The sequence below is a fragment of the Neomonachus schauinslandi genome, chromosome 11 (assembly GCF_002201575.2).
Source record: "Neomonachus schauinslandi chromosome 11, ASM220157v2, whole genome shotgun sequence".
NCBI lineage: Eukaryota > Metazoa > Chordata > Mammalia > Carnivora > Phocidae > Neomonachus > Neomonachus schauinslandi.
The window spans coordinates 60,792,137-60,864,225 of NC_058413.1; positions in this window are offsets into that span (position 1 = coordinate 60,792,137).

A 72,089-nucleotide genomic window follows, 5' to 3' on the forward strand; every position below is an offset into this window, starting at 1 on the left:
GCAACTGTAGAAAGAGAAATTAAAGAAACGATTCCATTGACAATAGCACCAAAAACCATAAGATACCTCGGAATAAACCTAATCAAAGAGGTAAAGGATCTATACTCTAGGAACTACAAAACACTCATGAAAGAAATTGAAGAAGACACAAAAAGATGGAAAAATATTCCATGCTCATGGATCGGAAGAATAAACATTGTTAAAATGTCTATGCTACCCAGAGCAATCTATACCTTCAATGCCATCCCGATCAAAATTCCAATGACATTTTTCAAAGTGCTAGAACAAACAATCCTAAAATTTGTATGGAATCAGAAAAGACCCCAAATCGCCAAAGAGATGTTGAAAAAGAAAAACAAAGCTGGGGGCATCATGTTGTCCAATTTCAAGCTATATTACAAATCAGTGATCACCAAGACAGCATGGTACTGGCAAAAAACAGACATATAGACCAATGGAACAGAATAGAGAGCCCAGATATGGACCCTCAACTCTATGGTCAAATAATCTTTGACAAAGCAGGAAAAAACATGCAATGGAAAAAAGACAGTCTCTTCAATAAATGGTGCTGGGAAAATTGGACAGCCACATGCAGAAGAATGAAACTCGACCATTCTCTAACACCATTCACAAAGATAAACTCAAAGTGGATGAAAGACCTCAATGTGAGACAGGAATCCATCAAAATCCTAGAGGAGAACATAGGCAGTAACCTCTTTGACATCTGCCACAGCAACTTCTTTCAAGATACATCTCCAAAAGCTAGTGAAAAAAAGCAAAAATGAACTTTTGGGACTTCATCAAGATAAAAAGCTTCTGCACAGCAAAGGAAACAGTCAACAAAACAAAGAGGCAACCCACAGAATGGGGGAAGATATTTGCAAATGACACTACAGATAAAGGGCTGGTATCCAAAATCTATAAAGAACTTCTCAAACTCAACACCCAAAAAACAAATAATCAAGTCAAAAAGTGGGCAGAAGAGATGAACAGACACTTCTCTGAAGAAGACATACAAATGGCTAACAGACACATGAAAAAATGTTCATCATCATTAGCCATCAGGGAAATCCAAATCAAAACCACACTGAGATACCACCTTACACCAGTTAGAATGGCCAAAATGGACAGGGAAAGAAACAACAAATGTTGGAGAGGTTGTGGAGAAAGGGGAACCCTCTTACACTGTTGGTGGGAATGCAAGTTGGTCAGCCACTTTGGAAAACAGTGTGGAGGTGCCTCAAAAATTTAAAAATAGAGCTACCCTATGACCCAGCAATTGCACTCCTGGGTATTTACCCCAAAGACACAGATGTAGTGAAAAGAAGGGCCATATGCACCCTAATGTTCATAGCAGCAATGTCCGCAATAGCCAAACTGTGGAAAGAGCCGAGATGCCCTTCAACAGATGAATGGATAAAGAAGATGTGGTCCATATATACAATGGAATATCACTCAGCCATCAGAAAAGATGAATACCCAACTTTTACATCAACATGGATGGGACTGGAGGAGATTATGCTAAGCAAAATAAGTCAAGCAGAGAAAGTCAATTATCATGTGGTTTCACTTATTTGTGGAACATAAGGAATAGCATGGAGGACATTAGGAGAAGGAAGGGAAAAATGGGGGGGGGAATTGGAGGGAGAGATGAACCATGAGAGACTATGGACCTGAGAAACAAACAGGGTTCCAGTGGGGAGGAGGGAGGGAGGATTGGTTAGCCCGGTGATGGGTATTAAGGAGTGCATGTACTGCGGGGCGCCTGGGTGGCTCAGTTGGTTAAGCGACTGCCTTCGGCTCAGGTCATGATCCTGGAGTCCCTGGATCGAGTCCCGCATCAGGCTCCCTGCTTGGCAGGGAGTCTGCTTCTCCCTCTGACCCTCCCCCCTCTCATGTGTTCTCTCTCATTCTCTCTCTCTCAAATAAATAAATAAAATCTTAAAAAAAAAAAGGAGTGCACGTACTGCATGGAGCACTGGGTGTTATACGAAAACAATGGATCATGGATCACTACATCAAAAACTAATGATGCATTGTATGGTGACTAACATAATATAATAAAATTAAAAACTACAAAAAAAACCCTAATGATGTAATGTATGGTGATTAACATAAATAAATAAATAAATAAATAAATAAATAAATAAATAAATATCACCTTGAGGTTTAAAAAATAAAAATAAAAATAAAATGCAAATAACCTCAGAACTAAATACAAGTTCTAATAGAGGAGGGGAATTTTACAGGATTTGGAGACGGAACATTTGAATTCAAGCCAACCAAGTGTGTTATCTTGAAAGAGTTACTTTCCCTCTTCATCTCCCCTTTTTTTACATAGGAACTTTAATATAGTCATGGGGGAAATATCATTATAAAGATAAAAGAAAACGCAGTGAAGGCAAACTTACATTGTTTTTGTGAGAATTAAATAATATGTAAATGTGATTCATATACTCTATGCAGCTCTAAGCTATGTCATTATTATAGTATTTTCTTTAAATAAAACCATTGTATTTTGCAGGGAGATCTCCAATCACTGGGATGGAACCTGGCAGGAATTTTGTCTATCACTGTGTTAGGCATATCATTGGCTTTCAATATTATTAATCAAAGAAAGGGAGAGTCAGATTAGATAAACCCCACATTCTCTTGCAAACCAAAGACAAAACAAAACAGAGAATCATAGAACCACATTTATCCAAGTGGTAAGCTTCATTTGGATCTTAAAATCTGTTCACAAATTGGTTTTTATATAATATATTCACTTTTCCAGTGGCAAATGACTACTGGCACATCAATGCTAACAAAGTTTTTAGAGCTATTTTTAAAATAATTTTAAAATACAGATTTTGTTTAAAGCTAAGGCTATCATGTTTTTTTTTAAAGATTTATTTATTTATTTGAGAGAGCGAGAATGAGAGAGAGTACATGAGAGGGGGGAGGGTCAGAGGGAGAAGCAGACTCCCTGCCGAGCAGGAAGCCCGATGCGGGACTCGATCCTGGGACTCCAGGATCATGACCTGAGCCAAAGGCAGTTGCTTAACCAACTGAGCCACCCAGGCGCCCAAGGCTATCATGTTTTATGTTTAAATGCTTATCATGTTTCATCATATGCTTTATATTTTTACCATTCTAATTGGTTTCTTGACAGTACTATTGTACTTTTGTCTATAGAAAAATACCCAGTCATATTATCAACACCTCTTCACAATATTTGGATCATTTCATATTCACTAAGGAGAAGTTGAAAGCTTTAATAATTTAAAGCAATTAATTTAGTTTCAAGTTATTATTCTCCTTGGGAAATTGTAATAAATGAGAAAATTAGCTTTTGAAGAAATTAGTGAACTATTATCTCAAATGTATAAGCAACTTTTATGAAGACAATGTTTTGATAAAGGAACAACAATAAAAATAAAACAAAACAAGAAATCACTGAATGTCATTCTTTTTGGTGTGTTTAAGGAAAAGAGAATATTCCATATTTATAATAAAAATAAAATAGCTTTAAGCGGTGGAAAGAAAAAAAAAAAGATACTGTCAACTCTGACATTCCCAGACAGGAGAATTTTAGAGTTATTCTGATAAAATATACCAAGTCTCAATCATACCTCATGTTATGTTTCTGAATACCTGAACACTAATTGGACATTTCACGAGATTGTGGTCAAGAGAATTCCATTATTTAGGTGACTGTGAAATGTAGAATGTTGACTCTACTTTGGATTGTCCTCCAGGGTGCTGGCTACACACCTTTTGCACTGATATTTACAGAAGAGATATTTAAAGTTAAAAAAATATGTGATTAGCTAAATTGAATTTTATGGGGACACTGGGCCAACTCCTTGGACTTGTGAAGAATACCACATGATCTTTCTTAATACAAATCAAGACCTTGTTTATTTCACAAAAGCCTGCAATCTCAGCATCTCACTAACCTTTTAAATCACTGCGGTAAATGGAAAAAGAAGACTTTCAATTGATGGACAGTGACATTTCTCCCTGTCATAATTTTAGTTACAAAGCAATATGCTGAGTCTCCTATGTCTCTACCTCCTCTAGGCTTCATGAAGGATGATTTGTCTTCGTGATCAAAACATCAGTATAAGAAATTACTTTGTGTGTCCAGGCCATAATCCAGATCAATGGAGGAGTTCCTCAGTTACCAGCTGGTAGGATCTAAAATTAGTCCTGCTTTCATCAACATAACATTCATTATGACAAAGGCATTTTAAGACCAACTACAAAAAAATTTAAAAAGACCAACTAAATTCCTCTTTCCACCCTAGCTCCCCTGTGTTGTCATATTCCACATGTCTACAATGATAGCAACATCAACAACTACAAAAATACTACTTTTTACCTCCCCGATGGGAAGTATCAGGCATTTGTCTGGCATTAGGCATGCAATATCTATCATTCCTATTATCAATGTCACTGTTCCTTTCACCATGTGGAATACATAGGTTGAATAGAGGTTCAGCAGTGCTAGGTAATTTACTGAAGTTAGGGTGCTGGGGACTGGGCTTCTCTTTCAGTTTGTCTATTAATTCTCAATCTTAGCATTCTTATGCTAACCTAGTTCTTACAATTTGAGTTCTTCCGAGTAAATATGAATGAAATGACCTGATGTTGTCACAATAACACCATCTCACTGTTCCTCAAAATATACATACAATTTCTACTTTGGTCATAGTGTTTTAATTAACTGGAACAACATCTAGTTGTAGAACTCTACCCTAAAGAACAGTTACTCAAAACATAGTTCAAATCCATCCTATCCAAAAGGCGATCACATATTTTATCACGTACCATTTTGTCCTATGAACTTTGAGATCCTGGCTCTGCTGGCTTTATCTCTTAAGGTTCTTGGCTTTTTACTTTATGCCCCCAAAACATGCAGTCATTGGTCATTGCCTGGACACAACATGTATTTCTTTATATTGGTGTTTCTGCTTATGCCCTGCCTGGGATGTTTTCCTCAAAATGTTTATTCAGTGAACACCTATTTTTATTCTTTAAGAACCATATTAGGTATTAACTCTTATAGGGAACCTACTCTGTTTCTCAAAGTTTATGTTCCCACAATAATATTCTATGCTTGCTTTTTAATGGGTGCTATTTGAGCACCTATTATACTATAATTATTCATGTTTTATCTTTCTCCCTCATAAGCCAATGTCTTGTTGCCTCCATAGCACTTTGTCTAAAGCCAGGCACATTTTTAAATAAATACATGAGGAGAAGTTTTATAACTTACCAAAATATGCTTTATAAGGTATTAATTATTGCTATATGTTTTGTATGTTCCAGCCCATTATTTATGTGTTATTACATATTAGATCAATAATGTACATGCCTTGTCCCAGTGATCAAGAATACAACTCTCTAAAGATTGTCTGGCTTGGCCAAATATTAGCAGTAAGATATTGGACAAATTATTTAACTTGTATTCATGATAGTTTTTTCATCTAAAAATAGAGATAATAATAATTTCTATCTAATAGTGTTCTAATGAGAGTTAAATAACTGCATATATAAAGAGTTTTTTATAATAGCGCTTACTCAATAAATATTACTCAATAAATATTACTTACTTTAAATTACTTTACTTTAAATTACTTACTTTAAATTAAGAAATACTTACTCAATAAATATTACTAATTACTAGAAGGTATTAAGCTAAATGACATAAGTCAATAGCTTGCTTTATAGCAAACGCACTATTTTGCTAGATTCTATTCTTACCTGTCAATGTATTAATTCTTAGCATTCATTTGCATATGTACACTGAATGGATATATAGGATAGGAAATGTACTGGGTTTTGAATTTATTAGGAAAAAAATCCATGGCCCTAGTTCTCATAAAGAACACAGCATGAAAAAGACAAAATAAGAATGGAAATATTTGTATGTATATGTCACAGACATTATATATACATGCACATGTATCTATATACATAGATATATGATAAACTGTGATGTCATAAATAAAACCATCAAGAGATCTGTGAGAGAGCATGATGTAGGTGTCCAGCCTTATGTCGCATAACCAAATAAGGCTTCACTGAGAAGGACAATTTAAGCTGTGAAATAATAAGAGTGAATTGAAAAAGAGTATTTTGAAAAGATAGACTATAACATGCAAGATTTGACTGCTAGAGAAAGTTTAGTGTGCTGGAGGAATTAAATGAAGGCCAGGATATAAGAGTGTAGTCAACGAAGGAAAGCATGGCAGGAAGTTGAAGTAGACAGAGGTGAGAGAGTGTATCACTTTGTAATTAAAGTGAGACCTCCTTTCTGAACAACCTTATACCAGCTGTAGAAGAACCCAGTAAATACTATATGGCTCTGAAGAGCTTCAAAAGTGTGGCTACTTGATATAATTCTAAACTTTACATATATAACTAGACAAAATGAGGATTTTCTTCAATTGTTTTTCTTCTTAAAATAAAAAAAGAAATACCACATGACCCAATAATTCCACTACTGGGTATTTACCTCCCCAAAGAAAACCCCACTAATTCAAAAAGATAAATGCATTATTGCAGCATTATTTGCAATAGCCAAGATATGGAAGCAGCCCAAGTGTCCATGGATAGATGAATGGATAAAAAAAGATGTGAAATGTGTGTATATATGTATATATGTGTGCACATATATAAATGTGTGTGTATACATCTATAATAGAATATTACTCAGCCATAAAAAGGATGAGATCATGCCATTTGCAACAACATACATGGGCCTAGAAGGTATTAAGCTAAATGACATAAGTCAAATACCATCATACTTCACCTATATGTGGAATCTAAAAAGTGAAACAAATGAAAAAACAAACAAAAAACAGAATGATACCTATAAACACAGACAACAAACTGATGGTTGCCAGGGGGGAATGGGGAAAATGAGTGAAGGGGAGTGGAAGATATAGGCTTCTAGTTACAGAATGAATAAGTCATGGGGATGAAAGGTACAGCATAAGAAACATAATCAGTGGTATTATAATTAGGCTGTGTGGTGAATGATGGCAACACTTGCGGTGAGCACTGCATAATGTATAGAGTTGTGGAATCAATACAGTGTACACCTGAAACTATTATAACTCAGTGTCAACTATACTCAAATATAAATAAAGAAGTAAATAAGGCAGGTTTTATGAGAGTATAAGTTAGAAAAATGTTGAATCAAAGAAAGTTTAAAATGGTTCTTTACTGTGGGACTAGAAATTCTTCAATATGTTACTGTGAACTATGACTATCCAATAATGAGATACAGTATGAAGTCATTCCCAAATATTTTTCTGGAATTCTTTTATTTTGCAGCATCATTTTGGTCTAGGGCCACACTGAAACAATCCATTTTGGTAAATCCTGGCTGAGATAAATGAGAGAGTTTAATTAAATATTACAGTCCATACCTGAACTTGATGTGTGGCCTTGACAAGATACTTCGAGTTCCTAAACCTCAGTCCTTTCATTTTAAAGTGGAGAGAATTAGTCAGTTCAAGTAGTCATGGTTTAAGTTAAATGTCATAATCTATGTAAATTAGGCTAAAGTCTAGCACATTTTACTCAATAAATATTACTACTTAAAACATGGAAATACGCTTTTTGGAAAGTATTTTTGTAATTTGATGTTGGTATTAGATTTATTCAGATTTTATCCTAGGGTTACCACAGATATCAAAGTTGAGTAAAATATTTAAGGTTTCATCTTAAAAGAAAACGGTTTATATATTTTTAACTGACTTCATCAAAATTTTATAAAACTCAGAAAAAAAAAAGACAATGAATAAAAAGTAATGTAAAAGACCAACCCTCTGCCCCGATCTTGAAGGTACAGGGTTTCAGAGGTACAACCCTTAGTTTCTTTAATTCTACAGTGGTAGCTGGCCTCTGACGACCCCCAGTGATTCCTAACTTCTGTATTTACACCCTGTTATAGGCCCTGTCTACATTAAGTCATAGCTGGCCTGTCAGACAAGAAGAATATGGTAGAAGGGATGGTGTACAACTTCCACAGTTAGGTTATAAAAGACATTGTAGCTTCTGCTTTGATCTGTTGGAATATTTGTTCTGGAAGAAGCTGGCTACCAGGTCATAAGGACACTCAATAGTCCCTGTGGAAAGATGCACATGGAAGAGTACAGTCAGCTTGCCAACAGCCAGAGCCACCTTGTTGATTATGTGAGCGAGTTACCTTAGGAGTGGATCCTCAAGCCCCAGTCAAGCCTTCAAATGACTACAACCTTGGACTACATGTTGACTTTAACTTCTTTAAAGACTATAAGCCAGAACCATCTAGTTAAGTTGCTCTTAAAAGCCCTGCTTTATGAAAACTATAATAGTTAACAAATACTGTTATTGCTTTATACCATTATGGTGTGGATCATTTTCTGTATAACTAGATAAGTAATGGATCTATAAATTCCTTTGTTAAGAATATTTTGCTTAGTTTCATTTCCCTTTTTTGGGACTTACACACATTATTCCCAAATTTTACACTTCCTTCCAATGTACCTCCATGGAAAGAGAGTCTTTGTTCTGTTATTTTTTCCTGTATTCTTATTATCATCACCATCTATATCAACCTTGCTTATTTGGAGGCCCTGATACCCCACTGACCATGCTACTGGCTTCTTCAGGGAAATATCTCCTCCTCTGCATCTTCCTCTCTCTTCAATGACTCTTTTCTCTTTTTACACATTTTGAATTTTCCCTTATTATAAACAAACACACAAAACATGCTTTATTCTGTAATTCTGCTAAACCATCAAGGTGCTATTTACTCATTCATTTAACCATTTATTCAGCAAATGTGAAATACCACTGACCAGTATCTTCTCAGTAGTTGTGAGATAAAAATTTCAAGAGGGTCCCTACCCTCATCAGATTATAGACAAGTCCATAAGAAATTATAAATTAGGCTGGCAAATGCCAATGATCAGGATCAGAATATGACACAGGTCATGCACAAGGACAATGAAGACACAAAATAATGGTAGGCCTTAGTATGCATAGGAGCAGCCAAGGTCCTAATTTCCTCAGTGAATAAGAGGCATGTCCAGGAGTTAATAACAAGGATGTGATAGATGGTAGTGTAGCCAAAGTCTCAATGAAGCCAGACTTCTTTTTTTTTTTTTAAGATTTTATTTATTTCAGAGAGCAAAAGAGAAAGAGAGAGAGAGAGCACATGAGCAAGGACGAGGGGCAGAGGAAGGGAGAAGCAGATTCCCTACTGAGCAGGAAGCCCCACATGGGACTTGATCCCAGGACCCCGGGATCATGACCTGAGCTGAAGGCAGATGCTTAACCGACTGAGCCACCCAGACACTCTGAAGCCAGACTTTTTATAGACCTATGAAGGGGTGGTTCTTTGGATACCAGTGGAAGGTATGGAGGATACTGAACTCACTTCTGAGTACAAAGTACATAAGATATGTGAAAACAAAAAGGATTCTTTTGAAAGAATAGAATAAGTCAGATTCACAGAAGGAAAAAAAAAAGTTTATGCTGACATATGAGGTATGGGGAATATTCAGTGAAAAGTTTGAAGATGGAGAGGATTATGATAGTTAAGGAACTGATCATCCATACAGCCCAATAAAGAGATACAAGGGTTATTTATGGAGGGGAAGGAAGTTAGATCAGGGTATGGGAATTAGAAAGAAGTATAAAGGTGAGCTTATAATAAAAGACAGATGACCAGAGGCACTGATCTCTTAAGTAGTGGCCAAGGGTAATGAAGTGTGAACCATGATTAATATATATGACCATTATATTTTCCTTAAGCATCAGGACTTAGGAGGCCCTTGACACAGTGTCTTACACATAGAAGGCACTTAATATGCTTATGTTGAATGAGAGACCTCTGGGTCAGAAAAAGGTATTTGAAAGTTATTAAGTTACAGATGATAATTTAAATAATAAGAGTGAATACAAATACCCAAGGGGACCGTGATGAGATTTACAAAGTCAAAAACCTCCTGGGAAATGGGTGTATATGTGAATGTGTGTGTGTACATATACATACATGAATACATACATACATACAAATAGAAAACATTTGTGACCATTGATGTAAAAGAATGGAGATAATAGATATATAAAGAAAAACGGTTAACTTACTTAAATTATGCAACACATTCACTCTAAACTTTGCCATGCTATTCCCTGAGACCAGTGGTTTGGACCTGTAGCTTGAAGCTTCAGCATCACCTGGGGACTTAGAAATACCAGTGCTTCAACCCAACTTCAGAGCTATTGAATCAGAAATTGGGACTGGAGCCCAAGCATTAACTCCTAATTATATGATTAGAATATTGTCTCATTACCTTGTCTACTAAGCAATTCTATGTGAGTCCTTAGATTTTTTTTTTTTAAAGATTTTATTTATTTATTTGACAGAGAAGGACACAGCGAGAGAGGGAACACAAGCAGGGGGGAGTGGGAGAGGGAGAAGCAGACTCCCCGACGAGCAGGGAGCCCGATGCGGGACTCAATCCAGGGACTCCAGGATCATGACCTGAGCCGAAGGCAGTCGCTTAACCAACTGAGCCACCCAGGCGCCCATGAGTGCCTTAGATTTATGCTCGATTTCGTTTGGAAAGTTTTTAGCGTACTCTAGAACAACCACTTCCTTCTCGTTCTCACTCCTCTACGAGAAAATATCTTCACCATTTCTGACAAGAGATTATTGTAATTTTAAAAACATTTTAAGCGATACAGAGCTAACTCTTACATATGGACCATCCCCAAAATTAATATTCTTGATTTTATAAAATTCTTCCATATTTTCAATTGATATGTTACTCCATAGAACTCCTGCTTTTACATACTTCTAAGTGTAACCTTGGAAAGGTTATTTAATTTCTCAGAGTCACTCAGGATGCTATAATAAATCAGAGGCAGGATATCTAGTCAACTGTGGGGGATGATTTGTGATTCTGAATTCCTCAGACGCTTTTTTTTTTTGATCCAATGTAGAACTAAACTTTTAAACATACACACACAGAGTGGAAAACCATATATCAGTAAATGTGTCATGTATTTGCCATGTAAACATATCATCTTTAATTCCTTATCTTTTATCCTCTTAATTTAGTTCGTGTTAATGCTTTAAAAATAATTATGCACAAGTCATTTCTATGTATATGTGCATTTATAAATATAGATCTATGCTAAAAAATTTAATCTTTCTTAATTATCTGCATTTAAATGTCTGTATAACATATTTCCTATTTATAGTCAGTTTATATGAAAACAACAGCTGCCCTATAAAAATAATTGCTGGGAAAAAACCAGGGTACAACTAAGCAACCATGGGCATTTCCTGGTGAAATAAATCTATTTGACTGAAAGCAACTCTCAATTGAAATGGGAATAGGAAAACATCTATGAGCATGTTGCTCCTCCTTCAAGAGCAACCAGATTTCAGATTTAATTAGATAACTATATTTTTTATCTGTATTTTTATTACTTGTAAGCCACCAGGCGTCCATAATTCTCACAGTACACATAGAGAGAACTGATATATTAATATAGAAACAAGAGAGACTGAGCATAAAATATATCTATAGAATGCCTTGATCAATCAATAAGAATATTTAATAATTATTTAACTAATTTTAACTTCATTAAACCCCATACTTGTTTCCTAAGCTTCACTGACTTTAAATCTGTCTTTGTAGACCAAGTTATTTGAAACTTAGTGAATTATAAAAAGATGTGTCCTGTTAATGTTTTTTAATGGGATTTAGCCCAATACTGGGATTGTGCACAATATAATTTCAACACATGTTTGTAATAAATTGGTCAATAGTAGGATGAGTATTGCTGCTAGAAACCAAAACATTTCTATGTGTTGAATCTTACTTTCATTTTCTTAACACATTTGTCTCTAAACTGAATATTTTAAAAGTGTTTATTAGATGATCTTGTAAAATATATATGATAAAAAATAAATTTCAAATGATATATAGTGAAAAGTAAGTCCCTTCCACTTTGGATCCTTTACCCTGATCTCCTATTAATAAATTCTAGTATCCTTCAAAATAGTTTCTGTTCCCATCCTTTTCTCCTTTGTAGCACATAGTAGACATTAAATATTTGAATATACAAATATATATGTATATATGCATCTATGTGTCTATCTATCTACATATGATATTACAAAATTAAAAGGCATTCTGTATTCTGTTCTGGATCTTATTTTTGCTTTTGGTTTGTGGGTGGTTATGTATGTTCACTTTATTTTGGAAATGCTTCCAGTATATATGGATCCACTTTCACTGTATGAGAGCTCTCAAGTGGCCCATAGTTATGATGTTGTTTAATCAGACCTAATTATCAGGCATTTAGATAGTTTCTGATTTTTCACTGTTACAAATAAAGGTGCCACATGTATCTTTTTCATGCACTTTGGGGACATTATTGTGTGCCCATCTGTAGAGCAGAATCCCCAGAGTGAAGTTGCTGGGTTAAAAGGTCTGTGCATTTTAAATTTTGATAGAAACTGATACCTTGTTCTCAAATCAGTGACAGTTTTAAAACATGACTATATTGTATTCCATTCCAAAATTCAAAATGTTACCCATAATCCCTCCCCTAATGTACACAAAATAAACATAGAGTATCAGTTTATTTTCTTTAAGTGCGCTGTTCAAACGGTTACTAGCTACGTCCTTTTTCTCCAGTGTCCCCTCTGTCTTCACATAAACATATAATCTAAGTAAAAATATCATGTTTGTCAGGCAAGCACAGCTTCAACACATAAGCCCTGGGCCCCTTTCCAATCAGACTGTCATACTTCATCCCCCTGCTCTAAAGGTGATGAACCAAGTCACAATCCTGCCAAAAATGATTTTGAGTGTTTATATACCCACAACCTTGTCACCATTGCCTTTTCTCAAATGTGTTAATATTTGCTAGTGTGTCATGAAGAGTAAAGGTGTCTCATTATTATTTTAGCTGGCATTTATTTCATTATAAAAGTGACTTAGTATCTCCCTCATTTCATTAAAACTCTGGATTACTTCATAAACAGATCTATCGTTCTTTAAGAGCTATGCTAATTTTCTCATTATTGAACCAAAATTATCATATGACTTCTGAAGTAAGCACCCTAAGCCAATTGATTTGTTAAGCAAGTTTTATATTTAAAAGGTTATAGGAAATGTCCTAAGTGGATGGTAGAAGGGCCCTGTGGACAGATGAAAAGACAAAATAAATCATTAGAGTGGCAACATGCTATAACGAGCAGAGCCAAAGACAGGGAATGTTTCATTGAACATATACCATTTAGTGAAAAAGTATGGTCCAGGCCTTGAAGAAGGGAAAAAATAGAAAAAAAAATTCATTGAACTGGTGCAAAGAATTAGACCCTGTGTCAGCTGATTGCCCTGCCTAGACATTTTTAAGGGAAGAGTTAGTGCTGCAGCTTTACAGAGAAGGAAATGGAGGCTCAGAAATATTACCCAGTTAATGATGAAGGGAGAATTAAACCCAGTCTGTTTCTTTGCATACCTGAATTTTTTTTCACAGTATTGTACTCATTTTTATCAACATCAATTCTGATGAGAATCAGAAAAGTAAGTTCACTAATAATTACAACTATGAAGACTGATAGAACCAGGACAGTGGAGAACAGAGAGAGAGAGGGGGAGGGAAGGAGGGAGAGAGGGAGAGAGAACTGTCTTTTGCATTTTTCATGTGGGGAATGGTGAATAAACTCCTTCTACAATGACTAAAGAAAGGTCATTAACTTTGAATCGGACACATTGGCTTCAAGAACTGTGTTCCCATCTTCCTTTTTTTTGTTGTTGTTGCCAGACTTCAACATCTGCATCTCTTATCCATTCCCAACAATTTCAATGTATGTGTTCTTCAAATAGCTCTAGGTCAGACAGTAGTTTATAGTCTCCCTGAATCCGAGTTCATTGTAAGTGATTTAATGTGACAGGAGATAGAAAATTGTATTGGCAGACTGTTGCTAAACTTAATTACCCACCAGATCCAACCCCAATCAATTAACTACAGCATTAGACAACATAAATTCTAGATTATCTTCTATGAGAAAGGTTGCTACTCCTGATTCTTCTCAATTAACAACTCCACTCCTTTCATTTACTATGCAGAGCCATAGCCAGTAAATCCATGTTAATTTATAATAATCATGCTTTATATTTATATAGCGATTGCCATTTTCAAAGCACTTTCATATCTACTAGATCAGTTCAGCTTCATCATTCAATAACTCATAATTCAAAGCCGGTAACATTTTTGCAACTTTTCAGGTCATTAAAAATGAGACTTGGAGAGGTCAATGGCTCATCCAATATGACATGCTTGGGAAATTTTAGGTATCAGACATGCCATATAGTCCTGGGAGGTCAAAAGATGTATTTTTCTGAAAACTTCTAAATATAACACATGAAGAAGCCAAGACTTAGAAAACTTCAACAATTTGCCTAAAGTCACATACCTAGATAGATACTGGCAGAACCAGGAACTGCAGAGTTTTTGTCTCCTGGCCAAGTGCAATATTCAAGCGATGCTCAAACTCCTAACAATTAGAAACAATACAAAAATCAGACATATTGGGGGAATTATGGTTTAACACTGACTACCAAGTCATTACAACCCATCTTGCCCTTGTGATACCTAAATTTTTTTGGCTGTAGCTACAAAATCTCAAGATAATGGCAAAATTAAAATTTTTAACTGTTTTCTCAACATAACACAAAAGTACAATTTAGTTTGATTTTCTCTGAAGGTATATCCCTTGAATTCCTAATTCTAAGACACTCTTCTTCACCATCTCCACACACACTGTCACTTCCCATCACTATCTCCCCTCACTGGCAGTAGACCGATGTGTATTCACTCTGCCACCTTCTCAGCCAGTCCTACATATTTTCAATTCAACATTATATCCTTTTACCCCTAACACATTGTGTGTGTGTGTGTATGTGTGTGTGTGTGAGAGAGAGTGTTTTCTGCTCCTTTCAAGTTCTTCACTTGATGCTTGTTCCCATTCTGGAATTTACTCACCTTCATTTGTTCCATACCTATTTAATTTTGGAAACCTATCCCACTTATTCTAATGTGTCTCCTCGGAATGCTCAGTTCATTTTGATACTTCCAATTTCAAAACACCTAAACACAACCCTTTTGGAGATAATAAAGTGTGACCAAAAATATAAGATAGCACTCATTGTCTTCCAGGCACAATCCAGAGACCTCTGCACATGGTATCATTCTTGATTATCATAATAGCAAGTTTTTGGTAGGATTAGAAAAGTTAAATGAGTTCTCATTAAGCTAAAGAGCTAGCATTAGAAAAGGGACTAAAATACTACTAATACTAATGGTAATATTAACAATAATAAAACTAACAAGATGATTATTAAATTCTTCCTATATACAGGGAAGTGCTAAGTGAATTATTCATATTATGAAACTTTATAATGACAAAATACTCATAATAACACTGATCTCACTTTACAAATAAAAATAAGTTTATTTTTAAAGATTTCATTTATTTATTTGAGAGAGATACTGAGAGAGAGAATACAAGTAGGGGGTAGGGGCAGAGGGAGAGGGAGAAGCAGGCCCCCCCACAGAACAGGAAACCCAACATTCAGGTCTGGATGTGGGGCTGAACATAGGGCTTAATCCCAGGACCCCAGGATCATAACCTGAGCCAAAGGCAGACACTTAATTGCCTGAGCCACCCAGGCGCCCCATGCCCACAGTTTTTAATCATGCTATTCAAAGTTTTATAACTTGTATGTAATGAAGCTTAGCCATGAACCAAACCAAATGATTTTACAGCTCTTGAACAAACTTCCAACAATGCATCTATACTTCAAAGAACAGATACATAGCAAAACACCATGATTTATCATCAGATTTATTTTGTTTGACTCATATTCTATGTCACACTTTTCTAAAGATGGAATAAGCTTGACCCTTTGCACTTTAAAATTTGTCTTGATCATCTTGCTAAGGGTTTATCGAAATGAAAAAGCAATCTACTGAATAGGACAGGATAATTTGTAAATGATATGTCTGATAAGGGGTTAATATCTAAAATGTATAGAGAACTTATACAAATCAACACCAAAATAACAATCTGATTGAAAATGGGCAGAGAACCTGAATAGACATTTTCTAAAGAAAACATACAGACACATGAAAAGATGCTCCACATCACTCATGATCAGGGAAATGCAAATCAAAACCACAATGAGATACACCTCACTCCTGTCAGAATGGCTAGTATCAAAAACACAAGAAATAACAAGTATTGGTGAAGATGTAGAGAAAAAGGAACCCTCATGCATTGTTGGTGGGAATGTAAGTTTGTGCAGCTACCATGGAAATCAGTATGCAGGTTCCTCAAAAAATTAAAAATAGAAATATCGTATGATCTAGTAATTCCACTCCTGGGTATTTACCCAGAGAAAATGAAAACACTAATTTGAAAAGATACATGTAACCCTGTGTTTTTTGCAGCATTATTTACGATAGCTCAGATATGGAAGCAATCTAAGTGTCCATCAATAAATGAATGGATAAAGAAGATGTAGTGTGTATATATATATATATATATATATATATATATATATACAATGAAACATTACTCAGTCATAAAAAAGAATGAGATCTTGCCATTTGCAGCAACATGTTTGGGCCTCCAGGGCATTATCCTAAGTGAAATAAGTCAAATACTTATTTGCTTTAGCCAGTAGGATGTTAGAAATATGGCGTAGCTAAAGCACTTGTGCAGCTGAGTTTGCCCACACGTGTGCCTCTGTGCCATCACCAGACATGCCTGTGCTAGCCTGCTGGTCCTGGAAGAAGATAAAAGACTTGTGATGGACAGTGAAAAGAAGAAGATAAGAGACTTGTGGAGGACAGTAAAGATAATAAAGAAGATAAAAGACTTGTGATGGACAGTAAAAATAAGAAGATAAGAGACTTGTGGAGGACAGTAAAGATAATAAAGAAAAAGACAAATACCATATAATTTCACTTGTATGTTGAAACTTCTAAAAAATGAACAAACAAAAAAACAAAAACAAAAGAAACCAGACCCATATATACAGAGAACAAAACCGGTAGTTGCCAGAGGAGAGGATAGTAGGGGACGAGGAAAATATGTAAAGGGTGGTGGAAAGTACAGGCTTCCAGTTATGGAATGAAAAAGTCATGGAGACGAAAGATACAGCAGAGGGTATACAGTCAATGGTATTGTAATAGTGTTGTATGGTGACAGACGGTGGCTTCACTGAGGTGAGCACAACGTCATGCACAGAGTTGTCAAATCACTATGTTGTACACCCGAAACTAATGTACCATTGCGTGTCAACCATAGTTCAATAAAATAAAATTATCTTGGAAGTCAGTGTCCCTAAAATAACAATAATTTATGGATCATTTATAAGTGCTAAGTCTTATTATCTCAAATCTCCAACCATGTGATGTAATTATGAGTATGCAAATGTTATCAGTTGGAAAACCAAAGCCTATAATTTCACAACAATAAGTGGCCAAACTAGAATCCAAATCTTGTTCTATTGCTTTCAAAGTCATCATTTCCCACTATTCTCCACCATCTCTCTGGCATCAATAATGTGATTATAACATTATTGGCAACTGATGCATATTTGGTAGTGGAACTTTGCTTCTGTCTGATTTTGCTGACACTGAAGGATCCTTTTTGTGTGATTACATATTCCTAAGCATAAATCAGAGAAGGTTGTGGAAAAAGCCTTTCCTCCACCCATGATTTCTAATTCATGTAAATGAAAAATCCTACTGAGTAAATGCAAATTATATTTAATTATATATTTAGAGATTTACTTATTTTGAAAATAAATTATACAACATTAAGACTCTCTAATTAATGTGAGGACATATGGCCATCATACGCTCAGCAGCCCAAGTTTGATCTTATAGAAATGATTAATGAACACATTTTGTAGGCTTGAGGAAGATAGGAAGCAAGCTCTTACTAAATGCTTGTTAAATAAGGAGTTAAAAAATTCATATTCACTCAATTATGCATCCAGTGTTAAAATTAGTTAGCATTCCTTCCATTGTCTTGCCATCTTTCAAAAAAAAATCACATTCTACAAGACTCTCAAATTCTTTTCTAAGGCGATTTCCTCTTCTTTCTTTAGGAGATTATTAACAGAAAATGACCAGGCAAGTCCAGTTCTTTGTCTCTCTCTCAGTATCAGGAAGTAAGTGCATTATGAAGAAAAGAAAGAGATGGAAATAATGCAAGATGCAATTTGTATGTATCATTTTGTTTAATATTTATAACAATCCAGCAAAGTAGCTATTATTATAATAAATTAACATTCCATTAAGTTAAGCCTTACAAATATAATAATTTGTCATATATCAAAGTAATGGCAGAGTAGGCTAGAAACCCAGAAACATCTGATTTTGGAGACAGTGCTTTACGCTCTAGTTTAAGCCCTTAGGGTTCACTCACCAATTATTATTTTCTTCTCTCTTTTAACATAAAGTAGATATGCCTGTTAACCATGTCCACAAAATACTGCATAACAAATCACTCCAAAACTCAGTGTTTTAAAGGAAAGATCGTTTATCTTTGAAGATCTGCAGAGCACCTGGGGTCAGCTGCTGTGACCTAAGCTTTTCTGTGGTGACTGCCCTCCACAAGTCTCCTGTCTTCTTCCTGGGGCCAGCAGGCTAGCACAGGCATGTCTGGTGATGTCACAGAGGCACACGTGTGGGCAAACTCAGCTGCACACAAGTGCTTTAGCTACACCATATTTCTAACATCCTACTGGCTAAAGCAAATCAAATGGTACCACCACGAGGTGACACATATGCTGCACACACAGTTATGAGATCATTGCAAAATTACTTATTAAATGGCATAAATGTGGATAAAAGTTGGGGAATCATGATCAGGAATGCAGCATACCAGAGAAGGGATAAACATTTCTGTATCAATGCTTCTTAAACTGGAGTACAAATCAAGAACACCAACAAAGTTTCCTAAAAGTACAAAGTCTGGGCTACCTCTAGAGCTTAAATTCCTTTGATCTGGGTTTAGGCACCAAAATTAGTATTTTAACAAGTACTTTAGTGATTCTAAAGCTTCTATGTAACATTTTTTTCTTTCTAATATGTGGCCCCTTGACAGTTCTCACAGAGATATTTTATTCACTGTACCAACCCCCAGGCCATTCAGCTAAAAATGTTATGTCTGTGACTCAGCAATAAGAAACTCAGCTTTCTGCCCTAGCTCCAGAGAAATCCCATGATTAAAATATTTTAACAATAGATTTGTCATTAATAACTTAATGATATTTTGATATTATATCACATACAAAAACGTGTATGTGATATGGTAATGGCCAACACCAACACCGAAAGCATTGTCAAGTACAGCCCTCCTTTGGAGCTTGCAGGATAAGAGGAGAAGAGACACAGGTGTGAAGTAATCTATTGACAAATAGATTTCCCTTTCATCTTTGTTCTAAAGCTTTCCTTGTGTAAAACTTAATGAGTACTCTGTTATCTTGATAATGAAAAACAATAACTAGAAAAAGTAGAATTTGATGATACTATAAAACGGTGCTCAAATTTCAAAATTATTTTTGAAATTCTCTCAACTAGTCTTTTAATTCTATGACTTAATGGAGGGGAACTCTGTGAGATGCTAATACCTCTTTAATGCTTTGCACCTACTAGAATTTCCTACAAAGAGAGGCTGTTAAATATATATATAATATACATTTTTTTTCCCCTTAACAGGGACAGGAGTCAGCTAAGTTGGTGACATACTGATGAATACTGAGGCTGAAGCAGTCCCAGAAAGGACAAAGAAGAGGAAACTATGATGTCTTGAAAGTCCCTTCTAAATAGTCAAAATCAAACATCTTAGTCTGACCTGAACTGAGATAGGTGAATTAAATCTTCTATTTTTAAGATATTTTATCTATTTTGTATTGTATCTCCTGTATTTCCAATTTTCTGAAAGCTGTTCCTATGGTATTTGTTATATAGAAATTTGTAATTATTTTATCTTCATTGCCAATTGTGACATGCCCTTTAGAATTATAAAATATCCTTGTTTTGCTCATTAAGTGTCTTTTTTTCTGACCTAACTTGTCTAATACTAAGATTTCAACCCCTGCTTTCTTTATCTTTTTGTTTGCATGTTCCTACCATATAATTTTTTATCCTTTTGTCTGAAAAAAAAGGCAAAAAAAAATTATTGGATGTCCACTCTAGTATATTCTTCTCTGTTATTAATCCTTTCCATTGCCTTTAAGCTATTTTACAACTCAATAATTAAAAAAAAAAAAAAACCAACAAAAACCAACTGATCACAATGCAAATGATTCTTGTACATTGAAAGGCAAATGAATCATGTTCAATGAGATAGGATTGATTATTGTCTTGTAGATACTGGCCAGTTTTGCATCTAAATAAAAATCCACTTCAATATTCTGGATTGCCTACATCTGTGTGTACTTTTTGAAATCTACATTGAAGGGACTATATCTTACTGGTTCTCTCTTCATTAATAAGTTAAATAAAATCTTTGATATATGTTTATTCTATATGCATATGAGTACATATTACAAAAACAATTTTCCTTAATCACTCTCATTTCTAAGCTTTCTGAATTATGTTGTTTCAATTTTGTCTCTTTGATTCAATATTTATTTGGGTTTTGCTTTTTAATCCAGTCTGTCTTTTCTTCTGCGTTTACATTTTCATTTTTAATGTAAATTATAAATGTTATCTTTGTTGAATTATATATGTACTGTATATTATTTTTATTTTAACACATATTTATTAATATAAAGTCTTTTGTTGTCATTTCCTAAAGATTTCCCGTTTTCCTCTTGTTTGGTTGGAGTTTATCTTTAAGTAATTTCTTCAAGAATGGCTTATATGAATAATAGAGCCTGAGAAGGAGAAGAAATACAACAGTACTTAAGCTACTAAAAGATCTTCAGCTTCATTTATTTTAAGAAAATTCCTTAGTCACACTGAGAAACCATTTGTGACTCATCATGTTGGCAAAAATCTGAGTTTGACAACAAACCCCAGAAAACTGGAAAAAAATTGACTCTTTATATATTGCTAATGTGAGTTCAAAATAATGAAACCAACAAAATACAATTTGTGAATATCTATCAGAATTATAAATGCCTTTAACATTTGCCCTAGCAATCCTACCTCTTGGAATTTATCTTAAAAAATACCCACATATGTTTGCCATATGTACAAATTATATACTGTAGCATTGCTTTTAGTAACAAACTATTAGGCACAAAATGAACATCCATCAGTAGAGGACTGGTAAAATAAACCAAGGGGTACTTGTACATACAATATAATACTAGGGTCATCTTAAAAAATGAAGAATATCTCTACACTGCTATGGGGGGGTGGAGAATCCTAAAACTCTAGGGTAGATCATCAAGTAAAAAAAGGAAATTATAGTATGGGGTATACAATGTGCTGCTACCTTTTATAAAAGTAAGGGCTGATATACTAATATATACTCATATTTATTTGTATCTATTTAAGGAAACATTGGAAGGATATACAAGGGAAAAAAAGTGGTTACTTATAGGGGCTGAGAGAAGCACTGGAAGGATATACAAGGACAAGGAAAAAAAGTGGTTACTTATAGGGGCTGAGAGAGGCATTAGTGGACAAGACATAAATGATAGAACACCTATCAGTTAATAACTGTCTTATTTTAATCAGAATTATATTTAGATATATATTTATAATATATAATATAAATAATATATACACATATATATACACTATATATAATATAAATATTATATTATTATTAAGGTATTGTTTCAAAAATACATATTTATACACACACACACACACACACTAGTACAGCACTATCCAGATGGGAACATTAATCTATTGGTGCAAAGACCAATCAAAACACATTCTGGCCATATGACTACACTAGAGAGTATAAACTGAGTAACATACCTCGTTTTGAATGTTGAACCCTATAAATATATTACTTCTAAAACAGCATAATTTTTTTAAGTTTAAATACAACTAAAAGCAGAACACATAATCAGGTGTCCTAAATTCTCATAGAGTACATACAATACAGTGAATGCTTTTACACTTTCAGGAATCACATAGGCTAAGGTATGAAAATACAGTAATTATATTCTTCAATAATGCTCTCAGTATAAACAGTAATCTAGATTTTTCCGGGCATGATTCCTAAAAATATATATTTAAGATCTACTCTTCTTGTAATACCAACCACAAAAATTTCCAAAATCTAATATATTTGCAAGTACTATATATTATGTCCTTACACCCCATCAGAGCTATTAGCATGTTGAAGGCTCTAAGAATTATGCAACTAAAGGAACCTATAAAAGTTATTTGAGATGTCTCCTTAATAAATTATAAAACCATAGAATTATTTTTTTTTCAGTATTCCATTCAAAAGTATGTTTGATGTTCTTTGCTAACTTTTTTAGATAACCTTACATATCTAATTAGGAATACATAGTCAAATTGGCACTGATTATGACCTGGTAGCCAGGTTGTCCAGCATTTTCCCCAACAACTGTACTCCTGAATGTTTTTATGTTTGTCAAATCCAAAATAATTCAGTCATTTTAAATTTAAATTTTAGGAAAGAGCTTGCTATATAAAAATTGCCTAAATGGCATGGTCTAAAAATATCCATTCTATAGCTGCTTGACTACGTCAATTTCATTTTCAAAACATGTTATGAATAAAAAAAGTAAACAATTGACAAATAAATAAGAAAATTATAGAATTAAAGACAATAAAGTATGGCAGAAAATGCTTGGGAGTTTGGTTCTAGACATACTTGGTTTTTAATCTTGCATCTTCTACTTTGTAAGCTGCATAAAAAGGAACAATTAGCTTTTCTGACTTTCAATTTTCTAATCTACATATATATGTGGATATGCACCTTGCATGGATACTGTCAGAATTTCATAAAATATGTGTCAATTGCTTAACACAGTGACTATCATGAGAACTGATTTAGTTTTCTTCCTCCCTGTCCAGAAATGTAAGCAAGAGTGAGTTATTTCTTATTAATTCAAGATTCATTCACAAAATGCATACAAAGTTGTTAGGTCAGTGGGCCAGTGGAAGCAAAACCAGCTTGAATTTAAAGGGGAAAAAATTCAAAATGAAAAGATGACTTTAGGCTTACGTTTCTATGGACAAAGAGCAAGCTAACAAAGCTGCTCAGGTACAAACATGGAATTGTTCTCATAGAAGATGAAGCATGTCTCAAAGAACTAATGGCCCCAAAGAACCACACATGGGGGTAAACTGGTTCCTAATATATATCCCCTGCCCTGGGACAGTAAGATTTGGGGCATGTGCTTTTGCTATCCCTTTTGGAATGAGAGTGTCTATTGGGTTATTGTATCACTATCTCCCAACAGATTTTTTATTTGTTGGAAAAGATAACTTGACTTTTAAGACAACAAATCTCTGCATTTGAAAACAAACAAATAAGCAAACACCTGGGAGGCCAACTCTGAGGTGCCTCATCCACACATGGACAAGATATAGACACTGATATCTTCTTTTTTAAATACTTTATTTATTGAGTAGTCTCCACCCCCAATGTGGGTTTCGAAATCAGGACCCTGAGATCAAGAGTTGCATGTTCTACCAGCTAAGCCAGCCAGGTGGCCCAACATTATCTTATACTTTAAGCTTGAACTTCTTGCTATCGTGGGATATGACTTCTGGTGGTCTTGAAAGAGGGTGTTAGTTACTTTACATTTCTGGAGAAATGTGAATATTTTATGACCAGAGAGCAGATTGTGGTAGATTAAAGTTAGCCCAAATTTGTTGCCATTCCATGTCTTTAATCTGGGCTGACCCATGACTTTCTGTGATTGACAGAATGAGGTAAACTTGTAACTTCTTAAAGTGCACTTTATTTATTTTTATTTTTTATTTTTTTAAAGATTTTATTGATTCATTTGAGACATAGAGAGAGAGAGAGAAAGCATGAGCAGGGAGAGAGGCAGAGGGAGAGAGAGAAGCAGGCTCCTCGCTGAGCCAGGAGCCCTATGTGGGGCTCGATCCGAGGACCCTGGGATCATGACCTGAGCTGAAGGCAGACGCTTGACCATCTGAGCCACCCTGGCGCCCTTAAAGTGCACTTTAAATGGGCTTGTAAGAAATCTGCATCTTCCATTTTTATTTTTATTTTTTTATTATGTTTAGTTAGCCACTGTGTTGTACATCATTTGCATCGACATGGATGGAACTGGAAAAGGATTATGCTAAGCGAAGTAAGTCATGCAGCTTCCATTTTTAATATTCTCTCTCATGGAATCCAACTTCCATGATCTAAGAAGGTCAAACCGTATAAGGAGGTCACATGGAGGAGAACTGAGGTGCTCTAATGAACTGCCCCACCTGACAGCCAGCACCGATGGCCAGCCACATGAGTGAACTCTCCTGGAGGTCCGAGCCATCTGAGTCTCCCAGGTGACGGCAGTTCCAGCCAACACCACCTAAAACAGAACTTCCCAGGTGAGCCCAGTCAACCTGAGTCATGAGAGGTAGTAAATGGCTGTTATTATTTTAAGCTATTGGGTTTGGTGGTATTTTTTTTATACAGAGACATAGATACATAGTCATAATATTTGTTAAATGAATTCTAAGGATGGGGAAAACACTTTTTTATATCCTAATTAACCTGTAAATTTCTAAGAGCTAAAGATGATTGGTTCTGTTTCCAATTTCCCTGTCCACACCTTATGAATTCTCCTTTTATGGATTATTTCCCGAGAAGTAGCAGAACTAATTTTCAAAGTAACATGCTTTGGCTAAGAAGAATTATTAGAGATGAAACCTTAGCCCAACCATTTATTAGTTGTGAAAGCTCATTAAACTATTCAACATTTTGGATCCTCAATGTCACCTTTTAAAATGGAGATAATAATACCCACATTACAGAATGTACATGAGTATTACATGAAATAAGACATAAAAACCATCCATCAAGAATCTCATCAAGTACTACTATTGTTATCTAACAAGAGAGAAAGTGGCTTGTTGGGATGGGTCTATGAAATGATTCTGTCTTTCAGAGCAGACAGAAGAGGTTGATATTCACATGGTACAAATTGTTATGGTAATTTAGGTAAAGAATGGTAAGTGTTATTTTCCTAGAGAGAAACCTGACTTTTCTATAACTAGTAAACACTCTGGGGAAATTTACCAATTATTTCCTTGGCACCTGGAATTGGGGAAGTCATTTTCTAAGGCAGTTCAAAATGCCACACATACGTATTTCCCCCTTCACAATACGGGATGTGTTAGTAGGTAGTTGATGGCAGAAAGTGTGCATCTGGCTCCCCTAAACCTAGGCAGATGAGTTCCTTTTCTTAGTAGCTGCTTGCCTCTTCAATCAATGCTAATCCAGACTCCATTTCATCTCCTTACACTCTGAGGGAGAAGCCATGCTGATTAGCAATCAAAGACAATAGCTAGGTTTTCACTGTTTTTCTCCTAAAGTAAATACAAATCACAATTTAACTCCTTCCCAGAGGAGGGAGATGTCAACAGATAGAAACCTGAAAGAACTGTAAAAAGCGTGTGTATTCAGCTATATATTTTGTAAATGCTAAGTCTACTTGTTTCTTCAAATAGAAAAGCTTAATAAAAATAACAAGAAACATCTTTTTTGAACCCAGTCCCCTTGTGTATGCACTCTAGGCCACTCCCCATAACCCTATGACCACTTTATGCCTGTGTGAAACGGACTCAAATCCATTGCTGTTTAGTGCTTCTACTGTGGAAACTGCCTTGGAATCTATGTCAGAGAGAGTGGGATGAAAAATATCTAAGGGCATATAAAGAATTAGGTTTATTTCCTGCAGTGGTTCACTAAGTGTGGTCCCCAGGCCAACAGCATTGGCATCTCCTGAAACTTGTTAGAAATGAAAATTATGGGGCTCTACCATAGACCTGAAAACTCAAAAACTCTGTAGATAAGGTCATGCAATTGGTGCTTTAACAAATCCCCTAGGTCCTTCTGAATGCTTAAAGTTTTGGAACTGTCAGTGCAGTGGGTGGAGGTGAAGAAAAGTCCAAAAACCCAAAAGAAACACTAACCCCCTGATCTCTCAGAAATATGGATTTCAATATTCATTCCATCAAAGAGCAAGGAAAGGTTGAAAGGGTTCTACTTCTAGAATCAGAAAGAACTGGAATTAATACATGACTCTCTAACCCTGTCTGATTTTATTTAATCTTTGTAAATTTGCTCTCATCGTGAAATAAAAATAATAATGTCTCCCTCAGTATGTATGAAATCACATAACACATCTAAAATATCTAGTATAGCACTGGGAACCCAGTATCCATTCTATTCATTTTAGTGTTTGCTAAAGATATGGGCAGTAACTCCAACTTGAGGGTACAGGCTGCCTGCTTCAGGGGGTGAACAGAAGGTTGTGAGGAATGGAGATGGTAAAATAAAAGTAGCAAAAAGATAGGCACTGAGGAGGTAACTCATTCCTTATCATGCAGGCTGCTTCTTCACAAACTCAAGTGGAAACATAGTGTTACGATGACCTGTGGCAGTGAATTCTATGGTACGCATTTTGTCTGAATTTTCTGCCTTCACTCATTTTCAATTACTAAATGCCTGCCTATGAAATGCCAGGAGCGGTGCCAGTCAATGAAGGTGAAATGGGCAGTTCAGAAAGAGGCGGTGCAGGCTAATAATTACGAACTTGGGCTTGAAGCCAACCTGCCTGGTTCTGAATCCAGGCTTATCATCTATCTACTGTGTGACCTCAGGGAAGTCACTTAACCTCCAGGGTCTCGTTTTTTCATCGTTATCATTAAAAGGTGGTAATATGAAATATCCTCTAGGACTGTGGTCAGAACAAAATGAATTAATACACATACAGAACTTAGAGGAGTATCCTTCATAAGTGTGGGTTAAGGTCATCTCGTGCCATGTTGGCAGATTTCATCCCATTAAAGGCTTTCCCTGACTTCCCATGGTCTGTGGTATTGAGTCCAGAATGTTATTCTTGTTTGGTCCTCCAGACAGGTGCATCTCAATCTTTCCTGTGATTTGGATCACTGGGGGAGTCTTGTTAAAGTACAGATATGGATTCAGTAAGCCTGGGGTAGGGCCTCGGTTTCTGCAATTCTAACAGGCTCCCAGGTGATGCTAGCGCTGCGTGTTTACAGACCACGGCTTCAATACAAAACTACACTCTAATTTCAACATTAGAATGTAGCCCATTGCAAGGTTGGAATATCAGTTTAACAGAGCTCCCTAAAATATGCTATGGGGAAAAAATGACTCTGCCCACTTGGAGATCGAGCAATCTCTTAAGTAGGTATTGGTTATAAGGGAAGGCAAACTATAAGACAAAAGAAAACTATAAAAGTGTTCTTTGTTATGACTTCGGTGTCAAGGGCACAGAGTTTGAATCTGATCTAGACAGCGGCAGGAGACCAGAGCAATGACTGAGAAGCAAAATTGATAGAGTTGCAGGGCAGGGAAGAAAGCTTTTACTAACTGCTGTGCTGAGAGCTCCACCACAGAGATGGGGGAAATACAATTCATAGGCATGGAGTTAGAGTAGCAGGAAGTCATTTTTACAGATTCCTACACATCTGATATTGAATTATGGTGGAACGTTATCGCAAAACATGTTGGCCTAATGGAATGCAATTTACTTCATTATTTCAGTTTATTTTTAGGGACAGTATTTACCTCAGAGTTATTATACAGATAAAATGAATTAATATATATGGAGGATATGAAGTTTTTAGGATAGACTTGTACCTGACACAAAGTGTTAGGTCTCCTTTATAAGATATATGCTTATAAATTAATTTAATATATATTATATTAACAGCAACAAGCTAAAAAGAGGAGAGACACATTTAGTTGAATTCTAAATGTTACAACTCACAAACAATTATCCTAAGACTAAAGCTACCACAAACAGTAAATCCCAGCCACATTAGCCTTCTTTTAGTTCCTCCCAAGATGCCATTTGAGTTCCCAACTTGGGATCTCTGTTGGTGTTTCCTTGATGGAAACTCTCTAACCCTAGGTCTTGACATGGCTAACTCTTTTTTATCATTTAGGTCCTGGTTAAAATGCCATCTGTTCAGAGAGACTTTCTTAAACACGAATCTTAATTATCTCTCTCCATGCCTACCTCAACATGTTCAGTAATTAGTATCATACATACATACCATTTTAATCTTTTATAATACTCATCACTATCTGAAATCTTGTCCATACATATGTTTCTTTCCTTATTGAATGTTTCCTTCCAAGAAGAATGTCAGAGTGTAAGCACCTTGAGATCAGGACTTCCCTTCCCTGTGGAGTTTGGGAAGCAATCCCTGCACTTGGATCCAGAACATAGTAGACACTCGATAACTATTTCTTTAATAAGTAAATAAAGATAAATAAGACATGGTCCTCATCATTGTGAATCTCAAAGTACCAAAATGTTAATAATTCCTAGATATGCTTAGAATAGTTTAAAATGTTATTCTTTGTAAATTCAGGCAATCTCCTTCATTTAAAATTAGCAGGAATTAAACATTTACTGTAAAGTACTTCTAGATTTACAATGATATTTCTGCTATACAGCTTTTGGCATAGAAGAATAAAGTGAATCAAGGACCTACAATCAATGGCTATCTATGAATGTGTCAATTTGCACAGGTTTTGCTGAGTATAAGTCCATAACTCTGAACACAGAAACCATATTTAATTTTACACAACCCGCTCAGCTACGAGTGAACTTGGGTGTGTTAAGATCAGATTTTACCACTTAAAGAGTGAGTGAAATAAAATCAATCTTAAATAAAATGGATAGACAATTGTTATGTGTTCTTACTATGTATTATTAAGCAATAGCATGTATATTAACTTTAGTTAACAACAGGATTTCTAAATGTTATCAAATTATTTAACTTGTCATATGCATACACCTAATGCTTTCATTATTAGCAGGAGACAGGTGTTTGTTAGGAATGGAAAAAGGGGATTTATTGGAGAAATAAGTCACAATCTGGTATTGTTATGATCCTATATACTATGGTGACAGTTACTGAACTTTAGACATAGGAAATACGATAAAGTCAAAAGATATATAGCATTTATTTCAGTTTGGATGAGAAAAAAAAAAAGTCTTATTAGAAGTCCAATTCTTAGTGCTACCTTTTTCACACCAAAGTATTTCAGTTTTTAAAAGCAATGTTCAATTGTATCAGGCTTGTATATATAATAATAAACTGTGAAATCAGAAGCTGCCAAGGTGAGATGGTGTAAAAATGGTCTTTCTACAAATTTTCTTTGATTGAAAGTAAAGATGTTAAAGCAACCTTAAATTTAATACCTACAGCATGGCACATACCGAGGTTAATAACTGCCCATGGAATTAACAGATTCCATTTTTAGTGTTTCTGTGTTCATTTTTAATTTTCATATGTATTGTTGATATTAAAATCTAAATCATCTAGCTTATCCTTGCTCCTTCAAAATGTGTCTTTGGATTGATGATTCTATCTTTTCTCTTGGGTTCTTCATCTTATGCTCTTGTTTTCATTGTTAATTTTCAACAAATGTGGCTCCCTATATTATTCACCTCAGTTTCCAAACATTTCTTGAACACCAATTCTGTTCATATAAGATTTTGTATAAGGTTCTAAAAAGGGTGCATAAATGAACAAAATATAATCCAATGCTTCGAAAGACATACACATTGCTATGGGGAAAATGTGAAGAGATAGAAAAATAATTTACCCAGGAAATAACATTTAGGATATGTTTCTTGAAGAATGGGAGGACTTTTGATAGGTGGGAAGGAGTTTGGAGATTATGGAAGAATAACAGATCAGCTAAATCATGGAATACACACAGAGAAAATTCATAGTAAAATCAGGAAATTTTGAGAAGTGATATGGAGATGTGATGTGGAACACAAGGCTGAAGGTTAAATTCGGGGGAATACAATGGATACAAACTAATTTTTTTAAACAATGACCATTAAATTTTTTGAACTAGAGAATGACAAGATTAAATATTTTTTGATACTATCTTCTTTTCCTTTTCTTATAGTCTCCTCTAAAATTGCCTCACCCAATATTCCTTCCATCTTAGATACCCTATGTTATTTTGAATCCTTCCACTTTTCTCCATTATATACTATTTTCCTAATGTCTTAATTGGATTTACAAAAATGCCTCCTATAGCTATTTCTTATTTCCATTCCTTTCTCTATACCACAGCCGGTAAACTTTCTAAAATGCAAACTTCCCATGTCATTGCCCTGCCTCGAAAATCTTCACTAGTTTCCCAATATCCTCAAGACTTCTGAGCATGATATATGAGCTCTCGAGTCTAACTCTTTATCCTTTCCAGTATCTCCTGCATACAGATCCCTCTGCCACTCACTTACAAGCTTCTGCCTATGCTCACCTGTCTGAAATTCATTTCCCTCGCCCCACTCATCTTTAGATCTCTGTTCAGCAGGAAACATTTTTGACTATGTTCAGCATTCTCCTCTCTATGTCCTCAGTATGCTCTCTTTATCATACTAAATTGTAACACAATATTTACATGGTCATATCACCCACACAAAGCTGGATGCTCTGTGAGGCTCGGCCATGTTATCTTGTTCATTACTATATTCCCAGGACCCACTACATAGCCCAGCAAATAGTTGATACTAAATATGTATGTGTGAGCTGAATGCATACAGAAAAGAATAAATGATGGATGAACTGAATGAATGTATAAGTGAATGAATGAGAAATGAACAAAGGAAGAAATGAGGAAGATATAAGCTTTTCTAACTAAAAGTTTTAGATCTTGTAAATTAATAAAAAATGTACATAAACAATACTCATAATAACTACTATTTATTGAGACACAAACATGTGTCACATCAATGCATGTAGTATTATATCCAGGACTTAGCATGGTGCTGGAAACCTAAATATATATATATATGATTGGCTGGCTAATTATTATCCTCATAACATCCCAGAAATGCAGTTACTATTATGTTTTCTCATTTTATGCATAAGGAAATGAATATTAAAAGAAGATAAGTGGGCGCCTGGGTGGTTAAGCGACTGCCTTCGGCTCAGGTCATGATCCTGGAGTCCCTGGATCAAGTCCCGCATCGGGCTCCCTGCTTGGCAGGGAGTCTGCTTCTCCCTCTGACCCTCCCCCCCTCTCATGTGCTCTCTCTCATTCTCTCTCTCTCAAATAAATAAATAAAATCTTTAAAAAAAAAAGAAGATAAGTAAAATCCCTATAATTACACAATACCACCATTTGATCTAAAGGTTGTGAGTTTTCAATTATGTCAAAGTTTTCTAAACACTTTCAAATATCAGAGCCCTTTTTTTTTCCTCTCCCACAATAAAGGTTATATATAAATAGAATGTATCAGCCTTTTGAAAATGGACCTACTCTGGGATAATGCAATCCATTTCCCCTTCCCCTTATACACAAGAGTTGGTCCCTGAGTAATCTCCAGGGATGACTACAAGTTTATAAAAAACATCTGATATCTCACTGGTCCACTCCTTGCTACCTGCTATTACATGAATAAGTTCTCAAGGCACCCAATATTCAATATCTGGAATTCATTTGACTCCCCTGCCAGTATATTTGCTATGTAATGCAATATGTTTGTCTTGGTCTAATAAAGGGCCTAGTTATTAAATCAAAGGAGGATACCAGGAGATACACTGACCAGGAGCACAGCCGAGAACTTCTGAAGCTTGACATTTAATACTCTCCAAACATGGGAAAGTGAGAATTTAGGAGAATTTCTAACTAGGATTTGAGGGCACAGGAAGTTGATAGGATGACAAAGTTGGGGTTCTGCATCTAGACACTTCTAAATTAGGGCTATGCAGAAGTAGATTATAGCTTAAAAATGAATTTATTTTTGTTCTGGGAACTGCACATGATGTTATGATCAAGAGCAAAGGCTTTAGAATCTGATAGATCTACATTCATGACTTACCCTTGATACCTGCCCCCCCAAAATAGAGCTTACTTAATTAAGACTATGTCTCTTATGTAGGTGTTTCTTTTGAGAAGTGGCCTAAGAACAGAAATGAAGGACTGAAAGGGGGAATGAGAGCAAGTCAATCAAAGTGTGTGGGCAGCTAGAGATCCCTTTGCCTGTCTAAGAGGACAGGGAGCATCCTAGATACCATATAGTTTGAAGAGTTTTCATCTGCACTTTTCTTCATGGTGGTGCTGTTTGTTTAAGACATTCTCTGGAAAGGAACACAATCTTGAAATTCCTTTATAGAATCCTAGGCCGGGCGCCTGGGTGGCTCAGTCGTTAAGCGTCTGCCTTCGGCTCAGGTCATGATCCCGGAGTCCCGGGATCGAGTCCCACATCGGGCTCACTGCTCGGCAGGAAGCCTGCTTCTCCCTCTCCCACTCCCCCTGCTTGTGTTCCTGCTCTCGCTGTCTCTCTCTCTGTCAAATAAATAAAATATATAAAAAAAAGAAAAGAATCCTAGGCCACAGCACTTAACTGGAATTCAATTAATACTTGATTTGAAGTTAATCAAATAATAATATCTCCAATTTCTAAGGAGAAATATTAAAAAGAGAAGAGAGAAAGAAAGAAAGAAACTAACATGACATACCTGAATTTCAGTTATTTTCTTTGTAGGACCTCACAGTCTATTTGAACTCAGCCTTTTACAAGAATAATTAAATCTAGTGAAAATTCAATAGCAAAAGTGGACCTAATTCTGACATTTATCCATATAAGAATTCTGTGAATGAACATGTCCACTCACAGAAAAATTTGTACCCACATATTCCATTATTGCATGTGGGAGCTGATTTCATTTCTCTTGGCCAGAGGAAGCTACCTGTGAAATAGAATAGAAGACAGACTGGAGAAAATATTTTTTGCCTGTTTCTCCACCCAGCAAAAATGCAGGAAGTAGCAATTCTGTGTAATGTATTGTAAACATTTAAGGCTGCCTTTTGGAAAACCACACTTCAGATGAGCTTTTGCAGATTGCTGTTAAAACCAAAAGGATGAATTATATCCTCTACTGCACATAATGAATGCAGAAGTTTGGTGTGAGGATTTAAGAAAATGTTCCAGTGAACATAACGTTTTGGCCAATTTAAGAGGGATTTAGAAAAGCACCAGGTATATCTTTGGAGATTTTAATTGAATTAAGAATTATTAAGGGAATGGGAGAGTGAAGGTTGTATCCTCACGCAATCCTCCTTCTCAGAGGACAGACCCAGGTAATGAGACATAAATCCAGACTTAAAGCTTGACCCTGCATCAAACTCTTCCTGGATAAGACTCTGAATCTAGGGATGTGTGTCCTTATCACAGAATATTAGGATACTATGGTACCAGAAAGTTCCTTACCAACCATCGATCCAGGGATTCCAAATTTAAAAGTTGTTAAGGGCCAAACAGATAGAACAAATGAATAAAGAGGTTAAGCATATGGCCAGTCAAGATCCTGGTATCTGCAGATCAGATTTTCTTCCTGGACTAGTAGTTTAAGTCCTATAATGACTATAATAATTACTACTTTCCTGTAATAAGAATATAAAGTTTGAAATATATGAGTTTTAAGTCAATCTCATTTGGATTTTTTAGTATAGTTAAACCATCTACTAGCCATGGGACCTAGAACAAGTTACTTAATATTTCTAAGTCTTCCTTTGTTCATCTGTGAAATGGACGAAAATGATACCTACTCTGGTGAGTTGTATGGAAGGTCATAATATGTATGTGTGTGTGTGTGTGCTATAAACATATATGTGTATGTATATATACATGTACCATACACACACACACACACACACATATATGGCATCTAACAATTGGTAGAATTGATCTTATTCCAGGACAGACACTGCTTCTGGTGGTGTCACAGTGATCCTAGGCCAGGAGATAACTTATTAATTGAAGCTGACTTGTGACAAGCTCACCTTGAACTCAAGAGTGTTGCTTTCCAGACTAGTTTTGCCCCTTCCTATCTGGGATGCTATTTTATATTTCTAAGCTACAGTTACTTAATATATAAAATTGAGATCTAACTTTAAGGTGCCCAAATTATTCCTCAGTTTTCAGTTTATTGACCCGTCAGGAGCATTTGATACAGCCGGTACCGTCCTTCTTACTGAAGCACTTTCTTTAGTCATCTTCTAGGAAGTTTTTCTCTTTGTCTTTCTAACTTTGGTGTGGGTTAAATGAAGCAATGTATATAAAGTGCTTAGCACAATTCTTGAAACTTAATAAACAGTCAGTAGATAGCAGCTTCTATCATCATTATCATCATTTATAATCATGATATCATGGATCTCCAGATTCATTCTGTAGGCAGAATTACATCCGCCTCACTGTGTACTGCATTTTAGGAGCTAAGAATTACAGCAGTAGGGGAAAAAAGACAAAAATTCTTGCCTTTATAGAACTCACATTCTAGTGAGGGAGATAGGATGCTAAACAATAAATAAACAAATAAAATGTATAGAAAATAAAGGGGTGAAATTTGAAATAGGGATCTCACAAAACCCTGATATTTTATTAAAGCATCAAAAGATAGGAGTATGAGTCATTTGGATATTTGCAGGAAGCACATTCTAGACAGAGCAAACAACAAGCATGAAAGCCCTGAGAAAATGATGTCTCAGGAAGAGAGAAGAGCATGTTGAACTGGGGCGACTGGATGGCTCAGTTGGTTAAGCAACTGCCTTCGACTCAGGTCATGATCCCAGGGTCCTGGGATCGAACCCTGCATTGGGCTCTCTGCTCGGCGGGAAGCCTGCTTCTCCCTCTCCCACTCCCCCTGCTTGTGTTCCCTCTCTCGCTTCCTCTTTCTCTGTCAATTAAATAAATAAATAAAATCTTAAAAAAAAAAAGAGCATGTTGAACTAAGGGGAGGGTAGTAAGAAATGGTAGATAAGAGAACTTGTAAGTCATTGGGAACCTAACATTAGCTGCTGTATGTGAGATAGGAAGACATTGGAGAGTTTCATACAAAAGTGTAGCAAAATCTTTCTGGCTGCCCCATAGAAAACATACTATAGGCAGCCAATAACAAAAGCAGCAAAACCAGTAGAATGCTATTAAAATTATACATGGGACTGAGATTGGCTAGGACCATTGGTGGTAGCTACAAAAAAATGGTTAGAAGAGATTACATTTTACACACATTTTGAAGATAGAATTGGCAAAATTTACTGAAGCAATGGGTGTGAGATTTAAGGAAAAGATAATAGTCGATAATAGCCTCAAGACTTTTGACCTGAGCAACTGGTTGAATGGAGTGCTATTTGTTGATTCCATGCGAACTACATGTTTTACTTTTCTAAGATGAGGACTAAGATGAACATCCTTTTATTTGTTAGAATATCACTGTTATTACTCCTACACTCAAAACATCATTTTTATATGTAAAGCCTTCACATATATCATTAGAACCATATAACAGTTACTTAACTAAGTAAAGCAGAAGAGCAAGGATTTGATGAGGATGAGGATGATGATGATGATACTGGCATAGAAACCAAGCTGAGAACTATTGAGGGACTTTTCTAAGGTCTCAAAACTTGAAAGCAATTGATCTTGAATCTGGTATTTTTTTTCAATTTTAATTCCAGTATAATTAATATACAGTGTCACATTAGTTTCAGGTATACAGTGTAGTGATTCAACAATTCTGTACATTACTCAGTGCTCATCATCATTAAGTGTACTCTTAATCTCCTTCACCTATTTCACCCATTCCCCCACCCCACTCCCCTCTGGTAACCATCACTTTGTTCTCTACAGTTAAGAGTCTAGTTTTTTTGTTTGTCTCTTTTTTTCTTTCTTTGTTTCTTAAATTCCACATAAGAATGAAATCAAATGGTGTTTGTCTTTCTCTGACTTCTTTTAACTAGCATTATACTCAAGATCCATCCATGTTGGATGGATGGATTTTATATATAAATATATATATCATATATATATTCTTTATCCATTCATCTATCAATAGACACTTGAGTTGCTTCTATAATTTACCTGTTGAAAATAATGCTGCAATAAACGTAGGCATACATCTTTTTGCATTAGTGTTTTTGTATTCTAGCGGTTTCATATACCCAGTAGTGACATTACTGGATCACATGGTAATTCTACTTTTAATTTTTGAGGAGCCTCCAGACTATTTTCCACAGTGGTTGTACCAGTTTGCATTTCCACCAACAGTGCATGAGGATTCCTTTTTCTCCACATCCTCACCAATGCATGTTGTTTCTTCAGTGGATATTTTAATTCACTCAGTAGTCTATATTACATTCAATAAAATCTGAAAATTGGATTAACTGATTTCTCTTTTCTCTTCTCCTTTTGACAAAAAAAAAGTACTAGAAAATAAAATATTTCCTCCCTGCATGATTCCACAAAGTTTGCTGTGATATCCTATGGAAATGGAACCAAAATAATAAATCAGAATTCTACTTTTTAAATCTATGGCTAAAATTGTATTAGATATGGAATTGCTGAGGAAAATCATTAGTGTTATACTGCTAAAGAATAGACATGTATGTTTTAGATAGATGATACACTCTGTGCACAGATATATATTTCTTAGTCAAACTCTTAACTAGTAGATATATTAGTATAACTTGTAAAAATTTACAAGTGTGTAGCGTCCCAAGCTACAATCAGAAACAGCTATCTCACTGTCTTCAAGATAGAACTTGGTCATGTGAAGGTTTATTGCCGTATCAATACCTGGTAAAGATTTCTTTCACTTGAATTCATTTTTTTAACTACAATTTTGCAACTTCAAAATGGATGGTAAGAGTAAGAAACTAATTATGGCACATTAGGATGTAGATAGCCAGCCGTTGGGTTCACTCAACAGGTATGTGCTCTGACTTACTATTCTTCTTCAAGGGAAGGGTATTAAAATTGCAAATTATTGCCTGCAAAGGAACTGGGCAGTTACTCACAAATAGTTGAAACCCTAAATAATAAATCTACAGCTTTTTATCAACTACTGTACAATTAAAGTTTGGACATTAAGTAACTTATTAAGAAATTGTTACTAATGGGAATTAAAAAGAGTAATGTTTAATGAGAAATAGAATTAAGGGCCCTGGTATTTAGCTTGAATGACAAAACATTTCCTTCGTTTCTCTACATTCATATCAGAATTTGCATGTAGGACTATTTCCCTGCTGCTCAATAGCCATAATTGTACAATGGCTTTTTTGTGGGTTTTTTTTTGTGTGTGGTTTTAATCTAAACCAGCAGTTGTCAATTCTTCTGATCTTAGTACATCTTTACAAATTTGAGAATTCCAGAGCTTTTGTTTACATGGTTTATATTTATTGGTACTTACTATGTTATAATTTAAAACATAAAAATGTATAAAATGATTATTTTAAATCATTAAAAATAATGATAATTACATATTTACATGAACAACACATTTTATGAAAAATAACTATATTTCAAAAAAAATTTAATATGATGAATAGCATTGTTTTCAATTTTTACAAATTTCTTTAATATGTAGCTTCAAAAGAGACAGCTGAATTCTCATATCTGCTCCCATATTCCATCTTTTAAAATTCACATGTCGTGTAGCCTTGGAAAATTTCTCTTGTATACTCATGAGAGAATGAGAGAAAAGAAGGCAAATATTATCTTAGTATTATTATGGAAATAGTTTTGAAACTCATGGATCCCCTGAAAGTGTCCTGGGGACCTTCAGGGGTCCCTAGACTGTACTTTTCAGAAAAGTTTTTGGAAATCCATAGTCTATCCTGGTCAGTCTACCCATATAAGTAGATTTAATTGCCCTCTGATAGGACTGCACTATTGCATATCTGACATACAAAAGGCGGCATAAGCAATTCATAAAACAGAAATGGGGGTAACTGAAATTTGAAGTATTTTGGGTTATGTCTTTTAATAAGGCAAATATGGTCTCGTTTTAAGTAATTATGGGATGTGAGATGTATGTGAGATGTATCATGGGAACAGAAAGGGTAAATTTTGGAGACTTAAAGATGTGTTGAGAAGAAACTACCATAAAAAGGGTTTTTGTCGGGGCACCTGGGTGGCTCAGATGGTTAAGCATCTGCCTTCGGCTCGGGTCATGATCTCAGGGTCCTGGGATCGAGTCCCGCATCGGGCTCCCTGCTCTTTGGGAGCCTGCTTCTCCCTCTGCCTTTCTCCCTCGCTCTGTCTCTAATGAATAAAAAAAAAAAAAAAAAAAAAAAAGGGGTTTTGTCTCTCATTTTAGATTTTGTTTGTTTGTTTTTTGAAAGGCTTTGAATGACATAGTGAATTTGTTATGTCAATCAGCACAATCAAAACATTTTTCTAAGGTTCTTGAAAGAAGAATGCACTCTATGCAATTAACTCAAGGATCTGGAAAACTGAGTAGTGTGCTGGAGCCTGTAAGAATCATACATAAATTGCAGACTGAACATTGACCAGAATTAATGGCTGAAGTTGGATACAAGTATATGTCCATGTATATTTCCCCTTCCTTCTTCTCCAGTGGTTATGAAGATATATGCTGACACAATACTGCCTGCTGGTATCACTACCCTAAAAAGAAATATAGTATCAAAGTAATAATACATTTGACCTCCTTGGTTAATATTCAAAGTGATGGTCAAGAAGGTTATAAGCAAACATCAACTTTCTTTCACACCTCTTAGCTCATTCTGCAAATTAATAACATCATCTTGGGAGCATTCAAGACCCTGGATAATGAATGTTAACAGCAGTTCCTGTTGGCTGCATCTGAGGATGCATTTATTTTTCTCATTATCTTACACACAATCTTTTAGCTATTGTCTGCCACTGCTGCTCACTCAGGAAGCCACAGAAAGTGCTAAAGATGTCAAGAAGCAATAAGCCTCATTTATTTTTATGGCCTTCATCAGCATTTTTTTTCTTTTCTCTCTCACTTTTTTTTTTTTAACTTAAAGGCCTATAATAGAATTTGCTGATTAGAATCAGAAGCATATCTAAGTATAGATATGAGAGACCTTTTTGGAAAGTGATGGGCTATGGAAGGGCACTTTACCCATATGATACCTCTGACAGATAGTGAATCTAAAGTCAATTAATGGGTATTTCTTCTTTCCTTTCTGGGTATGTTCTAGATATTTCACAATTGATTAAAACTAATAATATTATGAAAGTAAGTAAATAATAGACTTGGATGAATGAAATATAGTGAGTGGATTAAAATATAGCCAGCAGGGATATTCAGGACAACAGTATATGCAAATGACTGAAAAGCAAAATATATTATATATACCCCCTTAGCTATTAAAAGGTTATCCCTTACTTCTTTCCATGTATCATTAAAAGTGAAAGCAAATGATCACAATAAAGAAAGATACAATTAAATAAAATATAATTTCATGTGAGAATGGGAACCTCCCTGAGCTCATCTGTGGACATACCTGGACATGTAGGCTATGAAACTGGAGTGGACTTATAGTTTAAAGAATTTATCCTCTGTAATAATAGGATATGCAGCCAGAGATACACATTAGAAGTCCTTTTCTGAAGGAAAAACAAATCCAGATGTGACAAAAGGTCAGAACTTGCTTGTCAATCCAAAGAGCTAAAGGGACAGGAGGAGGTAAGATTCTAACCTCAAAGTGATACAAGGATCACAGAAGCACATCATTTGGATTATCAATGATCAATTATCAATTAGAAAAATGGCAAGCCTTGAAGAATATCTCAGGCACACTGGAGGTTTAGGATTAGCAATCTCCCAGGAAGGGATGAAGGTGAAGGTGTGGTTGAAATATTTAGGGGTGCCTGGGTGGCTAAGTCATTGAGTGTCTGCCTTCGGCTCGGGTCATGATCCCAGGGTCCTGGGATCAAGCCCCGCATCGGGCTCCCTGCTTGGCAGGAAGCCTGCTTCTCCCTCTCCCACTCCCCCTGCTCGAGTTCCCTCTCTCGCTGTGTCTCTCACTGTCAAATAAATAAATAAAATCTTTAAAAAAATTTAAAAAAAGGAAATATTTATATAGCACTTTAGTTGAAACTGAGAAAATATCAACTGTTTATATAAAAGCAAGTGGGTATGCATAAATATTAACTACCAATTACATACAGTTTCTTATCACTATCATTCTTCCTGTCATATGCCTGGATTAACTCAGAAACTGAGGGCATGATACTGGTGGTTTTGGGGGGTATTAGATTTTTCTAATGGTGATAGAGATGGAAAAGAGAGCACAGGTGCTTGGAGAGGGGAGGCAGGTATTATGGAAAAAGATAAGAACTGACCAAAATAGAGTGCTGATTACTTCTGCCAAGAATACATACCTCTCCCTTTATTGGGGACATTTTCAAACTTGATGTGTACCACTGTCATCTTCATACTTCTCTGACGTGATCTGACCAAATGATCCTTGCTCTGGTTAGTTGGGTTTTATGCATTATCAAACTATTGAAGGCTGTCCTTAATAGGTATGGTCAGCTGAGGCTAACCTGTATTGCACTTGATCCCTTGTGTTCTGAATTATGCTCTCCCTGATCTAAGAGTCCCAGGTGACAGGAGTGGAAAACAGAGTAGTGGATAAAGGAATGCAAGGAACTTACCGCACTTCCAAAACCAAAGGGAAAATCTTAAAGCTGAAGATTTCAAAGGGCTGTCTTTATAGAGATCCATTGCAAGTAAAAAATTCTAAAAACCCGGAAGACTTAGAATAGCTTTTACAATAGAAGAGTTTCCATTCTAGTTCACACTTAGACCCTTTCTCTGTTCTAGTTAAAATGTACTTGCAGATCACAACTCTAAGATCTTCATGGTGGAAAGGGAAACACAGAGGATCAAGATAAAGACAATGAAAAAGGGAGGTCTTCAAAACAAAATTAAGTATGTAACTCCTCAAGCATATTTTCCTTCTTAAGGCCTTAGCGTATATGATAAAGAAACACCTTAGGAAAGATTCATTATCTGATAACTTCTCTTTGAAGTAAGTTTAGAGTCCTCAATGAGCTTTAAAATCCACAGGACTTTAAGGTGCTTGGGTGGCTCAGTTGGTTAAGCATCTGCCTTCAGCTCAGGTCATGATCCCAGGGTCCTGGGATGGAGTCCTGCATTGGTCTCCCTGCTTCTCTCTTTGTCTCTGCCCCTAGCTCTGCTTGTGCTCTCTCTCTCTCTGACAAATAAATAAATAAAATCTTAAAAAAAAATGCCGGGGTGGGGGGCAGAGCAAGATGGCGAAGGAGTAGGAGAACTGGATTTCGTCTCCTCTCAGGAATTCAGCTGGATAGGGATCAAACCATTCTGAACACCTACAAACTCAACAGGAGATCAAAGAAAAGAAGAGCAACAACTCTCTCATCAGAAAAACGACCACTTTCTGAAAGGTAGGACGTGCGGAGAAGTGAATCCCAGGCGATATTCAGGAGGATAGACGGCGGGGGAGGGGCCTCCGTCGGCCGCTTCTGGCAAGTGATAAAACCAGGGAGCACAAAATCGGAACTTTTAAGTCAGCTCCGCTGAGGGACGTCACTCTGGTGGCTAAGCGGGGGATGGAACCCTCCGGGACAGTGTTGTCTCAGGACCCTCGGGGTCACAGAAAGACCAGGGGTGCCTGAGTGTGGCAGAGCTCCCAGGTATCAGAGCAGGGAAGCCGGCTGCAGAGCCGGAGCCCAGGCGCGGGCTCTCAGCTCGGGATTGCTATAAACCGTGATCCGCGGCACAGTCGGGTCCCTGCTCCTCCAGCAGGGACCCAACAAGCGACAGATCCGGGGAGACTCCCCTTCCTCCCCTGGGAGGAGCCGCGCAGGAGTGCACTGCAGGGATCTGCTGGGTTTGGAGACTACACCCGGGGTCGGGTGCCAGAGATAGAAACGCACGGTCACAGGCCGGATGAGCACGGAGTGCGGCCGGAGACCGGGGAGACGGGAGTGACTGACGGCTTTTCTCTGGGGGCTCACTGAGGAGCGGGGCTCTGAGTTCTCTGCTCCTCTGGGGCGGAGATTGGGAGGCCGCCATTTTCACTCTCCGCCTCCAAAGCTGTACGGAAAGCTCGCAGGGAACAAAAGCTCCCAAGAGCAAACCCGAGCAGATTACTTAGCCGGGAGGGGGCAAGGGCGGGGCAAATCCGCCTCCGGCAAAGACATTTGGAAACCACGGCAACAGGCCCCTCCCCAGAAGATCAGCGAGAACAGCAGGCCAAGACCAAATTTACCGATCAATGAGAACGGCAGAACTCCAGCGCTAGGGGAATACTGCACAGAGAATTCATGGCTTTTTTACCATGATTCTTTAGTCTTTCAAAGTTAATTTTTTTTTTAATTTTTTTTTTCCCTTTTTCAACCAACATCTTATCAATCCCTTTTTTTAAAAAAAAAAATTTATTTTTCATTTTTAGAGTCATATTCTATCCCTTCATAGTAGTTACCCTTATTTTTGGCATATATATATAAGTTGTTCTCTCTTTAAAATTTTGAGATAGTTTCTTTTAACAGATTAAAATATACCCTAAATCTCTAGTATATGGTTTTTTTCTACTCCCCTGCCTGATCACATTCTGTCCCTTTTTTTTATTTTTTCTTTTTTTAAATCCTCTTCTGTCTTTTTTCAAAAAACTTCTTATCAATTCCTTTTATAAAATTTTTTATAATTTCCATCTTTACAGTCATATTCCATCCCTTCATCATATCAACCCTTATTTTTGTACATATATAAGTTTTTCTTTCGTTAAAATTTTGGGAGGCACTTTCTTCTAAAAGACCAAAATACACCCCAAATCTAGTGTGTGGCACTGATCTATATACCAGCCTGATCATATTTGATCACATTCTGGTTTTTTTTGTTGTTGTTGTTTTGTTTTGTTAGTTTTTAATTGTTTTTATCTTTACCTTTTTCTTTTTTTTCTTTTTCTTTTTTCTCTCTTTCTGTTTCTTTTTCCACTGCTTCAGGTCTTTTCTGATTTGTTTAGAGCATATTTTCTGGGGATGTGGTGACTCTGCTAGCATTTTGTTCTCTCATTAATCTATTCTCCTCTGCACAAAATGACAAGACAGAAAAAATCACCTCAACAAAAAGAACAAGAGGTAGTACTGACTGCCAGGGACCTACTCAATACGAACATTAGTACAGTGTCAGATCTAGAGTTCAGAATCATCACTTTAAAGATACTAGCTGGGCTTGAAAAAAATATGGAAGTTATTAGAGAAACCCTTTCTGGAGAAGTAAAAGAGTTAAAATCTAACCAAGTAGAAATCAAAAAGGCTATTAATGAGGTGCAATCAAAAATGGGGGCGCTAACTGCTAGGATAAATGAGGCAGAAGAGAGAAGCAGTAATATAGAAGACCAAATGATGGAAAATAAAGAAGCTGAGAAAAAGAGGGATAAACAAATACTGGATCACGAGGGCAGAATTCGAGAGATAAGCGATACCATAAGATGAAACAACATTAGAATAATTGGGATCCCAGAAGAAGAAGAAAGAGAGAGAGGGGCAGAAGGTATAATGGAGAAAATTATAGCAGAGAACTTCCCTAATTTGGGGAAGGAAACAGGCATCAAAATCCAGGAAGCATGGAGAACCCCTCTCAAAATCAATAAAAATAGGTCAACAACCCGACATCTAATAGTAAAACTTACGAGTCTCATAGACAAAGAGAAAATCCTGAAAGCAGCTTGGGAGAAGAGATATGTAACCTACAATGGTAGAAACATTAGATTGGCAACAGACCTATCCACAGAGACCTGGCAGGCCAGAAAGGACTGGCAGGATATATTCAGAGCACTAAATGAGAAAAATATGCAGCCAAGAATACTCTATCCAGCTAGGCTGTCATTGAAAATTAAAGGAGAGATAAAAAGCTTCCAGGACAAACAAAAACTAAAGGAATTTGCAAACACAAAACCAGCCCTACAAGAAATCTTAAAAGGGGTCCTCTAAGCAAAGAGAGAGCCTAAAAGCAACATAGACCAGAAAGGAACACAGACAATATACGGTAACAGTCACCTTACAGGCAATACAATGGCACTAAATTCCTATCTTACAAGAGTTACCCTGAATGTAAATGGGCTCAATGCCCCAATCAAAAGACACAGGCTATCAGACTGGATTAAAAAACAAAACCCATTGATATGCTGTCTGCAAGAGACTCATTTTAGAACCAAAGACACCCCCAATTGAAAGTGAGGGAGTGGAAAACCATTTACCATGCTAATGGACACCAAAAGAAAGTTGGGGTGGCAATCCTTATATCAGACAAATTAGATTTTAAACCAAAGACTGTAATAAGAGATGAGGAAGGACATTATATCCTCTTTAAAGGGTCTATCCAACAAGAAGATGTAACAATTGTAAATATCTATACCCCTAACATGGGAGCAGCCAATTAGATAAGGCAATTAATAACAAAAGCAAAGAAACACATCGACAACAATACAATAATAGTGGGGGACTTTAACAGCCCCCTCACTGAAATGGACAGATCGTCTAAGCAAAAGATCAACAAGGAAATAAAGACTTTAAATGACACACTGGACCAAATGGACTTCACAGACATATTCAGAACATTCCATCCCAAAGGAATGGAATACACATTCTTCTCTAGTCCCCATGGTACATTCTCCAGAATAGATCACATCCTAGGTCATAAATCAGGTCTCAACCGGTACCAAAAGATTGGGATCATTCTCTGCCTATTTTCAGACCACAATGCTTTGAAACTAGAACTCAATCACAAGAGGAAAGTCAAAAGGACTCAAATACATGGAGGCTAAAGAGCATCCTACTGAAGAATGAATGGGTCACCAGGAAATTAAAGAAGAATTAAAAAAAATACATGGAAACCAATGAAAATGAAAACACAACTGTTCAAAATCTTTGGGATGCAGCAAAGGCAGTCCTACGAGGAAAGTATATAGCAATACAAGCCTTTCTCAAGAAACAAGAAAGGTCTCAAGTACACAACCTAACCCTCCACCTAAAGGAGCTGGAGAAAGAACAGCAAATAAAGCCTAAACCCAGCAGGAGAAGAGAAATAATAAAGATCAGAGCAGAAATCAATGAAATCAACGAAATAGAAACCAAAAGAACAGTAGAACAGATCAACGAAACTAGGAGCTGGTTCTTTGAAAGAATTAACAAGATTGATAAACCCCTGGCCAGACTTATAAAAAAGAGAAGAGAAATGACCCAAATCAACAACATCAAGAACAAAAGAGGAGAGATCACAACCAACACCAAAGAAATACAAACAATTATAAGAACATATTATGAGCAACTCTATGCCAGCAAATTAAATAACCTGGAAGAAATGGATGCATTCCTAGAGATGTATCAACTACCAAAACTGAACCAGGAAGAAATAGAAAACCTGAACAAACCTACAACCACTAAGGAAATTGAAGCAGTCATCAAAAATCTTCCAAAAAACAAAAGCCCAGGGCCAGATGGCTTCCCAGGGGAATTCTACCAAACATTTCAAGAAGAATTCATACCTATTCTTCTGAAACTGTTCCAAAAAATAGAAATGGAAGGAAAACTTCCAAACTCATTTTATGAGGCCAGCATTACCTTGATCCCAAAACCAGACAAAGACCCCATCCAAAAGGAGAATTACAGACCAATATCCTTGAGGAACATGGATGCAAAAATTCTCACCAAAATATTAGCCAATAGGATCCAACAGTATATTAACAGGATTATTCACCACGACCAAGTGGGATTTATCCCTGGGCTGCAAGGTTGGTTCAACATCCGCAAATCAATCAATGTGATACAATACATTAACAAAAGAAAGAACAAGAATCATATGATCCTCTCAATAGATGCAGAAAAAGCATTTGACAAAGTACAGCATCCTTTCTTGATCAAAACTCTTCAGAGTATAGGGATAGAGGGTACATACCTCAATATCATAAAAGCCATCTATGAAAAACCTACAGCGAATATCATTCTCAATGGGGAAAAACTGAGAGCTTTCCCCCTAAGGTCAGGAACGCGGCAGGGATGTCCACTATCACCACTGCTATTCAACATAGTATTGGACGTCCTAGCCACAGCAATCAGACAACAAAAAGAAATAAAAGGCATCCAAATCAGCAAAGAAGAAGTCAAACTCTCACTCTTTGCAGATGATATGATACTTTATGTGGAAAACCCCAAAGACTCCACCCCAAAACTGCCAGAACTCATACAGGAATTCAGTAAAGTGGCAGGATAGAAAATCAATGCACAGAAATCAGTGGCATTCCTATACACCAATAACAAGACAGAAGAAAGAGAAATTAAGGAGTCGATCCCATTTACAATTGCACCCCAAACCATAAGATTCCTAGGAATAAATCTAACCAAAGAGACAAAGGATCTGTACCCAGAAAACTATAAAATACTCATGAAAGAAATGGAGGAAGACACAAAGAAATGGAAAAACGTTCCATGCTCATGGATTGGAAGAACAAATATTGTGAAGATGTCAATGCTACCTAGAGCAATCTACACATTCAATGCAATCCCCATCAAAATACCATCCACTTTTTTCAAAGAAATGGAACAAATCATCCTAAAATTTGTATGGAACCAGAAAAGCCCGCAAATAGCCAGAGGCATGTTGAAAAAGAAAAGCAAAGCTGGGGCATCACAATTCCGGACTTCCAGCTCTATTACAAAGCTGTCATCATCAAGACAGTATGGTACTGGCACAAAAACAGACACATAGATCAATGGAACAGAATAGAGAGCCCAGAAATGGACCCTCAACTCTATGGTCAACTCATCTTTGACAAAGCAGGAAAGAATGTCCAATGGAAAAAAGACACTCTCTTCAACAAATGGTGTTGGGAAAATTGGATAGCCACATGCAGAAGAATGAAACTGGACCATTTCCTTACACCACACACAAAAATAGACTCCAAATGGTTGAAAGACCTCAATGTGAGACAGGAGTCCATCAAAATCCTAAAGGAGAACACAGGCAGCAACCTCTTTGACCTCAGCCGCAGCAACTTCTTCCTAGAAACATCGCCAAAGGCAAGGGAAGCAAGGGCAAAAATGAACTCTTGGGACTTCATCAAGATAAAAAGCTTTTGCACAGCAAAGGAAACAGTCAACAAAACCAAAAGACAACCGACAGAATGGGAGAAGATATTTGCAAATGACATATCAGATAAAGGGCTAGTATCCAAAATCTATAAAGAACTCATCAAACTCAACACCCAAAGAACAAATGATCCAATCAAGAAATGGGCAGAAGACATGAACAGACATTTGTCCCAAGAAGACATCCAAATGGCCAACAGACACATGAAAAAGTGCTCAATATCACTCGGCATCAGGGAAATCCAAATCAAAACCTCAATGAGATACCACCTCACACCAGTCAGAATGGCTAAAATTAACAAGTCAGGAAACAACAGAAGTTGGCGGGGATGCAGAGAAAGGGGAACCCTCCTACACTGTTGCTGGGAATGCAAGCTGATTCAGCCACTCTGGAAAACAGTATGGAGGTTTCTCAAAAAGTTGAAAATAGAGCTACCATATGATCCAGCAATTGTACTACTGGGTATTTACCCCAAAGATACAAAAGTAGGGATCCGAAAGGGTACGTGCACCCCAATGTTTATAGCAGCAATGTCCACAATAGCCAAATTGTGGAAAGAACCAAGATGTCCATCGACAGATGAATGGATAAAGAAGATGTGGTATATATACACAATGGAATATTTTGCAGCCATCAAAAGGAATGAGATCTTGCCCTTTGCAACGACGTGGATGGAACTGGAGGGTATTATGTTGAGCGAAATAAGTCAAACAGAGAAAGACATGTATCATATGACCTCACTGATATGAGGAATTCTTAATCGCAGGAAACAAACTGAGGGTTGCTGGAGTGGGGGGTGGGGTGGGAGGGATGGGGTGACTGGGTGATAGACACTGGGGAGGGTATGTGCTCTGGTAAGCGCTGTGAAGTTTGCAAGACTGTTGAATCTCAGATCTGTACCTCTGAAACAAATAATGCAATATATGTTAAGAAAAAAAAAGAAGAAGAAGGTAGCAGGAGGGGAAGAATGAAGCAGGGGAAATCGGAGGGGTAATCGAACCATGAGAGACGGTGGACTCTGAAAAACAAACTGAGGGTTCTGGGGGGGAGGGGGGTGGGAGGATGGGTTGGCCTGGTGGTGGGTATTTAGGAGGGTACGTTCTGCATGGAGCACTGGGTGTTATGCACAAACAATGAATCATGGAACACTACATCTAAAACTAATGATGTAATGTATGGGGATTAACATAAGAATTTTAAAAAATGCCAGGAGTGATATTGAAAACTTTAATTTTTTTTTAACTTGCTTTATACATTTTATTTTTTTATTATGTTATGTTAATCACCATACATTACATCATTACTTTTTGATGTAGTGTTCCATGATTCATTGTTCGCGTATAACATCCAGTGCTTCATTCATTAAGGTAAAGACATATTTATTTGTAAAAGATAAAGCAATATTTGGTATGAACTATTATTGAAGTCATAGCATATTTCTTGAGAGAATTAAATGGAGACTTCATGTAAGAGGTAGCACAGAGACATCTCTTTATTCAAAAAGGATTTATTGAGTGACTTCTATGTGCCTAAGGTTCACAGTTGTGAAGACAGAGCAAGGATCTTGACAATGACCTTATGCTAAGTCTTGTAAAGGAGCTTCCATCTTCATACCATTTTCTTTTCAGGCAATTCACTTGGAGTGGGGCAAGTGTGTATAAGTTTGAAAAAAAGAGTAGTGTAGAATGAGAGTGGAGCCATATATTAGTGGATTTTGAAAGCCATGATATAGTGGAGTCAAGAGGAATCCTTCAGGGTCTGTTTTAATGAAATGCCTCAACCATTTCTACAGTTCATGAAGAAACCCTGTTGCATACAGAAGTTGCATTGGAGGAATATTATGCAGCCATCAAAAGAATGAAATCTTGTCATTTGCAATGACGTGGCTGGAGCTGGAGGGTATTATGCTGAGCGAAATAAGTCAATCAGAGAAAGACATGTATCATACGATCTCACTGATATGAGGAATTCTTAATCTCAGGAAACAAACTGAGGGTTGCTGGAGTGGTGGGGGGTGGGAGGGATGGGGTGGCTGGGTGATAGACATTGGGGAGGGTATGTGCTATGGTGAGTGCTGTGAGTTGTGCAAGACTGTTGTATCACAGATCTGTACCTCTGAAGCAAATAATACATTATATGTTAAAAAAAAAAAAAAAGAAGATAGCAGGAGGGAAAGAATGAAGGGGGGGAATCAGAGAGGGAGACGAACCATGAGAGACTATGGATGCTGAAAAACAAACTGAGGGTTCTAGAGGGGAGGGAGGTGGAAGGATGGGTTGGCCTGGTGATGGGTATTAAAGAGGGCACGTTCTGCATGGAGCACTCGGTGTTATACGCAAACAATGAGTCATGGAACACTACATCAAAAACTAATGATGTAATGTATGGTGATTAAAATAACATAATAATAAAAAAATTCAAAAAAGAAGTTGCATTGGAATTCCTCATTAACATTCATATAATATTAGAAGTAATAAATTCTTAATACTCCCACCCCAAAACATGTAACTGATCTGCAAGCTGTTTATCACCTCAGCATTTGAAATAAATCATTTTCTTGTACTTGGTCATTTTATTAAGGGCCTAGAAACATGACTTTATAATGGCATATAAAATATTCTAAATTAATGTGTAACACTATGAAGTGGAATTAAAATACTACTAGACAAACAAAAGTTCTAGTCAAGACTTTGATGCTAACTATCCTTATATCCCTGGTCAAGTCATTAAATATTCTATCTCAGTTTTCTTTTTTTTTTTTTTAAGATTTTATTTATTTATTTGAGAGAGAGAGAGAGTGCAGAGCAGGAGAGAGGGGCAGAGGGAGAAGCAGGCTCCTTGCTGAGCAGGGAGCCCCAAAGCAGGGCTGGATCCATCCTGGGGCCCTGGGATCATGACCTGGGCTGAAGGCAGAGACTTAACTGACTGAGCCACCCAGGCACCCCTGTATCTCAATTTTCTTAAATACAAAATGAGGATAATGTTACCTACATTGCCTTCTTCCCAGGGCTAGTAAAGATTTCTATGAATCTGTATACAAGCAGACTTTGACAAATAAACAGAACAAAACAAACATTCATTCAAAGCAATGTGTCATAATTTACATTATTACATGATTCACAGTTCCCTGAAGTGTAAACAGTGTGATATTATGAACAACCTCTAATTTGTCACTCCCCTACAATATAAGCTGACATCCCCCTACTTTTCTAGAACAGTATACTGTGTTCATTTCAGATTTCCCTTAATGGTGTTGATGATGGTGACATCAACAGGTGATAGACCCAGTAGGCCTTTCAGTGAGTCACTTCCTGACACAGGATGATAATACAGCCTAGTATTATCAAGTATGACAGTGCATGGCTCTACAGAGAAACTGTCATTCTAAGAATTTAATGACCTCAGTTGGACAGAGAAGCCTCAAGAGACTCATAAAGCAAGTCTTCAGTATAAGAGAAATAGCTTTAATAACGTGGAAGAAAAGGGTGCCTGGGTGGCTCAGTCGTGAAGCGTCTGCCTTCGGCTCAGGTCATGATCCCAGGGTCCTAAGATCGAGCCCCACATCAGATTCCCTGCTCCTCAAGAAGCCTGCTTCTCCCTCTCTTGCTCCCCCTGCTTGTGTTCCTGCTCTCACTGTGTCTCTCTCTGTCAAATAAATAAATAAAATATTTAAAAAAAATAATGTGGAAGAAAGAAAAAAAAAGGTAGGGAAAGTGAAGAAAGAATTTTAGGGATGGAAGAAACTATGGACACTGACTTTTCCAATCTATTAACATTAACCTTAGGAAAACATAACCACAGAGGATTTGAGCCACTTATACAAAGTCACCTAGGCATTATCAAAATTGGAACCAGAACTCATTTCTCCCAATCCTTCATCCACTGCCCTTGCCATTTTTCCCAGTTTACATGTTTTTATGACTGTGATTACTGAAAGAAGTTGTGCCTTTTTCTTTCTGCTCAGATTTAAATCCTTATTATATTTGGGTCAATTTTCCTTCTCCTCACAGTTTGCAATCTGCACACTTTGTAATCCTGTAAATTTAGTGTCATTTGGCATTTCTATTAATATGCCATTTACTCCACCATTCTAGATCTTTAATAAAAATGTTAAATAAGACCAGACCTAGCATTTGTTACTTTTTGTTTATAAGCCTTTCCTCAATTTTAATCTGACTGATTTTCTTGTCATCTAAGCTCATTTAAAACAAATTTGCAAGTAAAATATCATCAGACAGTATCAGATGTTTTGCTAACGCCTAAATATATCACATTTTCCTTTCTAGCCATTAATTTTGAGAATTTATCAAAGGAAGGAACTCAGCTTGTCTACCATGAATTTTCATTTATAAACTCCTGCTGTTCTAGGTCTTTAAGTCTCTTTCTTTTAGTTGTTATGAACTGTTCAACTACTTTATAAAATATTTCCATCCATTTTGGTAACATTTAGAATTTCCCTCTATATATAACAGACACAAATTTTGAGGGTGGGGATGACAGAAGTACCATATATTTGTAGGTGAAATTCTTAAGTAAAAACACCAAATATCAAAAGATTGGTGTCCTTAATTGTACATAGTGTTAAGTTCTTGGTGGAACTATGGTCTTTCATTTCAAGCTACTGAATCCATTATAATGGGTTAGGAGAGACTGTGGACTAAGCAAATATTTATAAATCACATTTCCTGTTAATTCTGTTATCAGTAACACTCTTCCAGCCTGAGTTCTGTGTTACTGCTTCTGCCTGAGTTTAAACCCCTACTACCTCTTAGTTGGACTTCTCTGACAATTTCCAGCCTCTCTTCTACTGTCTTCTACCCACAGATCACATCTCCTCAGCATCACCAGCTACTTACCAAAAACTACTGGTTGTTTATGTCCCATTAATTACCTCTCATCATCTGTCATGTAAAGTTTAAACTCTTTAACAAGGTCATACAAGGCCCTTTACGATATGTCCCCGAGCTCTCTCTGAATACCGAACTCATTCTTTTCTAAACCTGTTGTTCTCTATTAGTCAATGACTTTACATAGACCCAGAATGTTGTTTCTTTTCTTCTTTACCTGAGAATTACACTTCATCCCCGATGACCTTGTTCTCTGGCATCTAAGTGAAGCCTTCTCAATCACTTTAGGCAGTTGGGAACATCTCATTTTGATGCCCCAAATATGTTGATAAGTTTGCTCTCACTCCTATCATTATGTTGTTATTGATCTTAACAGAACTCTGAGCTCCTGTAGGACAGACAATGTTTCTTCCTTACCAGGCTTGCCCTGTTTGCCAAAATGGAGTGTGCATCATTTGTTGAATTATTTTGTGAATGCTCTAAAAATTTTTAAACATAGAAGTAGATTGCATTTAGAAAATGGACACCTTCCTAGCACTGATGTCTTTCATTCTTGCAGTTCATTTTCATATTTGTCATCCCAAGGTACACCAAATTGTCTTCTCTATAAACATAGTACTACTTATTTGAATAGTGAAAATATTCTTTCAGAGCTTACAAAATCAAGCCTCAAAACTTTTGTCAGAGAAATCCCATATAATTTTTCTTTTACCTTCTCCTCATAAATAAAGGTGCTAGAATGCTTTACTCTTCTTAAATCTTAATTTGACATAATTTCACTGATGAGCATCTAGCCTAAATTCCAAAGCTTTTAGCTTTCCCAGGTACATCAGTGATCCTTACCAAGTTTCCAGAATATTTTATTCTCTTCTTGTTCTATGCAGTCTCCCTTTGCTAGGATCATAAATTGATTTGTTTGACCTTGTTTGTCTGTCCAATCCTGCCCAGCTCTAGTATCTTGCAGAAACTTAAGACCTTCAGCCTTCAGGATCAGGAATAGCCTTACCTAGCGTATAAGTTATTCCTGAGCATGCCCTGTCCCACTGGCCATTTGTGTCTGAAATTGATTTTGCTGCTCATAAATCAATACTTATTAGGGCTGATGTGAACCTTCCTGATCTCCCCACACCCACAAATCAACTGAACTACAGTTATTTCAAGTTCATGTCATGTTTTTATCTGCAACTGGACTCAAATCCTGAGCCAATTTTTAGTTCTTTCTTTTGGGTGGTACTAAAGACTGAATGTTTGTGTCCCTTCCTGCCCCTCAAATTCATATATTGAAACCTAATCCTCAATGTGATGATATCTGGAGGTAGGTAGGGTCTTTTGGTAGATAATTGGGTCATATGGGTGGAGTCCTCATAGATGGGATAATATTCTTATAAAAAGGACCACAAAGAGCTATGTAATCCTTTCCACCTTGTGAAAAGGCCATATATGAACAAGGAAGCAGACTCTCACCAGACACTGAATCTGCCAGTACCTTCATCTTTGACATCCCAACGTTCAGAACCATGAGAAATAAATTTCTATTGTTTATAAATTACCCAGCCTATGGTATTTTGTTATAGTAACGCAAGTTGACTAAGACAAATAAGAAACTCAGTTTTTATATTTCTACTCACCTGATGAGGTCTAATCCAAACAAGACAGATTCTCCCTGTCTACTAATAATAATGTCTTACATTTGGGAATTGTGTAGAGTCCATAAATTCTTTCATATAGATTATTCCATTCAGTTCATACCACTCAATGAGAAAGAGTACCAAAGGAAGCACCTAGTTGTACAATCATTTCTTAACTGAGTGAGGAATTCTATACAAACTCAGTACATTAGTGGTGGGTTCTACAATTCGTCTTACTGTTCAAACATGATAACCAGTGTATTCCAGTTGCTCCAGTCAGATATGGGAAGTCATCTTTGACTTCTTCCTTTCCTTCACCATCCAGTTAGTCACTAGGTCATCAATTTCACCTCTAAAATATCTTTTTTATCTTTCATGTCCATCTTTCTCTGTTGTGATCCAAGCCACCATCATATTTCCCCTAGACTTTTCAATATATGTCTCATTTCAGTCCTCCTTCGTACCCCACACTTTCTAATTCTTTCAGTACACGATAGCCAGAATCATTTTTTCTGAAATACAAATCTGATTATGTTATATCCCCTTTTAAAATCACTAATTGGGTCCCATTGTCCTTGGAATCAAACACAAACTGTATAAGTAGGTATCATAGAGTTCTCTCCCAATTTTACATCAACCATCTTGAAATAACTTCCCTTTCTCTTTTCTTCAGTCTTATTCCAGGCATTCCAAAAACTCTTTCAGTCCCTCAATTGTGTCTGTTTTCTCTCTTCACTGAATATTCATACATTGTTCCCCTTATTATGAAACCTGCCTCTCTACCTTCTCTGCCTACTTCTAGATAAGTACTTCTTGCTCTTCAGATCTTAGTTTTTCGCTCTCATATTTTTTTATCTAAAAAAATCATTTAGGGGTGCCTAGGTGGCTCAGTTGGTTAAGCGACTGCCTTCGGCTCAGGTCATGATCCTGGAGTCCCTGGATCGAGTCCCGCATCGGGCTCCCTGCTCAGCAAGGAGCTTGCTTCTCCCTCTGACCCCCCCCTTCATGTGCTCTCTCTCTCTCATTCTCTCTGTCTCAAATAAATAAATAAAATCTTTAAAAAAAAAAAATAAATAAATAAATCATTTAGAAGTAGTTGACACAGAATGTTACATTAGTTTCAGCCATACAACACACTGATTCAACAACTTTATACATTATGCTATGTTCACAAGTGTAACTACCATGTGTCACCATGCAATGCCATTACATTATCATTGACTATGTTCCCTATGCTGTACCTTTCATCCCTGTGATTTATTCATTCCATAACTAGAAGCCTATACCTTCTACTTGCCTTCACCCATTTTGCCCACCCACACCCTCACTCTCATTTTAGAGTCTTCTTCCTATGAAGTCTGCTCTGACCTCTTAGATTAGGTTTGCTCACCACAGCAGTCTGAACTGTCTCACATATCACTGTAGTCCCCACTAGGTTATACATTCTGGGAATCCTTCTTTGCCTTATTCACCATTTGCTACCCAGTGCCTGACAACAGTTGGTACTCCCTAAATACTGGTTGTTATTGAAAGACTTCTGCCTCCATCCCCTTGTACCTCAGGTTCCTGCATGGTTCATGGCTACCTGTCTCCTCTCACATTCAGTGTCTTCCATCATCTCTGCTCTAGCCCCATACAAAAGGAAGCTTAGTCATTCTCTTTCCTATCATGTAAAAGGGAAGAGGAATTTGGACAAATGCTCATAAAATACCTTTAGCACTTTATCCTCACAAGAATGATAGGCCAATTTCTGGGTAGTTGTGACTCATTCTGCAATTTTGGCTATGTATCTTTATCTAAAATCTGTAGAAAGATCTATAAACTACCCTGTCAAATCTGAGTGCAAAAATTCTCATTCTATCTATATATACATTCTACCCCTGTGTAAGTAATATAATTTGTCCTAACCTTCTAAGAGAAAGAAGTAGAAAACATTTCAGGATTCTGTTTATTTTCCATGGGTACGTTTCACTCTCTTTTTCATTGTTATCCCCAAATTTGTTATCAGATGGAATATTAAGGTGAGTTAGTGATTTGATAAACAAATATAAAGCAATTTTAGTTTCTGAATTACAGCTAAAGTTCCATTTAACCACTGCATAGTTCCTAAAAGAGAAGAGGTACTTAAATGTGAGGCAAAAATGATGGGCGCCTGGGTGGCTCAGTTGTTAAGCGTCTGCCTTCAGCTCAGGTCATGATCCCAGGGTCCTAGGATCAAGTCCCGCATCGGGCTCCCTGCTCCGCGGGAAACCTGCTTCTCCCTCTCCTGCTCCCCCTGTTTGTGTTCCCTCTCTCGTTGTGTCTCTCTCTGTCAAATAAATAAATAAAATCTTTTAAAAAATAAATAAATAAATAAATAAATAAATGTGAGGCAAAAATGAAATTACTCAACTGACACCTAATTCTCAGGTATTTGGCCTTAACTTTCTTGATAATAGTCCCATGCTTGCTAATCCTGAGTCCCTTTGAGCTGAAGCTTCAGCTGCTTCTTTTACTTCCACAGATATAATATTCTTAAAAATTCCATGTGAGGTTGACATTGGACTGTTATTATGGATGTTATTGTTGATGTTATTATGGATCCTAGAAGCGTGGTCTATATTGGATCCACCAGGGCAGGCTTTTTAATTGTGCTCTCTGCCATGTGGGTGTGGTTTTGCATAAAAATAGAAAATCTTTTAAGAGGTCTGAAATGCTTTCATTGCAGAGTTATGCTTCAAAGAGCTAATGCTTAGACATATCACAGATTCCCTAACTGAACCCTCTCAAAGTTGTCAATCCTCAACTCAGTGGTTCTCAACCTTAGCTACACATAGGAATCATGTAAGGTGATGAAAAAAATACAAATGCTTGTGCCCCAATACCAGGGATTATAATTTAATTGGTTTTGGGTATGGCCTGGGCATCTAGACTTTTATTTAAAAGCCCTCCAGGAGATTGAGGAACATTTCTACATCACTTTAACTTTATTAACTCAGAGCTAGAGTCAGTGATGCCTGATAAGTGCAGGCTCAGTCCCATCTATTCAGTGATTGAGTCAAGCACATCCTGGGCAGGAAATAAATTAAAAGTCACAGCCCATGAGCTGATACATAGCCTAGAAGTAGCTTTGCTCCTGCAATAATCTGAATATTTATTACACCCCCTCCAAAATTCATATATTGTAACCTAACCCCAAAGGTTATGGTATTAGGTAGTAGGGTCTTTGTGATGTTATTAGACTGTGAGAACTGAGACCTCAAAAATGGCATTAATCCCCTTATATAAGAGGCCTGAGAGAGCTCCTTTGCTTCCTTACACATTGTGAGGACACGAGAATTCTGAAACTGTTACAATGAGAATTCTAGGACCCAAAAGATAGCCCTTACCCAACCATGCTGGCACCCTGGTCATGGCCTTTTAGCCACCAGAACTGTGAGAAATAAATTCCAGTCGTTTATAAGACACCCAAGTCTTGGTACTTTGTTATAGTGGCCTGAATGGTCCACGACAGTTGCCATGTTACTTTACATTATTCATAGATTAAAATGCACACTTTTGAAAACATATAAGGCCAGGCATAAACTGCTTACATTTCCAAATATATCTCATACCATCTTCTTCACTCATTATGTATCAGCCACACTGTTTTCTGTTTCTTTGAAAGTGCACTTTCTCACACTTAATTGTCTATGATTTATCCTCCCCTGGGAATACTGGTTCATTCTTACCTTAGGATATTAGTTCAGATGTCACCTCTTCAAAATAGTCTCTTGTCAACTGACCTTACCCAATTACACTTCATCTCATCACTTTATTTTGATTTTTAAAATAATAGTGTGATTTATTTTCTATTTTATTGTATTCTTTTCCACCGTACTCTAAGGTAGAGAGATTGATTCATTTATTGAATGAATAAATGAATGAAGGAATAAATTGATGCAAAGCGAAGTGAATTGATCAGTTTTAGAAATTCCTAAGATATCTGAGTTATAGCCTCTTTCAATTCTACCCTGGTAGTATCTATGTCTACATTTTATTCTCTTTCTCCAGCCATCCATACTTTCTGTCCATCCACTCATCCTTTATCTCCTTATTTATAAATCAAATGTACCATCATGTACTTGGACAAACAAAAAACAACAACAACAAAACCAAAGAAATCAACAAATATATCTAAATCTACCTATCTTTCTATTTTTATATCCATGACTATTATATCATGATATGTACAGATCTAGTTTTTCAGAAGCACCTCTGTATCCTCTGCTAGCCAAAACCCATGGCCAAAGGTAACAACTCTTCCAACATTTGCTTAACCACATTAGTTTTGCCTGTATTTGAACTAGGGTTCTAGAGGGGAGGGGGGGTGAGGGGATGAGTTAGCCTGGTGATGGGTATTAAAGAGGGCATGTATTGAATGGAGTACTGGGTGTTATACACAAACAGTGACTCATGGAACATGACATCAAAAACTAATGATGTAATGTATGGTGATTAACATAATAAAATAAAATTTTTAAAAATTAAATCATACTAAATACGTTATGTTTTACTTCACTGCTCAACATTGTTTGTGATATTCATTTCTATTATTGCCTTTTAAAACATTTTGACCACTGACTTTTATCTCTTGCATTCAAGTAATAAATAAATAAATATATATATATATATATATATATATATAGCTACAATCACGTAATTATCCCACTACTGTTAGGCACTAAGTTACTTCAGGATTTGGTTATTAGGCACAGTGCTGTTATGATCACAGTTTTATATGCTTTCAACATAAGTATGCATTTTAGTTGGATATAGAGACACATCTAGCAGTCAAATTTTTGACAGAGAATATGCATAGGTTCAGTACTAAAAGATAGTGCCAAATAATTTTTAAATTGATGGCACCATTTCACACTGTAAGAGAAAAGTGAGTTAGTTGCTCCACATTTTTACCACTACTTGGTAATGTCAAATATGAATATTTATAATTAGAATATTTTATTATATTTTTATATTTATATTTTATATTATATATTAAAATTCCATATTAAATAAATTATATTTTATTAAATATGTATAAATATATACACAAATGTATAATATAGTATTATATTTATTATATTTATAGTCTGATACGTAATAGTATTTCATTCTTGCTTAATTTGTAGGTTCCCTTAAAACTAATAAGGGACTTTTTCATACCTTTATGGCCATTTGGAAATCCTATCTTTTGAAGTGCCTACTCATTAGACCATTTTATTTATTTTTTTTATTTTTTTAAGATTTTATTTATTTATTCAAAAGAGAGAGTGTGTGAGAGGGTGAGAGAGAGCATGAGCAGTGGGGAGGGGAAGAGGAAGAAGCAGACTCCCTGCTGAGCTGGGATCCCAATGCAGGACTCAACCTAGGACCCTGGGATCATGACCTGAGCCCAATGCAGATGCTTAACAAACTAAGCCACCCAGGCGCCCCATCATTAGACCACTTTAATTGGATTATCTCTCTTTTAATGACATGGAGTTCTTATACATTCTAGACATGAATTTTTTGTTAGATAAACACAGCAAAAAGAAAATATTCTTAGTCTATGGCTTATTGTTTTACTCCTTTAAAAGTGTCTTTTGATGAACCTAATTTTAATGAAGGCAACTTCATTGTTTTTTGTTTGTTTTTAGAGAGAAAGAGAGAGCAAGCATGAGAGGGAGAGAGAGAATCTTAAGCAGGTGAGGCAGGGCTCAATCTCACAACTCTGAGATCATGACCTGAGCCAAAATCAAGAGTCAGATGCTTAACCAATTAAGTCACCCACCCAGGCACCCTTTGGAGAATTATTTTTATATGATTTTTAAATCACATTTAAAATTTTTTCATTTCCTAATTGTGGCCAGTAAATAGAAATATAATTTTATGCAGTAGCCTTGTTAAATTTGCATTTTAATTGTATGTGTTTATTTATAGATATTTTCTAATTTTCAATGTATACTGTTGTCCGCACATAATAATATTCTTATTTCTTTCTTTCCAGTCCTAATGAGAGGTTGCAGTGATGCAGTACAATGACAGGAGAAAATGGAATGAGGCTATTTCCCTATTATAAACTACTTATTTGTAGAACCTTTATTGCTTCATTAACAATAAAAGTGCATTAAGTCACTTTAACTTCATTTATTTCCTCAATCCTTCTAGGTCTTTGTTGACACAAATTTTAATTCTACTCATTTTTAAAACTAAGGTGTAATTATCATTGCTTTGCACAGTTACTGATTGATGTAGATTTATTCATGATTACTTTTTTCCTCTCTCTTATTTCTTTCTGAATTTCTTTTAGAAGAAACTTACTTCTGTCTTAACACCTCTCATTATTTTTTTTAATGCTACTCTGTTGGCAATTTTTCAGGTTTTTATTTGCCTAAAAATGTAATTATGAAGTTTCCTTTCACTGGGTATAGGATTCTGTGTTGGTAGTTATTTCTTTCTGCACTTCAAATATGACATTACATTTTCTTATGATTCCATTGTTTCTGTACAAAAGTGAGCTATTAGGTTTGTTTATACACTTTTATGGGCAATGTGTCTGCAGTCCTCTGGAGGCTTTCAAGTTTTCTATTTGTCTTTGGTTTTTATTGTTTTTATTATGGTGTGTCTGGTTGTGGAATTTTTAAAAATTTATTCTGATTAGGGTTTGTAGACTTTTTTATTTTTTACTGAGTTATAATTGACATATAACATTATATTAGTTTCAGGTGTACAACATAATGATTCAATATTTGTATATATTGAGAAATGATCACTACAGTTAAGTCTAGTAAACAACTATCACCACACATAGTTAAATGTTTTTTTCTTGTGATAACTTTTAATATCTACTCAATATTAGAGTTTTTGTTTTTGTTTTTTAATCTTGAAACCATGCATGAATATTACAGTGCCTTTCATCAGTTTTGGAATATTATTGCCCAGTATTTCTTCAAATATTGCTTTTAAACTTTTTATTCTCATGGGACACAAACTATAGTTATGTCAGACATTTTTGGTGTGTTCCAGTCTGGATATTTTCTATAGACCCATTTTTTAGTTCACTAATTTTCTTTCTGATGTATTGAATTTGATTAATTCAATCTATTATGTCCTCAATTTCAGTTATCGGACTTTTCATCTGTAATCATTCTATGTGATTATTTTAAAAAACTAGATGTCTATTCTTTGGTGAGAAGCTCCCTTTTGTCATCTATTTTTTGATAATATTAATCATATATATTTAACAGACTACCTGGTATATTTCCAGTATTTGGATCACCTGTAGACCAGTTTCTATATTTCTTTTTCCTGTTGGTCTTAGGCCATTTGGTCTTATCTTAACATTCCTGGATTTTAAAATTGATAAGTGGACATTGTGAAAAAAAAATTCTTCTTCCAGAGATACTTTATTTTTCTTCTAATGACTTAAACATAACTGGGACACATGACCTTCATTGAAATGGGAATTGAAATAATTCTACAGAAAACCAATGTATTTATCAGAGCCTCTAGTCTTTGACAAACCTTGAACAATTCTTTTTTTAGTCTCACCAGTACTGTGAGTTCACCAAATCAGTAGTTTCTTAATTCTTATCTAATATTTCTTAATGACTTCTCAACTTCTACCTGCCTGCCAAAGTCAGAAAATTGGAGTCAAAAACTGCCTGAAGAGAAATTAATAAAAATATAAGGTTCACCTCTTAGTTGTTCCTTTTACAAGAAAAAGATGACCTTTTCTCTTGAGGTCTTACTGCCTTGGTAATCCCAAACTACAGTTTTTTTCTCCCCTGCCCATGAAAACCACTGAAAGTTCTGAACCACTACTTTCTACTCATTTTCTAAGCTATGCGCTGCTTATGAATGAACAAATTTCTAAAGGCTATAAAAGCAAAAAATATCAAAACAACCTTAGTATATTTCTTTCTCCCTGGAGTCTGGAACCTTCAAGTCCTACTTGCTGTGTTTTGCATTTTATCATGATATCTAGTTTTCCTCTCAAGAGAGCTTGTCTGAGTGCAAGGGCATATATAAATATAAATATATAAATATATATAGTAAGTAGCTAATATCCAGAACATGTAAAGAACTCTTACAGCTTAATAGCAAAAACAAACAAAATTCAGTTAAACGATGGGCAGACGATCTGAATAGATATTTAATTAAAGAAGACATACAGGGGTGCCTGGGTGGTTCAGTTAGTTAAGCATCTGCCTTCGCCTTGGGTAGTGATCTTGGGGCCCTGGGATCCAGCCCTTCTTCAGACTCCCTGCTCAGTGGGGAATCTGCTTGCCCTCTGCCCCTCCCCTCCCCACTTGTGCTCTCTGCTCTCTCTCTCAAATAAATAAATAAAATCTTAAAAAAGAAAAAAAGACATACAGATGGACAACTGGTACACAAAAAGAGGCCATCATCAGTCATCAGCAGAATACTAATCAAAACCACAATAAAATATCACTTCACATCTATTAGAATGGCTATTATCAAAAAGGCTAGAAATAGCAAGTGTTGGCAAGGATGTGAAGAAAAGGGAACAGTTGTGCACTGTCGGTGGGAATGTAAATTTGTGCAGCCACTGTGGAAAACAGTATGGAGTTTCCTCGAAATATTAAAAATAGAGCTACCATCTGATCTAGCAATTCCACTTGTAGGTTATTTATATAAAGAAAATGAAAACACTAACTCAAAAAGATATATGCACCCCCATGTTCATTGCAATATTATTTACAATAGCCAAGATATGGAAAACAACCTAAGTGTCAATCAGTGGGTGAATGGACTTATCCATGTAGTATATATACACAATGGAATATTATTCAACCATAAAAATGAATGAAATCATGCTATTTGCAACAATATGGATGGATGTTGAGTTATGCTAAATGAAAGAAGTCAAATAGAGGAAGACAAATACCATATGATTTTTCCCTTATATGTGGAGTCTAATAAAAAAAAAAAAAACAAGCTCATAGATACAGAGAATAGATTGGTGACTATCAGAGGTGGGGGTGGGGGTAGGAGAAATGAGTAAACTTTTTTTATTTTTAGTAAATTGAATTAAAAAAACAAAGTGCTTGTCTGATAAAAGATACTCCATTATAACTAGAAATAGAAATTTTGGATCTCTTGTTTTAGGATCATATGTTTTATTGTACAAGTGGCTACTGATCCTGACATACAATATTTTTTTAAATTTTATTTAATCCCCTAGTTACTCCCTGATCCTCAACACCTCACACTAAGCCTATATGGCTGAATCCCTACCACCTACCCAGGTTGAGTATTTCCAATTACTAGCTTCAGAAAAAATAGACCATATTCCTCAAGTTACTGCCACGGTCTTATTGAGAATTAACATAGGGAAGACAAAGCCATTCCAAAGGAAATGCTGTCAGACCAATTATGAAAGAATTAAAACTTTGCTTAAAAAACATCTCCAGAGGCATCTATTTTGTTCCATAAACTTCAACTGACACTCCCTAACTCCTTCCTTAAGCATCACCAACCCTATCACTGTCCAAATCAGACCTCACAGAAATGAATATTATTCTCAGTTCTCACTAGGCCTGAGAGTCTTAAAATATATATTGTCTAAATTTAACTGTCTGCAGCCCATGCATAAACCTCTATGATACCATTATTGACTATTTCATGAAAGAAAAGGTTTATTTCAAAATAAAGCCTGGTGTGTACATTTCTGGAATGATCTAACTTTAATGGCAAAAGCAAACAAACAAAAAGCATTGGCAAACTAACAATGAAAAGATTCAACTGAGTATCCTAGAAATGAGAAGCAATGCAAAAGTAAAAACAAGCCAACAGAAGCAAATCCATGTAAAAGGGATAAAAGAAAACTGACAACAAAATACTCAAGTGATGGGAATAAAATACCACCGAGAATCTCATCATATTCTCCAAAATGAAATAAATCACTGGAACACAGGGAGATATAAAAGCCAGAGAGAGGAGGAAGCCTAGGAAATCTGAAAATAAGGGAGGACAATTTTAGCTTCCCCTGCACTTGAGGATACTTTCTGTCCCTGAGAAAGACTAGGATATGTCTACTGCCAAAATGTATACTCTGCACACTTCACTCAAGTGATATGCACTTGTACTTATATATTTTCTCCCCCATCCTTCTCTCATCCTCTTATTGTGACTACTCACAAGGTCTTTAAGCTTCTGAGAGAAAGAGAATGTATGTATTTTGCAACACAGTTTTCACCAAATTCCAGTTAGTTATAAATTATTATTTCACAATTCAGACAGAATGTTTGCATTTTTAAAAGTGCTTAGAATGCATCTACCGGGAGGTGGTGGGAAAATCACTTACGTTATCTTAGTCTCAATTTCCTCATGTGACAAAATAAATTAGAGAAAACAATACTGGCTGTGTCAACTACACAGACATGTCTTTGAAAACTGTACAAGATAATAAAAGCAAAATAATTTAAGTTATAGGCACAGTATAATGTATTAATTTTTAAATATATCTGAATATAATTGCTATATATTTTAAGATTTTACTTATTTGACAGAGAGAAAGAGAACCAGAGAGGGAACACAAGCAGGGGGAGTGGGAGAGGGAGAAGCAGGCTTCCCGCCGAGGAGGGAGCCCGATGCAGGGCTCGATCCCAGGATCCTGGGATCATGACCTGAGCAGAAGGCAGACGCCCAGCGACTGAGCCACCCAGGCGCCCCTGCCATATATTTTTAATTAATATCTATTTTTTTACCTTAATCCCAAGTAGATGTCTAAAAAAATGATATTGGCAAAAAATAAAAATAAAATTAAAAATAAATAAAAAATAAAAAAATGATATTGGCATAAGGGCAGAATGGTTGAATTAATATTATTATTTGTATGAAACATTGGTCTTTATGGAGTAGGTAAAAACTTATAGAATACATGCCTTTGAAAATCTATATCATCTGGTTATAAGATAAAGTACAATTCTGCCAGTTTAGAATCTCATTTTAGAATCTCAATATGCTTCCTTCTTTGACTTGGTTCTTTGGAGTAAAAGATGTGGATTCAGTTTTCATTTCTGCTCTTGGATTCCTTGATGAAGTTACACTCACTAATTTGTATAGAAGACTGATTAAAAATAACAAAGCCCATGAAGTCCCCCAGAGGAAGGAGTTCTCCCAACATGAGCACAATCCCTTCATTACTGGGCTCTCTGGTACCCAGTGGAGCATTTTGGGTTCCTTCTCATCCCTATTCCTTCTCCCTTTGCTGGTCTCTTGTTTTACTTTTTTTTTTTTTTTTATAACATGCTCCACATACTTACAGAATTAAGGAGACAAGCATAATAAAAAGTTAAAAATTATTTAAGCCACTGAAGCATCTGTGAAAATAAATATACATATTTATTTATATGTATATTTTCTTCCTTGACAGATGACTGTATACATATATTTATATATAAAATCATATAAATAATACATAATATATATAAATTATACATATAACTATCTGTCAAACAAGAAGGAAAATTTGGAATTTGATTAAAAATGATGGTGTTCTACTTAGAAGAAAATGGATTTGGATAGGAGAGGCCTGAGGTTAAATGATAACTCTACTACTTAGGATGTCAGTCAAGTAATTTAATTTGATTCTACATTCTCTATTCTGTAATAGATGCTGTAGTAGATATACTGTAATAGACGTAGATACTGTGGAAGACGGCAAAAATGGCCTCCATCTTTCCCTTCTTAGTATCTACATCTCTTTGCACAGTGACTTAGCACTCTTCCTAGAAGAAGTAAAATTTATTTCTCCACTCTGTGTAGCTGGGTTGACCTTGTGACTTACTTTGACCAATAAAAAGAATGTGGCAGAAACAATGATTTGATAGTCCCTAGTCTAGGCCTCAAGAGTTCTTTTCCTCTTTTCTGCTCTCGCTTGGCAACCAGCCTGGCCAATATGTGAACAAGCTGAAGGTTATCAGAGAATGGGGAACCACATGGAGCAGAAATGAGGTATGCCAGCTGAGGCTAGCACTCAGCCAGCCCCCTCAGGTGCCCATAGTTGCAGCTTAGTTTTACCCAGCACAAATTGCCAACAGGCAGAAGAGTGAGCAAAAAAGCCTGTCGTTGTCTATGTACTAAATTTTGGGGTGATTTGTTACAGAGCAAAACCTGATACAGGGGCTTAGAATATCTGGGTTTTCTTCATAGAAGAATTTAATTGAAATGAGTTACTATGTGAAACAGAATATCATCTTGCCAAGCAAATTAATATAATTAATGCTTCATGTAATTTAACTGGAAAAAAAATAATGATCCAAGTATAAACTAAGAACTTGTAATGCAGTTAGAAGAAAAAGTGACTACCGCAAGATTCTCTAGATTATAATAGTTTGACCCTTTAGGTAGTTTACTTTAAAAATGCTTTTATTATGATCTGAATTAAGGGGTAAAAAATAGAGCAAGACTGTCTCTCAATTGAGTTTTGTCAGAATTTAATCATTAGGAATTATGAAATGATTTCACAAAAGTAATTGATTTGATATTATACTGACTTTTAAATAATAATGCTTAGTGAAAAAAAATTTATTTGTTTGTGTAAGTTTACACATTTTGATGTGGCAGAGATAAGATTTGAACCCAGAATTTTTTTTTAATGTACCATCATGTCATCATTGGCCACGGTGTGTAAGATAATAGCCAAGTTCAAACATACCTGGGTTTCTGTTCTCACTTTCCTTCTTGCTAATTTTGTGGTCTTAGGTTAACTGCTTAACTGCACAAAAGCTGCTTTCTTATCTGATAGTTGTTATGAAGACAATGAAATAATTCAAACACATATTTTGGAATATAGTTCCTAACATATAAAGAATGAAAAATATTCTTTTGCTGAAATGATTTCTTTAAAGACCATGGAAAGACAAACATCAATTATATAAAACCTGTATCTTAAATAATTTAGGATTTAACACACAAATTCTGAGCTTAAGGTCCACAAAGAATTCAGGGTCTATTAATTTGGATAAAAAAATAATAACCCTGTAGTTTATTTTCACTAACTTCTTCCTGAAATTTAGGATTTCCTTCAATTATAAATTTAAGCAGAAAACCCCAATACCATTAGCAGTACCTATAACTTTCTCATTAATAGAAACTGAAGATATTTCTAGAGCACATTGTAGTTATTAAAGATATCTTGAAATATTGTTTGTCATTACTATTTTGCAATTATTTATATTAGATTCAATACAAATGAAAACAGGTAAATTAAAAAATATATTTATTTACTATTTTTGTAATCAAGAGAAAACTGATGTTTTAGAAATATTTAATGAACTTTAGTCAACACTCAGAATTTCGGGTGTTATGTCAAATTTTGGAAACACAGAGATAAAACTCATTTGTTGAGAAGACACTAAATTGTTTTATGAAAAGTCCTGTGATTTTAGTACACACAAGATGTAATAAAAGTTCATAGACATCTAATCCAGATGAGGTGGGACAAAGTCTTCTAAAGAAAAGCACATCTGAGATTGATCATGATGGTCTAGAAATGGTTGTTTCGTGAAGAATGGATGGAGTTGGTTAAGAGTGAATAGAAGATAATAAGAAAATGTAATACAGCCTGCTAGCTATTAAAAAAAAAACTGTTTACCCTTTTTCCTGGGGCTGCCACTGGACTACACTTCCCAGCTTCCTTTGCAGTCCGTAAAATTATATAGTAGGTTCCAGTCAATGCAAGGGGAGCAGAAGTAAGCTATGTAACGGCTTATCTCAAAAACCCTCCCATAGGCAACCCAATGACTTTAAAATTAATAAAATAATTGTCTCAATTGTTTCAATGATTCAGAATTCTAATCAGATTTTAGGTACTCAAGTATCTTGATTATGAACAGTTCAGGAATCGATAAAATAGGAAATCTGAGTAATTCCATGGGCACATATTATCTCATTCAGAATTCCAAAGTAATATGAGAAAAATCTCATGATTTCTCATGGAATTGCTTATGAATGACTTCTAATAGGGGAGAAGTATAAGTGAACAAGGAGGAATCAGACTTGGATCGCCTACGGGAGAACTTTGACATCTGATTTGAAAGCCCTGCATCCCAGTTTCTTCTTTTATAAAAACAAATAAGATATTTACATTTTATAGCATTTTGATGATTCCTTAAAATATGGAGGGCATGTAAGCTGAGTACTTGGTTTTGAGTACACATTAAATAAAAATCAGTTCCCTCTGCTAAATGTATAGTGCTCTTATGATGAGAATTTTGTGTGGATTTTTCTGTTTGAGATGATTTAAACTGAATCATCCAAATTCACCTTGATCTTTTATTCCTACTGGCAAATACTTTCAAAAATGGCTTTATGGAATTAAGATTGCAGTCTCTAAAATACTTTCCCTCCATGGGAAGGAGACTGGCTTTATTTGCCATATGCATTAATAAAGCACACTAAACTGCTTTAAAGTGTAAGTACCTTTCTGCTCAATACCATAAATAGAAGTTAAATGAAAATGTTTGGTCAAGTTTAGATGAATTACATTTCACACAGCATGCACTCAATACAATATGGATTTAAAAACCCTCAGGCAGAAGTTATGTCTCCTGTGTCTTACCTAGTGCTAAGTACATTGTCAACAATTTCAACTGATGATAATAATAATTCAAAGCCATTTACAGTTTAATCAGAATTCAGAGATTCTTTTACTCATTTTGCAGTTGTCAGATTGAATAAAATCCAGGTGAACCTATATCTTAGCACTTGTTTTCTACTTTTGTTCTTTTAAAGGTATTTCATGCACGAAAAGATTTAGCCTTTCCATTACTGTTCAAATGGTATAGAAATGAGCTGCATGAACTAAAAAAATTAACATTAACATTATTTTCAAATACTTGAGGGAGACAAAACATATACTACAGAAGAGCCTAATCCAGGCCACATATCTCATACTGATGATCCCTCCATCTTCTAGCTAGGCATCCTGTCACTGAAAATGAATAGATATCAGCCTCAAAATGTAACTGATACCTCCATATGTGATCTTCCATTTTATTTATCCACCTAGTACTGAACTGTCATTCAAGATTTTATGAAAACTTTGGAGTCTCTATATTTAATCAAGACAAGACTGTGGCTTAATGAATTACAGAAATTACTTCTCACTGTGTGAAATTCAAGTTTTATGTTCTTTAAACTTTATTTTTTTTTTTTTGGTTTTTGATGGTAATTGTGTATTTCAGTAAAACATGTCACATGCAATGTACTAATAAATGTCAAATGGGAAACAAATAGGAACATTTGCCCCTTCTGCCAAATCTACCAGGGGTGATTTATTTTTTTATGGAAAAATGACAGTTTACAGCTTCACTGGTTTCTTGCTTTTTTTTTCCGTATGCAAACTTACTTTAAAAGATGAAGGAAGAAGGCAGAATGGGAAGTCAGAGAGATTCAAAGCATAAAAAAGATTCAGCACCACATTATTAACTTGAAGATGTAGAGAGCGATGTAAAAAGCATGGGTAGGAATTGTATTCTGCCAACTAGCAGAGAGCTTAGAACAGGACTCCAAGTCCCAGATGAGAACCACAGCCTGGCTGACAGCTTGATTTTAGCCTTGTGATTCACTGAGCAGAGGATCTAGCCATACCAAGCTGGAATTCTGACCCACAGAACTGAGATAATAGATATGATTCTTTTTAAGCTGCTAAATTTATGGTAATAAAAATAGAAAACTAATACATTTTTGTTGTGTGAGACAGTAGACATACCTATCCCCTAGTCATACCCTTGATGACAGTTTATACTTTGAATACATCTTACCTGTATCTTGCAAAGCTGGCTGAAAATCTTATGCCTGGAATCTCCTGCATGCTCTTCTTTGAACTATTCCCAGGGTCATTTTGACCTTCTACTGATTATTTGACCAGAATCACACGCTGTGTTGCGCATGTATATGCACTACAAATTTATATAATTTTGAGAACTATTTTCACCACAGTATCACAAGGGACCAATTTCTGGGTATAGGACATGACCTGTACAATAGACAGCACCAATCTTCTAAAGGTAATATTGTTTTTAAAGAAGGAGAACTTTTTTAAGGCATAAAAGAACAATAGTATGGTACATAAATCTACTGAGAATGTGGATCATGGTAACTAATGTCAGCCATCTAGTTTATATTCGACATCATTAATCTCTTGGACGTGACAAATCTTGGTAGCAGAAGGGAGTAAATTCCAGATAATACACTTGTGAAGTAATGAATAACCCTTCCTATGAAGCACTTTAATGACTCTTCTTGTCAGATTTAAAATTTTATTATTAACATTAGAAAATGGAAGCCCAAAAAGATATAGTTGCAAATCAATTTCACTGTGCCTTCATAATGAGTCCCCAGTTGAACTCAATTTCTGATACAGTTGTGAATTTCCTTCTACACTTAATTTTAATAACATGTATAGAAGAATTTAGTGACTGGGCATAAAGGAATTTATTTTAACTCTCCACTTTTATGTAGTTCAATTGATGAAATATAAATCATCACCATATTAATATGATGATAGGGAATGCATTTATGTCTCTTTACAGGTTAGAGTATGATCACTTTGTTAAATCAGTGTTTTCACTTAACTCATTAAAAATAAATGATAAAAAAGAATAACCATAAATGGTAATGTTCATTAGGTAAGTCTATATGGTAGAAGATTTACCTTTGATTTATTTAATGTCTAATAAAGAAATATTGCTTCTTTTCCTAAAATTAATTATTTGATTGCCATATTGGAAAAATGTGAGTTATAAATATAGTTGTCTATTTCAAATGATCAGAACCTGGTCTTTGATATCTAACAAAAATTAATAAAGCATATAAGGCATTTTCCCCATAGAATGGCCATGTGATGATATATGTGTGCTTAAATTAACATCTTTAATTACATTGCAATGTCCTGACAATATTGAAAATTGAGTATCATTAGAATGACGGACTCTTGCATAGTCTGAGGACAATGTCTGTGCTTTACTCTTTATAATATAAATCAATTTGCTCTAATTCATTTATAGCTTTCCTTTTAATAAGTCACCTTGTATAGGTGGGATATAACGTCTCCCTTTCTTTTTTCCTAGCATGGTTTAGTGGCAAGAGGACTGGCATCGCTCTCATACAAACCTAAGTTTTGTTATAGATTCTAACCTTGCTAACAATCAACCTTGAAAAAGTAACTTGAATTTCTTGAACATTACTTTCCTCATCTGAAAATGAGAAACTATTCCTACCTTGAAGAATTGTGAACATAATTTGAGATAATATATGCAAATTGCATAATGCAATGTTTGGTACCTAGTATACATAAGAAATTCAAAATATACAGCTAATGTGATAATGAAGATGAAGATGATAATGATGACTATGATGATGATGACTATGTCATTTTCTAGGTTCTGATCCCTATCCCTTTTGTGAATTTTATTGGTCATTACACAATTTGAAATGAAAGCATTTACTGAGAACTGATTTTATGCCAGGTATTAGGTTAGGTGTTGGGCAAATGAAATCTAATAAAATATCACCTTTGCTAAGAAGAAATACTGCTAGGTATCCATATGCATTTTTTTTTCAGATTTATATAAAGTCTGTAATGAGATTTCCAAGCCCTGCTTTTTATATTTACCTTATAATTGCTATCTTATCATTTTGAAGTTATATATTTTATATCCTTAGCTGAAATATCAACTCTCATTGACAAGAGGTTTTATTTTGACTTGTCCAAACTGTTAAGTCATTTTATTACTTAAAAATCTTTTGCATGCGATGGATACTAGATAAATAGTTAATGATTGAGGAAAGAAAAGAATTGATGGAATAAATTAATGACTTCGGATGGATGAAATGGAACTTTATGCCCCTAATCATCTTCCCCATATATTTAACTTCAAGCTTCAGAAACAATAAGCCACTTAGAGATCCTTCCATCATTTATGCTTTTCTATTTTTTAGTATTCCCCACTGATCTTCTTACTCCTTTCACTGCTGACTTTTCCTTCCTCCTTGCTATTCAACAAATACTTAACACTGTCACCAGATGGAAGGCTATGGTAGCAAACCAAACACATTTTCTGTCCTCATTGAGATCAATTGACTAAAAGTCCGAAGAATTATTGAGCAAATAATTCTTTTTTTTTACACAAATATTTAACAAAATACAATGCTCTATGGGCTACAAAGTACAAGGTGCCAGAGAGTAGATAACTGGAAGAGGTAGAAAAATCTGAGATGTTAGCCAAGTTTCTAGAGTGAGTGACTTTGAGGCTGAGATCCCAGGACACAAACAAGGTCAGGTTATTCAGGGCCCTATGTAATGGAAGCCCACTGAAGGAGTCATACCAGGAGTGAAGATCAGTATCCTAAAGGTTTTCTTGGAATGGTTGCTCTCATTAGT